This window comes from Neomonachus schauinslandi, chromosome 4, assembly GCF_002201575.2.
Source record: "Neomonachus schauinslandi chromosome 4, ASM220157v2, whole genome shotgun sequence".
NCBI classification, from domain to species: domain Eukaryota; kingdom Metazoa; phylum Chordata; class Mammalia; order Carnivora; family Phocidae; genus Neomonachus; species Neomonachus schauinslandi.
The window spans coordinates 128,247,569-128,319,657 of NC_058406.1; the positions used below are offsets into that span (position 1 = coordinate 128,247,569).

General features: G+C 39.1%; 1 pseudogene across 1 annotated transcript; it reads right to left on the minus strand.

Moving 5' to 3' along the window:
- Positions 1-35,670: 35,670 nt before the first annotated feature.
- Positions 35,671-37,280, minus strand: LOC110578804 (annotated as a pseudogene). Its single transcript, XR_002480197.1, has one exon. The product of XR_002480197.1 is annotated as a copine-1-like (transcript).
- Between the last annotated feature and the right edge of the window lie 34,809 nt (positions 37,281-72,089).

Sequence of the window (72,089 nt, forward strand, 5' to 3'; positions counted from 1 at the left end):
GCTCCATGTCTTACAGCTCCAGGATTTTAAGCAATTTATCAAATCTCTCCTGTATGTCTGTTTTTTCCCCTTACAAAATGAGGATGGTATGAGAGCTTACTTTGTAAGGCTGTTATGAGGATTAAATTACTTATATATTTGCAAATGTTTTCAAGAATGCCCAATATTTAAAAAATCGTATGTGTTTTGTTAAGTTAAAAAAGTGTAGTAAGTAAAATATGACTCCTCTCCTTAAAACCTATGGTTCTTCTCATCTCACTCAGAGTAAAACTCCTAAGTCCTTCCAGTGGTCTATCCTATGGGACCTGTCCCCTGTTTTTGTCTGACTTCACTCTATCTGTTCTAGACTCAGCTAGATTGCATTTCTAAGCCCTTTTGCATTGAAGCCGTGCAGCTACTTCTGGCCATGGCGTGTGGCTACCATGATGCATTTCTAGGCCTGACTGACAGTCCCCAACCATCCTGGTGTGCCGTCCCGGTTTTCATTCTGGAAGTCCCACATCCTGGGAAACCTGGCAAATGGGAAACAGTTAGTCACCCTAACCCTGACCTATAAAAAAACAAAAACAAAAACAACAAACTCTTGTAACTCTTCATACTCTCTTCTACCATCTGCTGGATATCAATGTCCAGAGTGACCTTGAAAGTCACATGTTAAAGATGACAGAGCCACCATCAGCCTGGGCTTCTGAATGAAGCAATTATGGCTTCTGCTCCCCATTGGATTTTATGTGAGCAAAAATAAATTCTATTCCATTAAGACTAATGAAACCATTAAAATTTTTCATTGCATTAGCTTAACCAGTAAACTGATTACCATGCTGGTCATTCTGGCCTCCTTCCTGTTCTCTGAACAAAATAAGCATGCACTGACCTCAGGATGCTCCATTCCAGACATCTGTGCAGCCAAATCCCTCACCCCCAACCACTGTTTGCTTAGTTCTTGTTTTCTATGGCACCTACTTGACCAGTTCATTCAAAAATATCACCCTGATCTCCTCCTCCCCCCCTCCTCCTTCTATCTTCTTTCTCCTCCTCCTCCAGCTCCTTTTTCTCTTCCTCTTCCACTTCTTCTTTTGACACAGTATCATCACCTTCTAATTTATACAGTAGCCTCTCCTTGTCCATGGGGTATATGTTCCAAGACCCTCAGTGCCTGAAACCACAGATAGTGCTGATTCTTTTTTTTTTTTTTAAGATTTTATTTATTTATTTGACAGAGAGAGACATAGCGAGAGCAGGAACACAAGCAGGGGGAGTGGGAGAGGGAGAAGCAGCCTTTCCATGGAGCAGGGAGCCCGATGTGGGACTCGATCCCAGGACCCTGGGATCATGACCCGAGCCGAAGGCAGACGCTTAACGACCGAGCCATCGAGGCGCCCAGTGCTGATTCTTATATAAACTGTTTTTTCCTATGAATATATACCTATGATAAAGTTTAATTTATAAATTGGGCATGGTAGGAGATGAACAACAATAACTAATAATAAAATAAAACAATTATAACAATATACTGTAATAAAAATTTTGTGAATGTGGTCTCTCTGTCTGTCAAAATATCTTATTGTACTGACCTCACCCTTCTTACAGTGATGTGAGATGATAAAATGACTACATGATCAGATGAAGTGGGGTGAACTTAGGCATTGTGATGTAGTGTTGGGCAACTATGAACCTTCTGAGGATATGTCAGAAAGAGGATCATCTGCCTCTGGATCTCACGTGACCACAGGTAACTGAAACCATGGACTGCAAAACCACAAATAAGGGGCGACTACTGTACTATATTGTTTACTCTCATTTCTTATGTTTATTATTATCTGTCTGGCTTTCTCCCCTCAGAATAGAAGCTTCACAAGGGTTGAGAACTTTGTTTTGATCACTGTTTATCTCAAGAGTCTAGAACACTGCCTGACATATAATGAGTGCTCAATAAATAATTGCTAAATGAATGAATTATTTCAATTTATTTCATTTTCAAATTTTATCAAGTTGACAAAAATAAAATCCAACCTTCAAATGACTCCCCCTGCAAGAGGTAACACATATCATAGAGTTTCAAAATGATAATTCCTTCCAACCATTTTCAGAATATTATTATAGGTTTTAGAAATTATACACAGAATAATCCTTCTATTTGTTATTTCACAATAACTTTTGTTCCTGGTGTGCATCCAAATTTCTCCAAAACAGAGAATCTGAATAGACTATGTCTGAAATCAAATATTTCAGTCTATCTCTATTTTGGCTTTTGTAGTCACCTTAATTACTGGTTAGACTCTGCTATGCCTTAAATCATGTTCCCTATCTTTTTAATGCTGTAGCAATAGCTTACTACTGACACTTCATCTCTTTCTGCCTCATATCAATACTTGCATATCTCAGTAATTCTGGGTGTTTCAAAGAATGTACAAGCTGGGGGTTCTGCATCTTTGAGCAGAGTGAAGGGACAAAGAGTCAGCTGGCTCTCCTATTGATTCATTATCCAAAAATAAAGAGCATATTGTTATATTTAGTTTCTTAGGGAAGGTGTTATGTATCAGTCTTTTATGGCAATAATTATAATGCAGAGATCTGCAGATCACAGTTTGTATCTTCTCTTCAGCAAACAGAACACAGGGTATCACCTGTTCTTTGGGCACTCTTTTTGGTCCAAGTTTCCAGCTAATCGAGATTTGGATTTGGCAGGTATAGCATCCCTGAGTGATTGCTTTCAGAGTGCATGGAGCTTTTGCATTCAAGGGAATGTTACCATGGAGAAAGTCCTCCATCCATTGATATGATCGTTATGATTCTGGAAAAGATTAAACAGGCCACCACTGTGTAATTCCATTGTTTATTTATATACCTCTGAGAATGGTTTGAGAACGGCTGTTATCACTATCACTGAAGCGTAACTATTCAGAGAAGCTGCCTAATGAGAGGTAAGTTTTGAATAACTATTTATGGATGATCTAATCCCAAATCTTCCAGAATTATTTTTTTATGATTTATTTTGAATTTATTTGCCTATGAATGTTTTCAGTCAACCCCCAAATAAACTATGCATCAGGAACTGGGCTAGGTCCTCCATGACTTCAAGGAGCTTGCAGGCCAGTGGCGAGGATGGTATGAGTGAACAGAATGTAATTCAGTCCTTCCTGTGTTTGTATGAAAGAGGGAAGAGGGAAGTACTGAGTACCCTAATCCAGGTTTAGTTTGCTTCCGTTGATTAGCAGATGGCAGATAGTGCAGGTGACAGCAAGTCTGGTGTAATAGGGCAACAGCAAACAGTTCACTCTGGTGGGTGGTTGCTGGGGAGGGAGTGAAGGAGGTGTGGCTACGGGGGCTGAATAGGGCTTGAGAGGTAGGATTCTGTCTACTTACTGTACAAAGGAGTTTGAAATCTAAGCATACAGGAAACCATGGAAGGTTGTAAGAGGAGGAGTCTTTTAGAATGTGCCCTTTAGAAAGTTCATTCTTCTGTAAAGAGGTGGAGGAATCTTGAATGGTTAGAACAAAACGAACTAGGAGGCTGAGAGACCTATTTTGACAGGGCTTACTTAAAGAGGCTCAGTGATGGTGGTGACCTTAAAGTAAAGTGCTGGCCAGGACAATAGAGGGAAATTAGAACCCAAGCTGAATATCTAGATTGGTGGTGGGACACTGGTAGTGTAGATTGCCTGGGGACACTGGGAGAGCTCATTAAAACAGTTTGGGAGACTCAAAAATTTGAATTATTGGTAGGACAACTGAAGAAGACACCCATCCTCTGTGTGTCAGCTTCACATTCCTTAGTCTTGTTAAAAGTCCAAGTAGGAGGAAAAAAGCCTTTTTCACAGGCTTTCAAATTTTCAATTGCAACCCACACACAAAAAATGATATTTTACATCATTATACACATGTACACAGAAATGGCAACAAAAATCTATAAACAGAAATTACCCTCCTTACATTCGGAGGGCTCTGATGTCTTCTATCCTGCTACTATTTTTACTGTCTCTTCCAGCAGGGTACATATCATGGTCATGGACACAGAAGTTCAACTTGAGGGGCGCCTGGGTGGCTCAGTGGGTTGAGCATCCAGCTCTTGGTTTTCGTTCAGGTCATGATCTCAGGGTCCTGGGATCGAGCCCTGAGTCAGGCTACACACCCAATGGGGAGCCTCCTTGGGATTCTCTCCTTCTGTCCCTCCCCCCATTCACACTTACATGTGTTCTCCTCTCTCTCTCTCAAATAAATAAATAAATAAAATCTTAAAAAATTAGTTCAACTTGAGTGATAAGGAGTGCTCTGAGGACATTTTCTTCCATTGAACTCAAGACCTTATACAAGAAAATAAACTGGAGAAAGACCTAGACTTCAAAATCACACTGGGTCCTGCCCTAGAGTCACAATTTATTAACTATGCTGCCTAAGGCATAACTACTCCTCTGCGATATATGGTAATGCTACCAGCTGTCATTTAATAGGTATTTTCTCCGTACCAGGCATTGTACTAATCTAAACACACACACACACCCCACCAAAAACCAAAACCAAAACCAAACCAAACCAAAAAATCACCAAAGTAAGGGTAAAATAACAATAATACCAAATTAGAGGATTGTTGTCCTAATTAATGGAAGGAGCCCTAGCGTAGGATCTGGAATATAGTAGTTCAAAAGTGAGTGAATAAAAAACATATATATAATGTAAAGCATTTATTAAAACCCTTATGAGGCACCGGGTGGCTCAGTCAGTTAAATGTGGGACTCTTGGTTTTGGCTCAGGTTGTGATCTCAGGGTCATGAAATCCAGCCCCTGGTCGGCTCCAAACTCACCCAGGAGTCTGCTTGAGATTCTCCCTCTCACTTTCCCCCTGCCCCTCCCCACCCCACTCTCTCTCTGTCTCTCAAATAAATAAATAAATCTTTTTTAAAAAAACCATTATTAAACAGAAATTCTTATTATATAGTTTCAGACATTAAAAGAATACACACACCCACAGAGATGCATGATTTTTTTTTTTTTTACAAAACAGACAATTTTTATTCCCAACTGGGGTGGCAGAGTGGAGATACTCCCGGGTCAGTCCAAAAGCAGAGATACTGGGGGGAGCAAATGGTATAGGGACTCAGCACTTGTTCTCACCCAGCCCAGCATGAGGGTTTTAGGCAGCCAGTCCGGACCCTGGAGGTGAAGTTGGGATGTCCTCATGATCTTCCCTCTCATCCACAGCTGGATCCTTCTCTCCCTCCTCCTCACAGGAGCTGCTCAGCTCTTCCTCTTCCTCCTCCTCCTCATCACCTGTTGGCCCCACCCTGCAAACCCACCAGCTCTGTGGTCTGCAGATGGGACTCCCAGGTGCCTTTCTGTTCACTGTAACTGGGGGGATGAAAGATGATGACAAACCATAAACTCATGTGCTCAGCAATCAGCTTAAGAAATAAAATGTTAGCAGTATCTTTGAAGCACCCTGGAAGGAAGCTCCTATAAAAAGGAATTAAGGTTAAATGACATAATAAGGGTGGGGCCCTACTCCAATATGACTGATGTCCTTATTCGAAGAGGAAGACATGTCCAAGCTCTCTCTGTATATACAGAAGAAAAGCCATGTGAGGACACAGTGAGAGAAGTTGGCCTCTGCAAGCCAAGAAGAGATGACAAGTTGTACTTTAATTTTCGTTTAGTTCAAAATACTTTTCAATTTCCCTTGAGATTTCTTCTTTGACCCTTACGTTATCTAGAAGTGTGCTGTCTGATCTCCCCAAGTATTGGGGGATTTTCCATCTCTTTTTATGTTATTGATTTCTAGTTTAACATCATTGTGATCTAAAAGCAGATATTGTATGACTTAGATTCTTTTAAATTTATGAAGTTGTGTTTTATGGCCCAGAATGTGGTCTATCTTGATGAATGCTCCAAGTGAGTTTGAGAAGAGTGTGTATGCTGCTGTTGGATGAAGTACTCTGTGGATGTCCATTACATCCAGTTGATTGATGGTACAGTTGAATTCAACTAAGTCCCCACTGATTTTCTGCCTGCTGGACCTGTCCATTTCTGATAAAGGGGTATTAAAATCTCTATAATAGTGGATTTAACTATCTGTCCTCGCAGTCCTATCAGTTTTTGCCTCACATATTTTGATGCTCTATTATTAGGTGCATACACAGTAAGGATTGTTACATTTTCGTGGAGTATTGACCCCCTTATCATCATGTCATGCCCTTCTTTATTCCTGATAACTTTCTTTGTTCTTGATGTCTGCCCTGCCTGAAATTAATGAAGCTCTTCCCATTTTCTTTCAAGTAGTGTTAGCATGGCATATCTTTCTCCAACCCCATTTCGATCTATATGTGTCTTTATATCTAAGATTAGTTTCTTGTATACAATATATAGTTGGCTTGCTTTTTATCCACTTTGACAATCTCTGTCTTTTAACTGGTGCATTTAGACCATTGACTTTCAAAGTGACTACTCATACAGTTGGATTAATATCTATCATATTTGTTACTGTTTTGTAGTTGTTGCCCTTATTCTTTGTTCCTATTTTTGACTTCCACACCTTTTCTGTCTTTTTTGTTTGTTATAATTAAGCAATTTGTGATATTTTCTCTCTTTTCTTACCAGATAAATCATACTTCTTCTTTTTTTTTTTTTTACTCTTTTTAGTGGTTACCCTTGAATTTGTAGCTAATCCATTTCCACTTTCAAGTAACACTCCATCACTTCACTAGGAGTGCAAGTGCCCTTTTTAAAAAAGATTTATTTATTTGAGAGTGAGAGAGAGAGCATGCGTGAGCATGCACAAGCGGGAAGAGGGGCAGAGGGAGACAATCACCAAGCAGACTCCCTACTGAGCACAGAGTCCTATGCTGGGCTTGATCTAACCACCCTGAGATCATGACCTGAGCCAAAACCAAGAGTCAGAAGCTCAACCGACTGAGACCCCAGGCGCCCCGCAAGTACCTTTTAAAAACAAAATTTTTTTTTTTAAGATTTTATTTATTTATTTGGCAGAGAGAGAGCGAGAGAGCACAAGCAGGGGGAGCGGCAGAGGGAGAGGGAGAAGCAGGCTCCCCGCTGAGCAGGGAGCCTGATGTGGGGCTCGATCCCAGGACCCTGGGATCATGACCTGAGCCGAAGGCAGACGCTTAACGACTGAGCCACCCAGGTGCCCCCAAAACAAAATATTTTTAATTCCTCCCTCCTGTCCCTTGTATCATATATATACACATGTATAATCAAATATATTGTTGCTATTATTATTTTGAACACATTGTTAGATCAATTAGGAACAAGAAAAATAAGTTTTTATTTTACCTTCACTTATTCCCTCTCTCATGCTCGTTCTTTATGTAGATCTTTTACCAAACTATATTATTTTCTTTCTCTCTGAAGAATTTCTTTTAACATTTCTTACAAAACAAGTCTGCTGGCAATAAATTCCCTCAATTTTTGTTTGTCTGATAAAGTCTTTATTTCTCCTTCACTTTCGAGGGATAATTCTGCAATGTACAAAATTTTAGGTTGGTGTGTTTTTTTCTCAACATTTTAAATATCTCACTGGTTACATTTCCCCTCCCCTTGCCTGAAGCACAGGAGGATTTTTCTCCTTTATTCACTGTGAGGAACTATTAGAGGTCCTGGCAGCAAAACACACAAAAGTGTGAGGGCCTCTTTATTTCTGGTCCCCTTTTGACTTTTAAACTCTCACACTTGTCCTCTCTGAGCCTCTAGCAATTTGTCAGTTACAGTTTAAGTTTTCCTAGCCTGATACTGGTTGTTCTGAAAATGTCTGCATATGGGCTTCTCTTCTGGTAAGTTGTGATTCTCTGTCTTCACCTGGCTGTCTCTCCAGTTTTGGGGGCAGGAGTTTTCCAGGTAACCTCACTTCTCTGATGGACCCAAGAAGAATTGACTTCTCAGTTTTAGTTGTTTTTCATCTGGAACTATGATTTCTAAGTTCCTTACATGCCAGACTGAAAACTGGAAGTCTAGACATCTTTTATTAGTATTAGTTCTATTAATTTATCTATAGGCTTTATTAGGGTTTTCTATGAAAATAATCATATTATCGTTAATGTAACCAGTTTTGTTTTTCTTCCACAATTATTTATTTCTTTTTCTTGTTTTGCTGTACTGAAACCTTGAGTACACTGTTGAAGCAAAGCAGTGATATTGAGTATGGTTGTCTTCACCATGGACAACAATATTTACATTCTATTCCGATTTTACTAAGTTTTTTTATATAAATAAATGATGTATTTTATTAAATGTTCTGCATGTTTTGAGATTTCATATGATTTTTCTCCTTTAATCTGGTAATGTGATAAATGATAGTTATAGATTTTCCAATGTTAAGCCTTCCTTGAATTCCAACTTGGTTGAGGTACAATCTTTTTTAAACATCACTAAGTTTGCTATTATCATACTTAGGATTTTTGCATCTTTAAGCATGAATGAAATTTTACTATATATTTTTTATTCTACTGTCCTGTTCAGGTTAATGTTTCAAGGTTACTCTATCCCTTAGGATGAGTAGGGAAGTATATAGTAAGTTTATGTTTTGGTAACAAATGACTCCAAAATTGAAATGACTTAAGTATGAAATATTTACTTCTTGCCCAGGGTCTGCAGATCAGCTTCAGCAAAGCTGCACTAGGCTGTGCTCAGTTGAGTTCTAGGTGTCTTCTCATTCCAGGACTAGTCTGAAAAGAAGTCACTCTTTGAGACTGATCCTCACACATCCAAGCCCAAAGTCAGTGAGAAAGCCACCTACAATCTATCCCTGGGAGTATTTCCTTTTATTGTGTTTTAGAAAACCTTGTAAGCAATTGAAATCATCTGTTTCTTGAATGTGTGGTGGTGCTGCTTCATTAAAGCATCTGAACCTAATGTTTTCTTTGTAAAGGAATTTTAACTATTAATTTATTTAATGGCTATGTGTATTTTCAGATGTTATATTTCTTCTTGAATCTCTTAGGTAAGTTACATTTCTCTAGAAATATATAAATTACATTTAGCTTTGCAAACATATTGGAATAAGATTGTTTTTAATGTTATTTAATTGATTTTTAAACCTCTGCTGGATTCACACCAATATATGCTTTATCATTTGTAATGCTACTTGTCTTTTTCTACTGCTCCATATCACCATAGATTTATCTTTTTTAATAATTTAAAAAAACAATTTTTATTTATTTTATTATTTTTTAAAGATTTTATTTATTTATTTGACAGAGAAAGACACAGTGAGAGAGGGAACACAAGCTGGGGGAGTGGGAGAGGGAGAAGCAGGCCTCCTGGCTGAGCAAGGAGCCCGATGCGGGGCTCAATCCCAGGACCCTGGGATCATGACCGGAGCTGAAGGCAGACGCTTAACGAGTGAGCCACCCAGGTGCCCAAAAAACAATTTTTATTATATTGATCTTTTTTATATTATCTTTATTTCTCTTTACAGTGAATTTTTAATCCCATTTTCTAAAAACACTTGAAATTTACCCTATATATATAATGAGAAACACTTATTTTACCTCCACTCTTTCTGTATAAAAAATGATGCCCAATTGTAGACTAGTATCATTTTATAGTTATGTCAAGGGTTGGAAAAGTTGTTGGTAGATTGAATGCAAATATTTATAGTGCAAATTATGTGCAGTACAATCATCTTCCATGCAGTCTGTAATAATCTTGACAAATTTAGTTAAGTTCTTAAACTAATTAAAAAACACCAAATAGCTTTTTCTGAAATAACTATGTACATGTCACAGAGATTCGATTTTTGTTTTGAACTTAATAATAACCATACCTGTTGTAACACACACAGGTATGCTTCTTTTGTTATAGTAAATGTCACTTCTCTTTATCAGTGCTATACAGTATGATAAAATGCATAAGTCAAGAATATTTATGAAAAGTAGGTGTTTGAGAGCAATTATTTTTAAAATTTTTTTTAAAGATTTATTTATTTTAGAGAGAGAGAGTAGAGGGAGATGGAGAGAGAGAATCTCAAGCAGACTCCCTGATGAGTGTAGAGCCCAGTATGGGGCTCAGTCTCATAACCCTGAGATCATGACCTGAGCCAAATCAAGAGTTAGATGCTTAACTGACTGAACCACCCAGGCACCCCTTAAAATTTTTAAAACACATCATCATCTATATTGACAGTGGTTGTATATGCATCAGAGATCATTATAAACCATACAGCTATCATTAAAAAAATATTTTTAAAAACATTAAATTATTTTAAGGTTCTTTGTTCATTATTCTTATTTTCCTAAATTTTTAAATGTCATACTTATTCTAAATCATGGGTCACTAGTTTTGTTTCTTTTCTTCATTATATAGACTCTCTCAAGCCACATGCTATCTATTCTAGTTTGTTCTCATTCTTTTAGATTAAGTACTTACATTCAAGAATCTCTTTCTCATCTCAGTTCACCAAAGTGTACAGTAACTTCAATTGTATTTTTGAGATTTATAAAATATAGAAAATAAGAGAGGAATACAAATAAACAGAAGTGTAACAACAGGTAATTTTCTACCTTGTGCACAAGACAACATGATTTCTTTTGTTTTTTCAGGCAAAGTAGGAAATATAGGACATGTTATTGTATTTCATATAATATTTCTAAGATATAACTATAGGTAAAATTACTCTATATCTCTCAGCATAATATACTTTATTGCTAAAATATTATTATAATCGTCAATTGATTCATTAAGGAATACCTAATATGTAAATGAACAAGGAAAGTTATGTTATGTTTTATTCTATAAAATACTTCTCAAAATTCATAGGAAATTTTTCCATTTCTGCAACACATTGAAAATTACAAAATTGAGATGAACAAAGTCATTTGATAAGAAAGTTGAGAAAATTTTTCCTACAAAATTAGCACTTTAGTCTCATCAGAAAGGAAAAATAAAATTGAGGCATCAAATGCGGACATATGAATTTAAGGTCCCTGAAGATTTTCTTGTTTTACTCAAGGTGAACATACAAAACATAATAATTAAACTCCTAGGAATGAAACTTTTCTTACTCTTTAGTCGTTTTAAAAGATAATTGTTGAAACAAAAAATAATGACAATGTCCCATTATTATGTCAGCTCACAGGTCAACCAGTAGTCATGTCCCTTCAGTAACCTCCCCCAACACTATGTATTTAATATCAGAGCTTTAAAATACATAAAGCAGAACTGAAATAAGAAATAGATGAACTCACGATTATAGCCAGAGATTTCAACATCCCCCCTCTCCGTAATTGATGAAACAAGTAAGGTTATAACAGAAAGGATTGAACAGATTTTAACAAAGGAAGGCAAGAGGAGGCTGGAAGTGTTTTATTAGGTTAGAGAGCCAGGATATTGTAGGGAAAGGAGGGGAATAAGCAGAGGGAGAGAACAATGCAACAATGTAAGCATGAGTATGGTCAATGAGTGAAGACTCCTGCAAATGCTGGGAGGGATGGGAGTAAATGCAAGGATGATGAGTTAGTCAAGGCAAAAAGACAGGCACAGATAAAAGGGTTCTCCCTTCCTATACTTGGGTTGCTTAGTACCACTGCAGATACCATGTGGTCCTGCAGATGGATGCCAGTACAGATTTACGGTGTCCAATCATTACTGTAGATGTTTGCAAGTCTCCCTCTCTTCTATTTCCTCAATCTTCCCCTCCCTTCCTCATGCTAAATATTCCCCCTAGACAATCATATACATGTCAATGACTCTAATTATAATCTTGGTACTTACGACTCCTAAGTTTACAGTTAGCCCAAATGACTTGCCCTTTCCAGATCCTTATGTCCAATGTTGATGCCTTCTACTCTGCTCTACCTGGAAAACTCCCCAACTCAACATGTTCAGAAGCATACCTATGGTTTACATCTATTGTCATGTAAGATGGCACACAAACATCCACTCACTGAAGCCAGAAACTTGAGGGTCACCCTAAATTTGTCCTTTCCCTTACTCTATATTGAATAAGTCATCAATTTCTATCAGAACTTCCTCTTTATCACCCCTACCACTGCCATTTTCCTACTGCTAACATTGTGGGCTCTTGTCAGTTTTCTCTTAGAGAAGAACAAGAACTTACTAACCATCAACAAAATGAAAAGGCAACCTACTTAATGGGAGAAAATATTTGCAAGTCATGTATCTGATATGGGATCAATATTCAAAATATATTTAAAAACTCATATAACTCGATAGCAAAAAAATAAATAATCTGATTTAAAAATGGGAAGAAAGGGCGCCTGGGTGGCTCAGTTGGTTAAGCGACTGCCTTCGGCTCGGGTCGTGATCCTGGAGTCCCTGGATCGAGTCCCGCATCGGGCTCCCTGCTCGGCAGGGAGCCTGCTTCTGCCTCTGACCCTCCCCCCTCTCATGTGCTCTCTCTCTCTCATTCTCTCTCTCTCAAATAAATAAATAAAATCTTTAAAAAAAAAATAAATAAAAATGGGAAGAAGATCTAAATAGATTTTTTTTTTTTCAAAAAAAGACATGCAATAACCAACAGGTACATAAAAAGGTGCTCAACAGCATTAATCTTCTGGGCAATGCCAATCAAAACCATTCCCTATCTCACTATTCCTAAAAATTCCTATTCATCTTTTAGATCTCTTCTCATGATCCTTCCCCATAAAACTTTCTAAGATTCTGCCACTCAGTCTTGAGTGCTCCTTCTCCTATATACCTATGTGCACTTTGACTTTCATAGGATTAGGTGCTGAAAGAATTTGGTACAAATAAAATCATGATAAATCAGAGCATGATTTCACATCAATAAGATTTTACAAGATTCCCAAAGTAAGAAGGTGGGAGTATGAAGGAAATTTCAGAGGAAAGGGAGTTTAGATACTGGTTGAACTCTGTGCCATTTGGACTGAGTTCTGGGAGAGAGGAAAGGATAGGGGACAGTAAGTGATAATACAATGTCCAGATTGATTGTAGAATCTGAGAGTAGAGACCAGAGCCTCTCTTCCTGAGCAGACCCTCAGGGGGGGATGGAACAATAGGAGAAAAATGGCAACGTCATGTATCTCAGCAGACAGGGCTGCTCAGGATGTAACAGAAATAGGATGATGACATTGTGGGCCTGAGAGGTACACATAGATAGGGTCTCAGCCACACAGTGGATTTTCAGGACCCATGGGTCTTGTGGCAGCAAAATTTATTTCTGTGCACCAAGGAAGGATGCAGAAGTAGCAAGAAGAGCTGCCAGAACCAGGGTTCTCACTCACTGGAACCAGCAATAATGCATCATAACTCCTGTGCGCAAATGACATTGAGTCAGTTAAGATTTACCCTTGGAGTTGCTTAGGTGTCCAACCTTTTTCCTCATCTCCAACTCCAAAGGTAAATTGTAACTGATAGCTCATCCTGGTAGCCATGCCAAGTCATGGGGATTTTACTGGGGGTTCTAGAAAAATCTTTGTTCTGCACAGAAGGAGGCCCTGGAAGGGACAGTCCCTTTCTGTCTCTGAGTGTTGCTGTCTCTTGATATCTCTGCAACCACTCCAGCCATTTTACAGTCATAAGGCAAGATAACCTGAGAGCAAAGCTAATATAAGGAGGAGGAAGAGAAACAGATGAAAAACCAAGGTCCTTCATGATGCTGAGCCACTGTAACAGTTCTGAAATCTAACCTCCAATTAAGTGAGGTAATATATTTTTCTTTGTTATTTAAACCACGTTGGGTCAGGATTTTCTGTTATTTGAAATCAAAAGCATTTGAATTATATAATTATAAACCTAAACTTGCCCTCTGAAAACCAGCACATTTTGCTGGTTTTGTTCATTTGCAAGAGTTTCATTATCAATTGTATGCCATTATGTGTTGAAATGGCTCAATAAAATATCAAATAAATGGCAGAGAGGGAGGCCAAGATGGAGTATATAGTACATGTTGTATAAAAACACTCAGCTGAGGGTTGTGCAGACAGCCTACATTGGTTGAGAGATCTTATAGTGTAGAGAACTGAGACTTACAGGTAGTGTTCAGTCCGCACTGCTAGTTGTCATTGTCCAAGGGCACACGACAGCAGTTGGCACGTGAAGGGATATACATGAATGTTTTCTTAGGAAAATATCTCAAGGAGAGAGATTGTACATTCAATTAACTAATAATTTTAGATAACTATAAAATTAATCTGTGCTGCATGGTTGGCATCAAACGGGATCCCTATTCAGTGTGCTTTCATGGTCTCTGTTCTCCAGAGACTAGAAGCCTAAAGAACAGAAAAGAAAGCAGACAGTGGGAGTCACACAGGCTGGTGGGAGTAAGAATCTAAGAGAGGGAGGAGGAAGGGTTGGAGCAGGGGGAAGGAAGGTTAAAATGCAAAGGACCTAGGGGGGCGCTGATTGCTGTTCAGCTCCATCTGATCATGAAACCTGGTTGAGGAGGGCAGCAAGTAAGGGTGGAACAATGTGACAGTCTGAAATCATTAGGAAAGGTGAGTAGATGTAATAGCAACAAAGAAGTGGCAGAGATGGTGGGCCAAAAGAGAGATTTGAGAGTCTGATATCGAAGAGACAGACATAGAGGGGAAGGGCTAAGATGTAGCTAAGCTGGCTGAGTGAGCGTGGAGGATGGGGGACAGTGAAGGACAGGGGGAGAGATAGTGTGAGCACCACATGCTGGCTTATTATCCTGTCATCTGTGTGGATGGAAAGAGAAAGGCCATTTCAGAAAATAGCATAATCTTTCATTATTGGCCAAATATTCCACATGCAGAGATTTTAAAAATTGCATTAAATGAAGGTATTTAGCATAACACTAATCATCTCTTTTTACTTTGAAAACACAAAGAGATACAGTGCATATTTTATTAAGATGTTTGCCTTAATCTGCTTCAAAATGCAGTCACCATACAAACTGGCTTGCTGAGCCATTTCTAGGGGAAAACTATGGACTATATTGTTTTTTAAATTTCCTTTGCAATGTCTGATATTTTATGACAACTTTATGCTCTGCTTACTGAGAAAGGTTGAGATGAAACAAAATTTTTTTAATCTGTCTCTTGTTTAATTACTTCCTTCTCTGTGGTGACTAGTATCTTTTTGCTTTTGTTCTTCCCTTGTGTTTATTTTTGTTACTACCTTGCAGGTTGTTACCCAAGTAGAGCGTTTGGACTGTGCAGCCTCCTGAGCACCATCAGACCCTTCCATTGAAGACTCAGAATGAGAGCATTGGACCACACATCCTGGATGTTCTCTAACAATTAGTTAGACCTAAGGTCTTGGTTTCAATATTTTTCTTCGAGAGCTAAGACTAGTATATGTCATATGGATTGATGAAAGAACTTGGACTTTGAGACTCAAAGGGTCTTGTATTTTTTCCTAATTATGACTTCTACAGAAAGTTATTTAACCTTTCTATGCCTCAATTACCTGTCTGTAAACAGGCAGTGACAGTAATGTTCATCTTCCACATGTCTTATGACAATTAGGTGAAATAATGGATTATGATATCTGATTAAAATAAGCATTCAATGAATAGTAATATCCTCCTCTAATTTTCTTCAGATAGGTAGATTCAATTTTTTAAACTAATAGAAAGACTTCATTTGGGTCTTTTGTTCCACTTTGTTTATGCTCCTATGGCTCATAGGAAATTAAAAATTTGTTCCCAACCAAGCTCTCATCCTGGCCTTCATGTCTGATTTAGACTTTCATCATCCAACTTTCCTTTAAATTATCTTTCTTTTCTTCAAATAAGTCATTAAGGTCCCCTTTTCTAATGCACTTTGCAATTGGCATTGCTTCAAATAATATGCGACTCTCATTAATATTAAACTTGCAAATGAAAATAATTTTCTCTCTTTCCTAAATTTTTAAAGTACAATATGGATGATGTGTGTCTCTTTGAAAAGTTTTCTGAAAAATGCTGCTGATGGTTTCTTTCTCTTTAGTCTCCTTTCCTTAGCAGCAGGGGCATTCCTACCTGTGTCACCAATCATTACCATTGAGTGACAATTGCTGCATCTTACAGTGGGGAAAAAAGCACTGAAATGGAAGCCAAGAGACTGGGCTTTAGCCCCAGCTCTGCTATCAACCAGCTGGGAGAAGCTGAACTAGCTCACTAAATATTCTGTTACATTAAGTGATTAGAACAGAATTGCTCTTCCCAATAGTCTTGAGCACAACCTTAACATTCTGTTAATTAAGAAAAAAAAAAGGAAGAGTGTTTCATACCAGATTAAAGAGAATTAAATGTTTCTCAACAGCAGAACTTCTCAGGGCCTTTAGTATGCTAACGAATATGATGAATCTTTAGAAAAATATATATGCTGGATTTCCCAAATTTTTAATCAGTAAGTACTATTTCATGATATTACTACTAAGAAAACAAGACAACTTAGGAAATTCTGCATGGGATAGTTTCTGAAGTCCCTTTCTCTTCCATAATGCTGACTACTGATTAGTTGATGTTTAAATAACACTGAATTAGTTTTTGCTGTGTACCAGACAATGTAGCAGCACTGGAACACTGGTCATACTGAGAAGAAAGATATATTCTCTTCCCACAAAGGTCTAGTAAATTTCTAGTAAGGGAGAATATGATACCAGAGTTATTCAAATCCAAATCATTTCTTAATTTTATTCATATCCCCGCCTCACACCCATTTTCAAAGATAGGTGAAACTAGGTATGTGTAGAGTGAGGGTCAGTCAAGCCTCTTTGGTGACAGTGGGTTGTTTATGCCAGCAAAGAAAACCCTTCTGCTCATTCCCACTGCTCTCCTAGGAGAGACACTTAACCACTACTACTCATTTTAGTGATCTCTAAAGGGAGGAGTTGTTGCAAGGGATATTCTCCTACATGAAGAGAGCTCACAGAAAACAAGAAAAATACAAATACCTCATTAAGGAGAATAAGTAGAGAAAGGACACATGAACTAAAAATCAACAAAAATAAAATAAACCTTAAAATGAAATGAAATGAAATATAGCATAGTATAGTATAATAGAGTATGATATGATATGATATGATATGATATGATATATGACATACACACACATACACCAAGCACCATGCTGGGCACTGGAAACAAAAAATAACTGGATTTAAGGGAATACAGAAAAATGACTGATAGATTTAAGGGAAAGGAAGAAAAGAAAGAAAAATGACTAATAGATTTAAGGTAAAACAGACACATAGACAAATAATTATAAAACACTGTGGTAATGCTAAGATCGAAAGCTCCAAGTGTCCTCCCAGAGCACAGAGGAGAAGTTCTCTCTCTCTGGACCATGCCCACAAAGGCAGCCCAGGAGAAGGAGTGTCTTAGTTGAGTCTTGGAGGACCCAGACAGACAAATGAGGGAAATGAGTCTAAGCCAAGTATTCCTTCTTTTCTGTGGTATTATCTAAAAATAGTATGGCCCAATAGGCCCCCAAACTTGTGAAATTTAATCATTGCCTCTTCCAAGTAGAGATAAAGGCTGTCTTCCTATCTTTTGACCTTATTCCTAAAGCTTCCCTTTGGATATTTACTTTGTTTATATACCATTAGTCCCTTAATGCATAGCCCTAAATTTCTTAATCAACCTGTTTTCTAATAAAGGACTAGTAAAGTGTGTTTAACAGATTGAGGCACGCTTGTTAGATATAATATCACATCCTCTTGGCCCACCTGATTTTATTTTATTTATTTTTATTTATTTATTTTTTTAAAGATTTTATTTATTTATTTGAGAGAGAGAATGAGATAGAGAGAGCATGAGAGTGGGGAGGGTCAGGGGGAGAAGCAGACTCCCTGCTGAGCAGGGAGCCCGATGTGGGACTCGATCCCGGGACTCCAGGATCATGACCTGAGCCGAAGGCAGTCGCTTAACCAACTGAGCCACCCAGGCGCCCATGGCCCACCTGATTTTAACCAAGGAACAGTAATGTGCACTCTGCCACATCTCTCTGCTTGGCTACTCCTTAAGCTGTAGAGACCACTCACCTATGCACAGGGACCACCCCCAAATGGGGAGGTATTAATGTTTCCAAGCTCAGCCTTCAACCCATGGGGAACAGGAGGTGGTAGAATGCTTCAGTCTCCCTGTCTTGAAGTAGGACAATTCTGATATGCATTCTGCACAGTTCCTCAGAGGACCAGCAAAATTGCATCCCACAGGTTAATACACTCATCAAAGCACCATTGATTGGTCTTCCTACCATTCACTCTGTGGCAGACAGAATGGCCCCCCAAAGATGTTCACATCATAACCCCCAGAATGCATTAATATATTAACTTATATGGCAAAAGAGACCTTGCCAGTATGATTGAGTTTAAGGACCTTGAGATGGGGAGATTATCCTGGATATTCCAGGGGGGCCCAAGCTGATCACAGGAGTCTTCAAATGCAGAGAAACTTTCCTGGCTGTGGTCAGAGAGAGATGTGACTATGGAAGAATGGTCCTAGAGAGGCAAAGTTTTTGGCTTTGAATATGGCGGAAGGATTCATGAGCCAAGGAATGTAGGCAGGCCTCTAGAAGCTGGAAAAGGCAAGAAAACACATCCTCCCCTAGAGCCTCCAGAAATGAATGCAGGCTGCTGACACCATGCTTTTAGCCCATGAGACCTCTGTTGGACTACTAATCTACATAACTCTAAAATAATAAAATTATATTGCATTAAGCTCTTAAGTTTGTGGTGACTGGTTACAGAAGCAATAGGAAATAAATATGCCTGTCTCACCTTTCTATTTCTTCACTTCTGTTTCCTAGAATAATCTCTGAAATAAACTACCTGCAGCCAAGTCCTTGTCTCAGGGTTCAAGTAGCTTAATAAAGGACATGCCCTTTATTGAGGCAATAAGAAATGCCAGTTGTTGGGGATGCTGCCATATTTAGATAATGATGACTATCCTCTGAGGACTAAGGCAGAGAGTAGGAGATGCTGTCATGGAACAGAATCTGTAGTTTCAGCAGAGGTGATAAGCTTCCAGAGTAGCAGAAGCCAGAAGACATCGCAAAGGTAGACAAAAGTACCATAATGGGCAGCTAAGCCAGAGTGGTCAACAATGCACCTTGGCCTATCTTGATCTGTCATGACAACTAATAGATCATTATTTTAGGGATGAGATAGATGGGCAGCTGACTAGGGAATTGCTTGATTTGTAAAACAAGAAAAAAATTCAGAGCTGGCAAGAAGAAGGTTAACATCTACTACTTCAATAGGGCATTGCAATTCCTTGCTCAGTTCCCATATCAGAGTCAAATCTCAGATGCAAGAGCCATTGATTGAAGCAGACACTTTTTCTTCTTGAGGAAGTACCCTGATCATCACTGCAAGTATACTCAGTAAATATTCCCCCAATACTTCCCCAAAAAGATGGGATGCTGTTTATCAGAGTAACTTCACACTGAATAAAGGGGAAAATTCAAACTCTTTGAAAGCTGTTATATACAAGGCTTGAGGTAGCAATAATACCTGGGGGTCCCAAATTCCATCATAAGGGTTGTCATGGATGTTTACTGAGGCCAGGTGATAAATGGAGTCCTAAACCAACGCATCTTAGAGTCACTGCAATGATTCTGTGAACCAAACCAATATTTTTTGGAAGAAATCAACAAAACCTCTGGTCCCTTACTATTGCTATTGCTCTAATAATAATTCTTTTTAATCCCCATCAGTAAAGAGAAGTAGAAGTAGTTTGCTTTCATATGGAGAAAACAGCAGTTCACATTCGATGTCTTTCTCAGGGTCTATGTTAACTCTCATGCTCTCTGTCACAACATAGTGTCTGACTGTCTTAAAATTCTGCAGGACACTGACGGTCTTAAAATTCTGCAGAATGATACATTGGTCCAATGTTCTGATAACTTCATGTTAAGCAGAAAGTAGCAAGTACACTGGATGCTCTGCCAACATATTTGCATGTCAGAAATAGGAAATAAATTTATAGGTCCATCAAATTGGTAAGTTTTGTATAAGTCCATTGATCTGAGACATGCCAAGACAACCTCTCTAAAGTAAAGGATAAATTATTGCTCCATGTACCCCCTGACATTAAGAGACATAGTGCTTATTGGAACTATTTAGATTTTGAGGCAATATAAGCCATACTTGAGAATATTCCCCCAACCCATTCTCCATCAGGTGACTTAGAAGGCTATCAGTTTTAAGGGGGACCCAAATCAGTAAACGGTTCTGCAGCAGGTCCAGACTTTAGTTCAACATTCCCTGACTTAAGTCATAGGATTTTGCAGATCCAATGGTGGTAGAGAGAACACTGTGTGAGTCTTTGGCAAATCCTAGCAGAAGGGTCCTAGGATTCTAGAGCAAGGTCTCATGTTCCTCAGCAAAGGACTGCTCATCACTTGAAAACTAGGTCTTGGCATGCTCCTGAGCCCTAGTAGGAACTAAAAGCTTGATCGTGGAGTATCAGTGACTATATAATATCAGTGACCATCAGATCTTCAAAGTCATAATGTTGAGTGGGTGCAAGAGCAATTCCTTGTATAGTGGAAATGATCCACTGGGGATCAAGCTCAGGCTGGTCCAGAGAGCTTTAGTAAAATACACGAAAATGTGGCTCAGACTCTCATCTCACCTATTGAACTGATATTGCTCTCTCACTTTCTACCTAAGAACTCAGGGATTTTCCCATGACCAGCTGATGAGGGAGGAAAATTCTCAGGCCTCACTTAATGGATGGATTGGCTCAGTACATTGGGGCAAGCCAAAAATGGACAGCTGCTAAATTACAATCCCACTCAGAGTAGGCCCTAAAGGATAATGGTGCAGGGAAATCCTCTCAGTGGGTAGAGCTGCAAGCATTTCAGGTCATCAAATTTATATGAAGGAAGAAATGGCCTGGGAAATAATATAAACAGACTCCAGTGACTTGGATGGTTGATCAAGAGCCTGGAATATTAGGAGAATGGAGGCAAGGAGTTTGAGGGGTGAAACATGTGGATGGACTTGTGAAGTGGCACGAACTGGGAAGATATCTGTGCTCATGGCATTTCTCCCCAGAGATTAAACTTCATAAAGGATATACTCATGAATCCAATGGGCTGGATGTCAGTCAGGCTCCATCTTTGGTCACCCCAAAGGTGGTATATAAGAGGACTATGAAGAGAGTACCCCTACCCCTAGTGGTAGAGATGAAAGCTATTCATGGACCTAAAACATGAGCAACCTCTCACCAATGCTACTGCTGAAGACTGACCTATCAGTAGCAGGGACCAAATCTTAGGGAAGACTGAACACCTGACTTATACAGCCAACTTCCTCTTGACATTTCCACATACATACTGAAAAAACATCTCAAGAAGGAAGGAATGATGGAAGGAAGGGAGGGAGGGAGGGATGAAAAGGGAGGGAGGAAAGTCTAATGGATTGAATAGTATCTCCCAAAAAGATATGTCTAAGTCCTAGGTCCAAGGTTCGTACCTTTAGTACCTATGATTATGACCTAATTTGAGAATAGGTTCATTGCAGATGTAATTAAGTAATTAAGTTAAGGATCTCAGGATGAGAACATTCTAGATTTGGGGTGGACCTTATAAGACAAAGGAGAGGGAGATTTGAGACACAGAGATGTTGAGGGAAGAGACAATGGGAAGACAGAAGAGATTAGAGTTATGCTGTCACTAACAAAGGAATACTTGGAGCCACCAGAAGGTGGAAGGCAAGGAAGGATCCTTCTCTAGAGACTTTGGAAGGAGCATGGCCCCACAGACACCTTTATTTCAGACTTCTGACTTCCAGAACTATGAGAAAATAAATTCTTGCTGTTTTAAATCACCAAGTTTGTGCTAATTTGTCGCAGCAGCCCTAGGAACCAGATATAGGGGGGAAAAGAAGACAAATAAGCAAGAATTGCAAATACTTGATAAGAGCTTCATCTTTGATGAAATTAGATATCAAGTATCTAATTTATAAATTGAGAGATAGTAAGTGATTGCAATGATTCCTTCTAGCCCTAAACATTCATGAGTCTAATCAAGGTCTTGCACTAAATATCTACTATATTTTGAAGGAACTAAGGAAAGATCAGGGAGATGGAATTCTGGTGCTACCTTGAGGTTCCCCTGCAGTACAGGTGTGTACACTGACTGGGTAAATCTTTTCTCCAGTAATGGAAATATTGCATTGTTTTGTGGAAGAAGTATATGTGGGAAATTGCCCTGCAAGAATGCAGTGAAGACTATTTGATTCAAAGTAGTTAACACAATTTTTATATGTATAGAAGAAAGAAAATAGATTTTATTTTAGTCCTAGTGCAGCAGAGATCGAAGAAATGGAAAATACTGATGAACGTAATTCAGGTCTAAAGTATACAGAAAAGTGAGGTTAATAAGCAAATTGGCCTCCGGCCCTAATATTAGGTTTCAGTTCTGCAGGTAGAATAATTTTGTAAAAAAAAAAAATCTAACATTTTTGGTTCTCAACTTTGTTAATTAAGCAGGAAAGTTGGAGGTAAAAATTTATTCTACTGGTTCTTAGGCAGAGATGTACAGTGTTTGGAGAGTGCATCTCAGAAATTCAAATATAGAGACAAACATAAAGATGTTCTGGTACTTTTTGAATGTCGATATTCAGGTGTAAGTAATACAGATTCACTCGCTTAAATGTGATTTTATTAACTACACATTTTTGCTATCCACAATCACTCCCTGATGAGCTCTCTAAGTTTCATGGCTTTAAAATACCATTTTACTGCTGACAACTCCCAAATTTATATCTCCAGCTCAGACTTCTTCCCTGAACACCAGACTCACACATCCAACTGCCTCTGGACATCTCCACACACTTATTGAGTGAACCCCTGATGTCCCCCGCAAGCCTGCTGCAACGGCTCACTTCTTTGCATTCATTAGTGGCATCTCCATTCTTATCACCATTTTCCTCTGGCATCCCGCACTCAGTCCTTCATGAAATTCAGTCACTTCTCCCGTCAGGATACATCCAAATTCTGATCACTTCAACCATTGCCACTCTAAGCCACTTCCATCATCCTGACCTGAATCTCGCAATAGTCTTCCAACTGATATCTCTGCTCCCACCCTTCTACAATCTAATTCTCAAATTAGCCGCAGGGAAGATCCTTTTTAAACATAAGTGAGATCATGCCATTCTTTTGCTCAAAATCCTGCAGTTTCTTTCCTTCTCACTCAGGGTAAAAGGCTCCCCTTACCTACTTCCCTGAACTTGCCTACAACTACTAGATCCCTGTCCATCCTCCCTTGCTACACCAGCCTTCTTCCTCTCCTTGAGTACAGCTGGAAAGGCTCCTCTCAAGGCTCTTGCTACTGCTGTTCCCTCACCTGGAATGTTCTTCTGTAAGTCCAAGTCTTCTAAGAGGCAGACACCAAGATGGGATTAAGTGTGCCTGGATTTTATTAGAGGAATTCCTATGATTCAAGTCTGACCCTGGTGAGGGGGAGAGGGAAGGAAGGATGGGTGGTGGCATCCTAGAATGCCACATACACTATGGAAGTTTCCATAAAGCCCCTCAGGGAGTTCCCAAGTCAAAGTCAGCTGTCTGGAGAGTCCCAGGTGTCCCAGGAATGGGCCTGCCTTGATGCTGGCACTCTTGAACCTTGTGGAAGTCAGAATTCCACCCCCCCCCCCCGCCCCCGCTAAAGATGTTCACATCCTCATCCCTGGAACCTGCAAGTATTACATTACATAGAAAAAAAGAGGTTTTGCCAATGTAACGAAGGTTAGAGACCTTGAAGTAGGGAGACTCTCCTGACTTGGGGACAAATCTAACCACATAAACCTTAAAAGCAAAGAACTTTCTCTGGCTAAGAGCAGAAGAACTGTGACGGAGGATAAGTCAGAGAAATTCAAAGCGTGAGAAAGACCCACTGTACTGTCGTGGGAATGCAGGTGTTCTTTGGGAGCTGAGAGAAGCTCCAGCGGATAGCCAGCAAGGACATGAGGACTTGGGTCCTACAGCTGCAAGGAACTAATTCTGCCGAAGACCTCAGTGAGCTGGGAAGCAAATTCTCCTCCAGAACCTATAGATAGAAGTCCAGACCCGCCTACACCTCGATTTCAGCCCTGTGAGACCTGGAGCAGAGGAACCAGCTAAGCCCATCCAGGCTTCCGACTTACAGAAGTTATGAGATAGTAAGTTTGTATTGTTTTGAGCCACAAGGCTTAGGGTAACTTGCTAGGGTAGAAATAGAAAACAAATACTCCCTGCAGGTGGAGGTCTGTGAGGCACACTCTCCATTCCACCCTATTTAGAGGCACGGCCCAACCCTTTACTCCCTAGTCCTCCCCTGCCTTACTCTATGGCATGCATATATCACTTTCTCATACTCCTTATCATTTCCTGATTGGTTTGGCTTATTGCTGTTTCCTTCCAGAAGGACAAAAATCTTCATCCGTGTGCTCACTGGTGGGCCTCTGACAGTGCCTGGAACATAATAAAATGCTCTTTAAAACTGAGGGAATGAGTGACTATTAATACTCCTGTATTTGCATTTGGTTTGGATCATGGCAGCATGCAATTGAATGCATGGGACGTGGGTCAAGAAGTCCAAGTACAGAAAGATATAAGGCTGGGGGCGCCTGGGTAGCTCAGTCAGTTAAGCATCCAACTCTTGATTTCAGCTTATGCCCTAATCTCAGGGTTGTGAGATCGAGCCCCGAGTTGGGCTCTACAATGGGTGTGGATTCTTGACATTCTCTCTCTCTCCCTCTTTGCCCCTCCCCCTAAAAAAAAAGAAAAGAAGATGTAAAGCTATAAAAATTGAGTATCAGTGCCATTGATCTGCTGTCTTTCTCCCTAGGATATAGGTGGTTACTGATTATCTGAGTGATAGCATGTCCTATGTTCATGCTCATAGATTGACTAGTAATTTGCTGTGAGGGACACCGCCTACAAATCTTTTGGCTCGTTGATTGGCAAGGAGATGGTTAGCCCCTTCCCCTCTCCTCCCTCCTTGGGTATCCTGGAGCTACCCACTCAGTCCAAGAAAGCTGGTAAACCCTGACTTTGGCATTTTATCGTTTGCAAATCACATTGACACCTGTGATCTGTTTATTTTGATGAGGTCATTCACCTCAGGTTCAAGTGATACAATCTCCAATTTAGAGATAAACTGAAGCTCAGAAAGACAGTCTTTTGCTCAGTGTTATGCAAATAATTAGAAGCAGAGCCTGCACTCAAACCCATAATTTCCAACTTCAAATTCTGTGTTGTTCACATTGGGACATGCTGCCTTTTAGCTTGATTGGTTTAAAATGACGAATGAGAAAGAAGACATGTGGGAACAGAGAAATCAGTTTAAGAGAGCTAATTGTAGTAGAGTAAGATTTTGAGAAGAGGGAAAAAAATTAGGGCATAATAAATTTAGGAAGAGTACCAAAAAGCTTTATTTTTGAACATGCCTAAAAACAGACGACATGCATTAAATATGTACACAGTCACTGGGGACTCACCATATATTTCATTAACCTGGACGTGACCCTGGGAAAATCCTAATGAAAACCATGACTCCACATGTTCTTTTCTCAATGCACTGAGTACAAGATGAGGAGAGAATCAAAAGCATTGCTGAAGTCAGAACATCTTAAGTTCTCATCTCACCTCAAGGTCACTGTGGCTTATACCTGACTAGAGGAGAGCATTAGGTACAAATCACCAGGGTTTCCTCGTATCCCATGCTGACCGCAACTCAGTTTTTCTTGTAAAATGGAGGCTGCTGGGGGAGCCTGGATGGCGCAGTAGGTTATGCATCGAACTCTTGGTTTTGGCTCAGGTCATAATCTCAGGGTCCTGATCGCAGTGTCGTGAGATCGAGCCCCATGTCTGCTCGAGAGCCTGCCTGAGATTCTCTCTACTTTCTCCCTCTGCCCCTCTTGTGCTCTCTCTCTCTCAAAATAAATACAGAAATCTTTAAAAAAAATAAAATAAAATGGAGGCTTCCATGATTTTTCCTATAACATGGATGGTTAAAAAAAACATGGGGGAGGGACAATTATAAAATTAATAATTGGTTCTTTTAGAAAATTTGAAAAATAGAGAAAAATATAAAGGGTAGGAAAAATATTGCCCAAAGTGCCACCCTCCAGAGTCTCCGCCTATTAACATTTTATTATACCTCTGTCCAATTTATTTTGTGAATTTTTGCACATTATAAATAAAAGGTTATAAATAAAATTGAAGTACTTTATATTCTCCTTCCCCAGATCTAACCTCCTGTCCCCCTAGAGGCAATCACTTTAAAAAATGTGACATACATCCTTCAAGTCAATATTTTATATTTTTATTACATACACATTTGCATTATATTATTTTTGTTTTTAAATGTTTGCATAACTGCTAGCATACTGTTCTAAAGCTTTCTTCAACTCAGTTGTTTTTCATTTTTTTCATTCAATCTATTTTTTAAATCTATCTTTATTGTCAAAGGTAAATATATTGCTTATGAATTTCAACTGCTAGATAATATTTCATTATATGACTAGACCACAATTTATTTATTCCTTCTGAATAACATCTAGTTCTTCTCAATTTCTTCTCTTATATATAAAGAACACTACAGTGGATATTCTTAAAATATGACTTCCTGGAGCACATTTGCAAGAATTTCTCTGGACAATATTTTTAGAGGAGAAATTGCTGGATCATAAGGTATGCACAATTTTAGTTTCACTTGATATTGCCAAATTACTCTCCCTGTAATGGGTGTACCAATTCACCTGCATGCATGAGAGGTCTTTTTTTCACATGCCTACCAATATTTGGTACACACACACACGTATAAACACACACACACATATATACATACACATATATTATATATCTATACATACATGAATATTATGGATGTGAATTTTATGTTATAATGTTTCAGCTGTTTTATTTCAATCTGACCCTTGCCATTTAAATCTGACAAGTTTTAAATTTGATTATAGTCCAATTTATCAGTCTTCTGCCCTAAGACTTGTGCTCTTTTATGTCTTATAGAAAAAGTCCCTTTCTTGACTCTCTGTCATTGTGTTGTTGGATAATCACTGTTTGCCCTTCCAGATTCACCCTTCACCCTTCTCTTCTTTGTGCTCTCTGTCAGCTGGACTCACTTGACCTCTAGCTTCCAGCTGAGTTTCGCCAGTGGGAAACATCTGCAGATCGAGAGGCAGGAAGTGAGAAAAACTGAGGTATTTGTATTCCTGATTTTTTCCTTGACATATGAACGTTTGGCAATATTGCATTCTTCTATTTGTTTATGTACAGCATATGGTATGAGGTCAGGAACTAATTTCATTTTTCCCCATATATATGGAAAGCTATGTGTCCAACATCATTTATTGAACAGTTCCAGTCTTTGCCACTGACTTGCCGTGCCTTCTCTATCATGCACCAAGGTAGCACATACGCTTGGTCTGTTTTTAGGTAATTTATTCAGTTCCAGAGAGGCAAGGCCCTTAACCTCTCCATGCAGATAGTACTAGTATGTACTTCATATTGTTGTTGTTGCGAGGAGTAAGTGAGTTCATACTTATCTATTACTTTGATCAGTAGAGGCACAGAGTAAAAGCTAAAAAATTCAGCTATTAGTGTTGTCATTAATATTCATAGGTGTTTGCATGAATCCTGCATTATTTTAAAGACTCCAGCTTTATAATTAATGTTGGTTTCTGCTAACCCAAATCTTTTTTCCTGTTTTCTTTTAAATTAAAATTTTCTTAAATATTTTAAGCATTTTCCCCTTAAAGTTATAAAAATTATTAAAAATTGTTAGTAAGAATAATTTTTAATGGTTGAATATTATTCCATCTTACATACGTACCTTAATTTACCTATTTTACTGATGTGGTACCTATTCCATTACTATTGTCAGTAATGTTATGACAGATATTTTATATAAATTTTTATTTGTATTTTATATTATTACGTTAAGATAGAGCTCTCAAGTAGAATTACTGAGTCAACATGGGTAGAGCACAAGTTACTAAGGGTATTGAAGACCAGATATTTTTACACTTTTGAAATAAATTGTTTTAAAAAATCTGTCAGGCTAGAAGCTTCTGGATTTAGTGTGTGGTGTGACCAATGAATCCCATAATTATATGCCCACTGCTGTACCTCTTTTGCTATCAGAGTTAGAGGCAATGATATATGGAATTGTATGCCAGTATTCAGATACTCCATAAGTCTTATATGGTGGAGGCTGAGATCTGCATAGAGAAAGGAAAATGTATACTTGGAATATGATTCAATTCCAATAGGGAAAGATTGCTGACCTTTTCAGGATAGAAGGGATATTTTTAGGGTAATCAACTTGTCACCAAGTAGCCAATTAGTTTCCTCCAAGATAGTAACGTACTGGAGGCTTAAAGTCAGTCTTTATGGATCATGAGTTGAACATTCAGCAGCAGTAATAGATATATCAGCCCTGGTGAGAGAGCTGTGGTGGTGGGCTCATGTATCTCGTGCACTCTGCCATAGCTACTCTACACATGAACCCACTGCGTAGCACTGAGGTAGCCAAGGACAGAGACAGACCATCATTTACCGGACTAATTGTTCAATTCACCTGTATGCTAGTCTCTTCTGTAGTGGATGCTCCCCAGTGGATGCTAACATGTGATACTAAGACTCTTACACTTTGTGCCAACTTCCATTGGTCTGTCAACATGCACCCTCCATGACCTCCTTATGCCCAGTCTTCCAATCTTACTCCTCTGGGCCCTAACCAACCATCAAAGGCATTCACCCCCACCCATAAATTCAAGTAAATCCTTACCTCAGGCACTTTTATTTCAACACAAAGTGGATGACCAAATGGTCATTAGGAGGATGTCTACTCACCATTATCTTTAGAAGTACCCTTAAATGAGACTCTATGGCAATGGTAATCCATTTCCAGTTCACCAACATACTAAGCCATGAATCAAGCTCATTATTTTCTCTTCCCTCAGTCAGTCATAGGCAATCCCCCATGAGGCCATAGACATGAGCTAAGGGAGAGGCCCTGGTGCAAAAATGATGAATCTGAGAACTCCTTGGGCCTGAACTCAGATATATCACCTTTACTGCACAGTGATTAAAACTGAGCCTTAAGTCTTGATAGGTCTGCAGCACTCACCTCATGATGGCCAGCCTGGTCTGCATAGTTAAAGAATGTCCCATGGTACAGACACTCAATCTCTACCAGGGTCCATAATAATATTGAGAGCCAAGTTTTCAAATGGTATACAGTTCTCTGCTGCAGATGACATGACTTTGCTCTAGAACCCAAGAATCTGTGCTGTGACATTCCTATTGTGATTTGCCAGAAACTCCATGTGGCATTTTTATCTTCCAACAGATTCTTCTAGCATGATAGGATCTGCCATATCTATAGGCCTGATTGTCGAGTACAGGTGTGATTTCAGGTGAATCCCAAGGCTCAACCTGAACATATAGAGAAGTCTGGAGTGTAAATAACAACATAGAGTCTATTGTGTTTTCAGGAAGTAAGCTGGTCTTTCATATTTCTATATCAGTCATTGGGTTGCTCCAAGTTAGGGGAAGAATAGGAAAATTCTTGAGCACCTCCACCTCTCAGTTGTCTATGTGAAGCAACTGGAGTAGCCTAACAGTGGTTCTTGAAGAAAGGTGCAGGAACAATCTAATAGGAGTGAGCACACTGAAGTAAAGGGAACATAAAGAGGCTCTGGGTGGGGTGGGGGTGGGGGTCTGAGCAGAGTACCAGCATCGTCCATTATAGCAGGCCCATCCATAGAATTACCAAAGGCATGATAGATGGGACCCAAAGGTCTGGTAAATGTCAAATGCCACAGCAAATCCTCCAACCAAAACCAATCCTTGATACCAATAAAAATATGTATTAAACCCAAAATCCTATCTAGCAAGTTCTATATTTTTGTATAGGATGTATATAGATCCATATAATATTTGTCAATCCCCTAGTTCTTATACTTTTCCTCTTTTGACTTGTTCATAAAGGAATTTTCTATGTTCTAAATTTGTTCCCTTTATGCCTTGGAGTTACTTTTCTTTATTCTAATTTAACAGATCACATTTGGTACTACTATTATTATTGGAAAATCTTTAGGCCTCGTGGTATTCCATTTCCTAGGATTAAACCTAATATTTTGGAGTGAAGTTGAAATTACTGATGGTATTTTTTTTTTTAAGATTTTATTTATTTATTTGACAGAGAGATAGACAGAAGAGCACAAGTAGAGGGAATCGCAGAGGGAGAGGGAGAAGCAGGCTCTGCACTGAGCAGGGAGCCTGATGCGGGACTCGATCCCAGGGCCCGGGGATCATGACCCGAGCCAAAGGCAGATGCTTAACCATCTGAGCCACCCAGGCGCCCTACTGATGGTATTTTTTCCAAAATAACTTTTGATTATGGTTGATGTTGCAAGGAATTCTCAGTGATTACCCAATATGGCTCTGATTTTAGAATGCTGATGGGTATTCCAGTGATATACTAGGAAACTATTTGTGATGATGACAATCCTGAAAGAGAAGGAACATGTGAGCATAATGTCATTACAGAGGGATGAAGGTTACTTTTGTAAAAATAGGACAAAGCAACTTGTTAAGTATGATAGACCCAAACAGATAAAAATGAATACACTCTTGGTGATAGCTATTTTACAAGGAAAGAATTCTCTATTTTCATATAACCTCGAAGAAGATTATATAGTGTTTAGGGTCATATACTCAGAAAAGGTATGATAAATATTATGACCTTTTAAAAGTATAGTTTAGTCATTGGGCTAATCTCAAGTGAAAAATGAAGTGATTTGTTCTATTAGACCCAAGAGATCACAAAACCTAATTTTCCATTGCTTCCTCAGGCATAATCTCCATGTCTGTTTTTGTAAGAAGCTAATTCTCTGAGGATGCTATTAGTAACTCACTTCTGCACTATTTGTCCCACACTGGAAATAGTGCAGGTGTTATAAATGTCACTGTGTTTCCAAAGTATAAACCTCCATTAATCTCTTATATTTATGGTTTATCAGGAAATAATGTCCTAAGTGGTAATAGGATATTATCAGGATAAGGTAAATAGGATACTGAGGGTTTTTTTAGGAACAATGTATACTTTCATGCCTCTGTGCCTTAGTGTGTGCTATTCCCTTGGCCCAGGTTCCTCTTTCTCTCTCTCTGCTATTGAATTTCTGCTTGTATTCAAGGCCCAGATCAAATATCAGCTCTCTGAAGCCTTCTCTGTATGTACTCCCAGGTAAAAAGCACTCTCTTCCTCCCCTTTGCTTATGCAAATATTTTAATACTTAACAGGCTCTGACCATGTGCCTCTCCCTAGTTCTGTGCCTGCTTCTCATCTGTCTACTCTACTACATTTCCAGCTCTTAAAAATGAACCCTTCTCATCTGTGCTTCTTCGATACTTGATACTGAGTGGCACACAGTAGCCATTCAATGAATGCCTATAGGTGTTGTTATTTTCCTGAAGGGTCACTTTGCTCCACCCATGCCTTTGTCAGTACCTGTCAATATGGATACCTCTTTGCAAATGTTTGTAGAATCGAATAGAATCCATTTACATGTAAGACAAATATTTGATGATTATTTTAATTTTCTTAACACTCTCCAAATGGCACTAATAATAGTAGGTTGATGCTTATTTCTGCTGCCATAGGCAGTCCATAATGGCACTTAGGAATGATTAATTGGCTTCAACTTTCTTCAGTAAAAGCCTATAAACTGAAACCACTATACATGTGTACTGGAACTGGACAATTAAGTAAATGGATGGTAGAAGGTGGCAGCCAGGTTTCTCACTGTTGGAGTGGGACATTACAGACAAGCAAGGGGAGAAGGCTAGAATGATCCATGTGATAATAGACTAGACCTAGAGACATCAGTGTGAACTAATGTGTAGCTTAATACAGAGATGGGTACACACACACACACACACACAAACGGGTTTGTTTGCACATATGTATTTCCTGGCTTTGTCAACTGAGAGGTCCTAGAAGTAAAACACCCCAGTATCAACAAGCACACCTAGTGCCCAGATTTTGATTTCTAATACCCTTCTCCAAAATAGCAACCAGGCATCCTTGGAGAAATGGCTAATTATAGAACTGGAGCAGAAAATATAAGATGAGCGCAGAGCATCTTACGGTGCCAGAAAGTTAGAAGTGCTCAAAAAACCAACAACGATGGGAATATGTCAAAGAGGCACAGAAGTCAATTAAAATAGCTCCCTATAGTCAAAGTGGCAATAATTTGAGCAATAGAATAAATTAGCATTGGATTATAACCCAAAGTATAAAATAAAATCTCTAAGTCCATACCAATATAAATAAATGATGGATAAATACATAGGCAGAAAAGACAAACTTTCTCTGTAGAAGAATTCCAGTGATTTATGTTACTCCATTCTCAAGAGGGAGGAACATCGTTCCTTGATCTTTAAGTGTGAGCTGTTCAGTGACTGCCTTCCCAAAAGTACGGTATGGAAAGGTGAGAAACTAGTGGAAACACCTGACAAACAGTACTTCAGGCAAGTGGTCAAGAGTAACATCAACAGCGCTAAGTCAGGTGGGTATTATGTCGTGATGAGAATGGCACTTTACCTTTGTGTGTCTCCTTTGATCTTTTTTGGGATCTTCTTTCCCAAAACCCATAACCCCAATTTAATTATGACAAAAATGCCAGAAAACCCCCAAACAGATACCTTCTATAAAATACCTGACCAGGATGCCTCAAACTTTCAAGATCATCAAAAATAAGGGAAGTCTGAGAAAGTGTCCTAGTCTAGAGGAATGTAAGAGAATGTGACAGCTAAAAGGAATCTGGCATCCTGAATGGAATCCTGGAACAGAAAAGGAACATTAGGTAAAACCTAAGGGAATCTGAATGAACTTTTGACTTCAGTTAATTTTTTAAAAAACCTGTAAGTACATAATGTAAACTTGTAAGTACGAGAATGCAGGGTAGGAACTGGCATGTAGTGGACATTTAATGTGTATTAGATAAAGGGGTGTGGGAATGATTGGCCCTCCCTTACATTTATGCTCCTCGTCCAAACACATATTAGGCCCATAATTATACAAACATATATACTTATATCCATAAATGTCTGTATATAGAATAAATACTAGTAAGTAAAAGTAGATAAGCAATTGTATACATTTCCGGCATATTAGTTTGACCTTATTTTCAGATCCTGAGCCCTTTATTTTTATTCTCCCTCTCTCATTTAATAGAATATAAGAATTTCTGCAGCCAAAGTGATGACCCAATATTGGCCTGTTGGCTTCTGCATTTCTGTAAAGCTTAGAGATAAAGATGTAGAGAAAACACCAAGCCACTCTATTGAGAAAACAACTGCCAAGTGTAGCTGCTGATTGCTTCTCTTAACATCCCAGTGGCAAATGGCCAAACATTCATTCGCATCTTTCATGGGGATGCTAGACCCACCACTTTTCACAATCCCTGACCACTGGCAGCTAATTCTATGTGTACTGAGGGATACAGATGGATGAACGAGCAAGTCAAGGCACTGTAAGAAATTGCACCTGAAATCAAGGAAAACTTAAACAAAGAGGTCTGGTTCAGCTGGACTTGAAGGATAAGGAGGTGTTCAATCAGGAAGAACGACCATACTAAAGGTTGAGAAAAAAGGGACACTTAGAAAAACAATTCATTCTGTGCTTCTACATGAGGACAGGGGGGAGAAGCCTAGGAATAGAATTACCCTGCTAAGGAAAAATCGAGGCAAAATGGCAAAATTGGTGAGGGTTGTTTTTGGTGCTTCCTGCTCTTAGGAGGTGAAGAGTGTTTAGGATCAGGTTTAAGACAACCTGAGTTTATAGCCCAGCTCTACTGTTTATGACTGAGTGAGCTACAGAACTTCTCTATGCTCCAATTTCTCATATGTCAGATGGGATAATAACAGTGCCTACCTCACCTGGTGAGAGAATCAATGAGCTATCATATACAGCAAACACTTTGAGTAGAGTGGGGCACATGAGCATTCAAGACAAGTTGTTTTTATGTTAGTGCTGTTTTTGATGATAATACAGGATAGTCCTGAGGTGGCATGGTCTCTCTTGGAGTGTATGTCTGCATTTTGGGACCTGCCATCAGACCATCAGTGGGACCTACCTTTGGCCGCATAGAGGCTACCTTTTAGGCTTTACCCCAGCATTGAAAATGAATAATCTTTGTCATAAAATCCTATCCTTCCTGAGTGAAGATGATATCTCTATCATAAAATAAGTTCCTACATGTTTTCAAACTAGTCAATACATATATTATATCATAGTGTTATATGTGAATTTCTAAAGTTGATGGATGAGAAATGCTAGAGTATCCACAACCCTGAAGGAGTACATTATTGTGAATAACTGCATCTTCCAGAGAGCTTAGGGAGCAGTACTTCAAGATTCAAAACTTCTAAAATTGTATCAATTTCAAAGGAATATTATTATATATGAAATACCCCTATTTTATCAACAGTACTTTTTTATTTATCCTTTGAGTTATAACTCTAATAACTGTTCCCTGTAATATTTCAAACTCTAAGGGGAAATTCATTTTGGCCCTATTGCAGACTAACAAAGAAAATTTCATTATTATAAATTCATAGAAATAAAGGATGAAATATAACCAAATTTGAAAAAATACACGACTGAGCTAGAAAAAAAGAGAAGGAAAATTTCTGGTGTTAGCTAGAGTTGCAGCAACCCAAGGGATGTAGAAATAGAGGGAGGGTCTAGGAACTGGGGTTTTAATCGACATGCCAGGATAGAACGTGTTACTTTGGGGCTCCATCCATTCACGGTGTTTACCTACAACTGAGACACCTGCATGTAACTGAGCTCTGGAAAGGCTGCCTCCCCCCCAACAACAACAACAAAAAAGAATTTGGAAAACTTGTTCTACCAGGGAAGTGATAAAAAGCTGTGGGTGAAGGAAATAAAAGTCTGAGCCATGTACCAGGAAATCTTACCAAATGCATAGTAAGGGAACCATCACAATAAGAAGTTAATGTCAAAAACTAGTCTGGATGTGGGCAAACACCTGGGACACCAGGCAGAAGCAAATGCACAACCTCTCTACATCATGCTTCAGCCCAAAGGACATGTGGTTCTTAAAAAAAAAAAAAATCCCCGTTGAAGATAAACTCACCTTCCAAAATAACAAGATGTATAAGGAAATCATTCGCCTTATACAAAAGTCAATGGACAGGAGAAAGATTAGCCAGATTGGACTTTCAGAACGTTTACAAAAGTAGTTGTATCTAGAATGTTAAACATGTTTTTAAAATGGAAACATTATAGGGCACCTGGGTGGTTCAGTCGTTAAGCATCTGCCTTCGGCTCAGGTCATGATCCCAGAGTCCTGGGATCGAGTCCCTCATCGGGCTCCCTGCTCAGCGGGAAGCCTGTTTCTCCCTCTCCCACTCCCTCTGCTTGTGTTCCATCTCTTGCTGTCTCTCTCTCTGTCAAATAAATAAAAAATCTTTAAAAAAAAAATGGAAACATTATAGGCAAAAACAGGATGTTCTGAGAAAATAAAACATATATATATATATTTTTTTTGGTTTTCACTGATCTTTATTAAATGAAGGATACCAGGGGCAAGCAGGAGGGATCAAGAGCAACAGCAGGAGCAAATACAAAAGTATAAAATGTAAAGTGCAGCACTGGGCAATGTGTGCAGGGACCATGCCCACAGGGACCTTGGGGACACAAGGCTGAGGACGAGCCATAGCCCACCCTCTAAGGGAATCTAGGCCTAAGGAGCCTGTGCAGGGCTCTTGGCTGGGGGTGGAAGTGGCTTGAATGGGGCCCAACCTTGGGCCTTGACATAGGAGACCAGTTGTGTGGGTACTTCTGCGAGCACAGTCTGTGCTGGTGTCTCCCGAGGGGCATTCTGGAAGCGGCAGTAGGGCAACAAACTGCACTATGTCATGGGCAGCTGCCTCCCCGGAGCATGCACACAGGGGTCCACCATCAGCATCCAGCTGCTCCCTGGCCTCGCAGTCAGCGCCCCCCACACCCACAACAATCACTGACATGGGCAGGTAGGAGGCACGCACCACAGCCTCACGTGTAGCCTCCACATCTGTCACAGCGCCGTCAGTCAGCGGCAGCAGCACCAAGTATTGCGAGGCGGTCCTCCGAGTACAGCCGGGTTGCCAACCTGGCCACATGGTTGATGATGGGTGCAAAGTTGGTGGGCCCATAGAGGCGAACTTGGGGCAGGGCTTGCGGTGAGCATCCACAATGCCCTGGATGCCTGGGCAGTAGGAGTTACTGGGGTTGAAGTTCAAGGCAAATTCACGGGAGACCTGCCAATCGGGGCATACCTGGGCCCCAAATCCAAATGCTGGGAATAGCTTGTCTGAGTCATAGTCCTGAATCACACTGCCCACACTCCACAGTGCTGTCAGGTACTCGTTGACCCCTGTTGGGCTCAGGTAGTGCAGGGAGTCCGGGGAGGAAGGCTCTCCATTGGAGCCCATAAAGTCAATGCCTACAGTGAAGTTGATTTGACAGCCTCCCATCCCATAGTCCAGGAATGAATACTGTGTTTCTACCTGGCAAATCTTGACACAAAAAAAGTTCTTGTAGCTTTTCTTTTTCTGCTGTTTCTCAGGGTGGATACATTCAAACAGCCGGGACTACTTGCAACTGGGCCAAGCTGGTGTAGAAGGTACCAATGAGATCATGTGAACCATCACTGTCATAGTCTGAGCATCGCACCTGGATGGGTGTGTTGGGGTCTCCCCAACAGAAATGCTGAAGGGGAACAGAGAAGCACTTCCATGTAGGGTTCAAGTTGTTCTTGATTACCTCAGATCTGTATGCCAGGTGCCATTTCCCATCACCCTGACAAAAGATCTCCAAGAACAGGTCCGATTTCCCCAGGATGTCCTTCTTATCTAGTTTTCTGGCCTCCACCTCCATGGTCACTATACAATTATCCTTCATCTCTTGAGCAGATACTGTGATGGTCCCCCACCCAGCAGGTTTTCCAGGCTTCAGCATCAAGGGTAGAGTTATTATCTGGCTGGACACAATCTGTCCTAGGGAACACTCAGCCCCTCCTAGGAAGTCATCATCCCCAGCTCAGGTGTCTTGTTGTCTATGTCATAAATGCCAAATCGGAGCTTCTGGACTGTTTCAAAGTGGTACTCAAGCTGCAGAGTCTTGGAGAACTCGGGGCTCGAGCAGTTCCGCACTCGCTCAGTTCGGTCAAGCTCAGCCCAGCTGCTCCCTCCCACATCCTGTAAAAGGACACAGAGTGGGTCAGACTTGGAGCCGATGTCCTTGTCAATGAGGTGGTCACAGGAAATGGATAGTTGAACCAAGGTCACGCAGTGGGTCATCTCTTTTGCCGCTTCACAAAATGGCTGACAGCCCGCTCAGCAGCTCCGAGTTCCAGAAGGGGAGGGACGGAATGGTAAAACATATTTTCTTAAATAAAAAAGAATATCTAGAAATAAAAATTTCAACTATTTGATATTAAAAACTGTGAATAAATCAGATTGTAGGTAAGAGAGAATATGTATCTAAGGAAATTCATTGTAATGCAGCACAGTGAGAAAAACAGAGAGAATATGTATCTAAGGAAATTCATTGTAATGCAGCACAGTGAGAAAAACAGATAAAAATATGACAGTTGTTAAAAGACGAGTAAAGAATCAAGAAGGAGACTGTATGTATAATGAACAAGAATATTAAGAGAGATGATAACTGATAAATATTCATTAAGTAAGACAGAAATCCTTAGATTAAACAAAAACCCCTAGTCTAGTTAGAATGAATAAAAATAAATTTGCACCTGGAAAAAATCTTAGTAAAAGTACGAAACATCAAAAACAATGAGAAGATTGTTAAAAATCACCCAGAGATAAAAGCTAGATTATCAGCAAAGGAATATTTGTGCTGATGGCTATTTTCTCAAACACAATAATAGAGGCTAAAAACCAAGGGTAAAGTCTACTACTGAGAGAAAATAGCTGTGATCCTCCAATTTTAAAAGTATCTAAACTACCATTTAAGAATTAGATTAAAAAATACATTTTTAGGCAAATATTTTTAAAAATACTAACAGATGGACTTCAGGAATAAGTAAAATGACTGGGAAGGAGTAGGATAGGATGTATGGAGAAGGGATGAACAAAGGCATCAGAAAACATCTGGTAAATCCAAATAAACATGCTGTAAAAATAAGAGCAAAGACTAATTTGGAGTGAGAGGATTTAAAAAGAAGGTGGAACTAAAATATTTCCCAGTCATGATATGGACCACAGGAAGAGCTGTAATTTGATTACAAGTGTTGTAAAATGCTTCTATAGTTCAAGCTGAAGCCACACCTTTTGATTATTATTAGCTCTTTAGATTCAAGAATGCATGTCAAAAATTTAAGAATAATTATTAAATAAATAAGAAAAGAATCTATAACTCTCAACCAGTTGATAGGTAAAATGGTGAGGAATAAAGAAAACTTGATCAATCCAATAGAAATGCTCTGTGATCCTACAATTCTGCTTCTTGCTACATAACCCAGAGAGACTCTGGCACATGCGCAAGATAAGATGTAGACAATGTATTCATTGCATCATTCATCTCCATCAAGAGCAGAATAAGTAAATTGTGGTAAGCTTATACAATAGAATATTATAGGCAATTAAAATGAATTAACTTCAGCAACATGGCTCAAGCTGAAAAGGAATGTTGAGTATAAAAAAGTAGAATGGTAAAAATGATGCCATTTATGTAAACTTAAATACACCAAAAGAGATCTGGGATGTTTATGAAAGCACAGCTTTCACCTGAAAGCACAGGTGAACTATAAAATCATGCACAGGAAGGATTTATCCCCATTTTAAGATGATGGTTATCTCTGGGGAGAGTGGGAGGAGGAGTGGGAACAGGGAGGTGGGTAAATGGCTTTAGGTCTATCTATGACACTTAAATCCTTTTGTAAAAAGAGAGCTGCAGGAAATATGACAAAATATTGACATTTGATATATCTAAGTGATGGAAAGACAGGTATCAGTTATATTTTCTGTACTTTTCCATATGTTAAAGTTATTAATTTTAAAATATTAAAAAACAATTCAAATAATTTATAAGCATACAAATCAATCTTCTGTCCCTCTCTTCTGGCAAATATTATCTTTCCATATTTCCTTTTGCTTGTGCAAGAATACGTATTATTCTGGAACTTCTTTTGACTCAGTATATTATAGAGAATTTCTTTTTTAAAACATTTTATTTATTTTAGAGGGAGAGAGAGAGCATGAGCGGGGCACGATGGGGGCAGAGGGAGAGAGAGAAGCAGACTCCCCACTGAGCAGGGAGTGTCCCAGCAGGGCTGACCCCAGGACTCTGGGATCGTGACCTGAGCCAAAGGCAGATGCTTAACTGACTAAGCCACCCAGACACCCTTAGATAATTTTTTCCAGCCAATGCACATGGATTTACTTCATTCTTTGTATTTTTCCACAGCATGGATGTATCATAATTTTACCCACTGATTACCATATTAGTTAGATTTCCAGGAATGTTTTCATTTGTTGGTTTGTTTGTTGTTTATTTGGGGAGAAACTGCTACTAAAACAATTCTCTTACAAGTTGCGGCCCTCTTACTTTTGTTAGATATATTCCCAGAAGTGAGACTTTGGGGTCAAAGAATATATATATTTTCCTTTTTCATAAATATTATGAAATTGCTTGCAATGATAACTGTAATATTTTATAGTCCCAACAATTGTGTTTGAGAATGACGGTTTCATGTATCCTGGCCAGCCCAGAAACTATCAATCTTTTCCATCTTTGGCATTCTAAATTATTGGTTTTTGTTTTGTTTTTTGCATTTCCCTAACAACTTATAAATTTGAACATCTTTTATATGTTCACTGGACATTTGTGTTTTCTCCTTTGAGAATTGCCTATTAATATTCTTTGCTCTTATAAAAATAACTTCATAATTTCTATATAACTCACTCATTTGCCCAGTAAACATTTATAGAGCTGTAGTGAGGGTCTGGGACTAAGCACCAATGGCAATTAAGATACAGATTGGGGGCACCTGGGTGGCTCAGTTGGTTAAGCCTCAGACTCTTGGTTTAGGCTCACGTCATGATCTCAGGATCCTGGGATCGAGCCCCATGTCAAGCCCCACATCAGGCTCCATGCTCAGTGGGGACTCTACTTGAGGGTTCTTTCTCTCCCTCTCTCTCTGCCCCTCCCCCATTCATGCTCTCTCTCTCTCAAATAAATTAATCTTAAGAAAAAAAGATATAAATTGTACCTTCAAGGAGCTTCCCATCTAGTACAGAGATTTAGTGATAAAGTGCTACAAACACTGCAAGAAATGTCTGTCTAAACAGAGTGCAATGAGCCACCTTTGGAGACCCAAGAAGGATAGAAAACCTTAATCCAGCATGTTGATGCTTCTATTGGGTCTTGGATTGAGTAGGTATTGGCCAGGCATTTCCCAAAGCTTGGGATCTGTGCAAAAGGAAGGCAATGCAAGTAGAAGAAACTGTGTATAAATCATGCAGATATGAACAATGTAGATTAGTGCTCAGGAGTCATGCCACTGAGATAGGAAATCAGGAGGAGTTGTAGCTTCCTTAAGAGAATGAGGAAGAGAAAGTTGAAGTGCCTATAGATTATCCAGCTGGAGACATCCAGTGCATAGTCGGGTAAGTATGTCTGGAGTGCAGAAGAATGGTCTGTTAGAAATCCATTCTTGAGAGACATCTACATATAGGTAGCAGTTTGTCGTTCATTATACCAATTTTGAAGCTCCACCAGCTCTCTGGGGTTTCTGGTTATGTGGGGCAGTTTGTTAGCAAACTAAATGGCTTCCAACTGCTATTTTTTTAAAGCTTTTGTCCTTACTTTATTGTATATATTTTTAAATGTCTCTGCCCTTGCTTTAAAACTCATTCTTAATGCTGTGAAATACCTCCTATTATATTCCTTTTTCTGCCTACTTACTAAAAAGCTCTGTACATAGAGATTGGCTACTCCTCCCCCAAATTTGGGATTATGTGTGTATACTATTAATATATCCAACAGGAGGGGTATGAGGAGCTGTCTTGGTAAAATCCTGAGACGTGGAAGTGTTGTCTTTTTAAAAAAGTTTTTACTTAAATTCCAGTTAGTTAACATACAGTGTAATATTAGTTTCAGGTGTACAATACAGTGATTCAACACTTCCATACGTCACCCAGTGCTCATCACACGTGCACTCCCCCCCCCTTTTTTTTTAACAAGGGAGATTTTGTTTATTAATCAGTTTACAAAAAGTACAGTCTGGTCATCCTAGTTCTTCTTCCCTCTATTTGTCTTTTTTTTTAAAATTTAATTTTATTATGTTATGTTAGTCCCATACAATACATCATTAGTTTTTGATGTAGTGATCCACGGTTCATTGTTTTCATATAACACCCAGTGCTCCATGCAGTATGTGGAAAAATGAAGGGGGGGAAATCAGAAGGAGAGATGAACCATGAGAGACTATGGACTCTGCGACACGTGCACTCCTTAATCCCCATCACCTGGGGGATTTAATCCATTCCCCCCACCCACCTCCCTTCTGGTAACCATCAATTTGTTCTCTATAGTTAAGAGTCTGTTTCTTCATTTGCCTCTCTCTCTTTTTTGCTCCCTTTGCTCATTTTTGTTTGTTTGTTTCTTACATTCCACATGAGTGAAATCATATGCTATTTGTCTTTCTCTGACTGACTTATTTCACCTAGCATAATGCTCTCTAGCTCCATCCATGTTGTTGCATATGGTAAGATTTCTTCCCTTTTTATGGTTGGCTAATATATATATGCCACATCTTTATCATCAGTCAATGGACACTTGATCTGATTCCATAATTTGACTATTGTAGATAATGCTGCTATAAACATTGGGGTGCATGTATCCCTTTGAGCTAGTATTTTTGCATTCTTTGGGTAAATACCCAGTAATGTGATTGCTGGATCTTAGGGTAGTTCTCTTTTTAACTTTTTGAGGAACCTCTATACTGTTTTCCAGAGTGGCTGCACCAGTTTGCATTCCCACCAACAGTGCAAGAGAGTTCCCCTTTCTCCACATCCTCACCAACACCTGTTGTTTCTTGTGTTGTTGACTTTAGATATTCTGACAGGTGTGAGGTCATATCTCATTGTCGTTTTGATTTGTATTTCCCTGATGATGAGTGATGTTGAGCATCTTTTCATGTGTCTGTTGGCCATCTGTATGTCTTCCTTGGAAAATTGTCTATTCATGACTTCTGCCCATTTTTAATTGGATTATTCATTTTTGGGGGGTTGAGTATTTTAAGGTCTTTATATATTTTGGATACTAAGGAGTTGTGTCTCTTAAGAAGTTTGTAATTTACATCCTGATTCTTGTGTGTTTTCCAGGATAGGTTAAGGGGTCAGATACTTGAGTTCTGGATCATTGAAACTTTGCTATGTTTATAGACTTAGACAAAATATCAGCATTTTTAATTGTCTTCATTTTACAAATAAGTTATTTATGAATTGAATTTTTCAAGAAAATCATTTAAGCAAATGATTTACATTTTCATTTCAGACACACTTTAAGATGAATATTTAATAGCTCTATTTCTCTCATTTTAGCTTCAAGATATTCTTTATCAAGCAGTTTATGATCTAGGACTAACAATGAAATGCAGATGGCATCCTCACTATTTAAAAGATGTCCATCACTGAATCCATAGTAAATTGAGTAATATTTTGTAATCAAATCAGTACCCCAAATTATTCTGATTTGTGAATTCTAATCTGATCTCACAATTTGTTTTTATTTGGCATTGCACTTTGTATTTCACTTTACAATGTCAAAATAAGATATGCATGTGGTTGCAAAGTCAAATAGACTGAAGAGTCTGCTGCTGCATCTTTCCAATCCACCAGTTTGCTCTTTAGACGCAACCCTTTAAAAATGTTTGTTTCTAGTTCCTTTGTGATGCCTCAACAATCTCTTAACTTGCTCACTAGTGCTCACTGCTCATTAGTGTTTGTGTTTTCATAACAGTTTTAGACAGTGTCTATTAACATCCTACTGATAGATGAAGATTTATCTCATATATATCCCTTACTTCACCTTCCCTTTTTCCTTACCTCCCCATCCTTTATCACTATTTACACTTCTACTGGATGCCTCTGCAATTGTAAACAACTTATTAAATCTCCACTTCCTAGCCCAACAAGTATCTGGCCCACAGCCAGTATCTCTTGACCTCCACTAGAAAAGCTCAAGACAGCAATACACCACTTTTCTATCCATCTCTTCAACTCCAACCCATCTCCTTATTTCATATCTTTTATGTTATAAAGATGGATATAACCTTTACATTCTTTCTTGTAATACAATTAAGTCCCTGATTTGTCTATGGGTTAATTTTTGTAATTGAAGTTCATTGAACAATTTAAAATTTACAATATTACAAATATGTAAATTTTGTTTCCTGCAGAGCCAAGTTGTGTGATTGGATTCTATGTTTTCTACAGATCCAATGTCATGAGTACTGTGCCATTCAAAGGAAACATTCCTATAGTCAGGTCCAAATGGATTCTCCTTTCTCTGTTCCATCACATTCTTTACCATATTCCCAATCTTATCAAGACTCTCATTCTATCTAATCAATTAAATCTCCTTCCCTCCCTAAGTCTGGATTGGGAAACCTTGGCCCCTTGCTCATATCTGGACTAGTTACTCTTTATGTCTCAGTAAAACTACGATTTAGGGATTATATACCATTGATCTTCTGGTTTGGCACTTCTATCTCCTAAAGTCTATCTTGTCTTTTTCATGGTTTAGTTGGAACACTTCTTTAAATAACTTTAAAAGTTGGTGAGCATCATAAAAACAGATACACAGACCAATGGGATAGAAGAGAGAGCCCCAAACAAACCCTCACATACATGGTCAAATGATTTTTAACATGGGGGTCAAAATCATTCAATGGAAAAAGAATAGTCTTTTTAACCAGTAGTGCTAGGAAAACTGGACATTACATGCTAATAATGAAGTTGGACCCTTATCTTACATCACATGCAAAAATTAATGGATCAAAATGAATCAAAGATCTAAACATAAGAGCTAAAACTATTAAATTCTTAGAAGTAAACATACAAGGAAAGCTTCATCACATTGAACTTGGAAAGACACCAAAAACATAGGCAATAAAAATAGATAGATGTCATCAAAATCAAAAGCTTTAGAATATCAAAGGGCCCTTTCTACAGATTGAAGGCAACCCACAGAATGGGAGAAAATATTTACAAATCATCTGATCAGGTATTAATATCCAGAATATATAAAGAACTCCTACAACTCAACAACAAAACAAACCAATTAAAAAATAGGCAAAGAAAAAAAAAAACATAGACAAAACCAAAGAGTTACAATAAAACCTTATATTTCAAATGGGGAAGAAAAATAGGCAAAGAACTTGAACAGGCAGTTCTTCAAAGAAAATACACAAATGCTTGATAAACACAGGAAAAATGCTCAACATCACTAAGCCTTAAGGAAATGAAAATCAAAACCACAATGTGATACTACTTCATACCCTAGGATGGCTATTATAAACAAACAAACCCCAAAATAAAACGTATTGGTGAGGATGTGGAGAAATTGGAATGCTGTGTGTTGCTGGTGGGAATGTAAAATAGTGCTGCTGTGGAAAACAGTATGGCAGTTCCTTAAAAAAATTAAACATATACCAGAAATTCCACTTCTGGGTATTATCCAAAAGAGTTCCATTGAGTTCAATGGAACATTATTCAGCCATTAAAAGGGATGACATTTTGATACATGATACAACAGGGATGGACCTTGAAAACAAGTGACATAAACCAAACACAAAGGTCAAATATTGTATGATTCCTCTATGAGGTACCTAGAATAGTCAAGTTCATAAAGGTAAAAAGCTGAATAGTAGTTACCAGGGTCTGAGGGAAGGGAGCAATGAGTATTTGTTGATTAATATGTATAGAGTTTCAGTTGGGGATGATGAAAAAGTTCTGGAGATGAATAATAGTGATGGTTGCACAACAACTGAATGTACTTAATGCCACTTAATTATATATTTAAAAATGGTTAAAATCATAAATTGTATATTATGTCTATTTTACCACAATAGACAATTACAATTATATGGAAAAAATAAAGTAAGCTACTTAGAATATTTTAAAATAATAAATGAAAACATTTGACTTCTTGAAAGTCTAAAAATCTCTTTAATTTTCCCTCAGATTTTATTGATAGTTTAGCCAAGTATAGAATTCTAGGTTTAAAATAGTTTGATTCAGAAATCTGAAGACTTTTTGCCAGTAAGAAGTCTAATGACAACCTGATTCTTGTTCCAGTTCTCTCAAAAGTTCCTAGAAATTTAACATGTGCTCTTAAACTAAGACATACCTATTGAAGACCTAAGAAATTCAATGGCCTTTCCCCTTATGTTTTAAATTACAGATAAAGCTTCAAACATAAGTTATAGGCATCTGATCTGTTAAGAACAAAGATTGGTTATGGTATTTAAAAATAACTCATTCTCACAAACTTCAGAGTTCTGCAACTAAGTAACCATGCATATCAAATTATTAAGAAAAGATTTTCCATATGTATTCCAACAAGGAGTTTGAATCCTATATGGGTACTTGTTTCTTTTTATGTTATGTTACAATTTAGAAATAGTGAAGTCCCACTGCTTCATCAAGCACTATAGATCCTAATATAAAAAATAGCATGAAACACCATGAAACTAATCACTGACTGAAAAGACAAAAGCACTGTTGGGGCTGATTTTATCAAGGGAAACTGTGCAATATCTTTTGATACTGGAAATTTAATTAAAAGGACTATGTATTTCGATTTTTCATTTTTTTTTTCCTTACATGGGAAGACTGTCAAGCGTGAAGGTTTAAATACAAACCAGAGATAATTAAACTATATAATCAAAGCTAGACTTTTGAGTAAATTTTTTTCATATCCTTATGCTCTGAGTTCATTTTCAGTAAAAGGAAGGCTAGTGATATTAACTTAGCCGAGTTGTCCTCTGAGTATCCTGTATACATAATAGACATTCCAATCCAGACATTTATAAGCTTATTTATTTATATAATACTGCTTTTGTATTACTTATTGTTACCAAAGAAACATAATCTTCTTTTCTGCAACCAGAAAGTCAATGATGAATGCCCCTAAATGATACCAAGCAACATAAACAATATTACTGATCATTACGTGTTCCTTAATTCTGTTTACAATCTGTGGGTATTTTCAGATTGTTGATTTCTGAATTTGAATTGAATTATCTTTGCTCCATAAAAGCCATACAAGGTTTGGGGCCTAATTTTTGCATCTCACACCCCAGCAACACAGTGAGCAAGGTATGTTCCCATACCTGAATACAGAAACACAGCAAGGTCTCCACAGGGGGGCTTCCTCACTACCATTCCCTTGTTGGTCCTTAGGGCTCCAAGCACAATGCATGCTTTTGTTCTGCAACAGTCTATTGAATTTTCTGCCTACTGGATTTAGTTTCATTTGATGTAATGCTATTACTTTTTTCCTGTGGTCAATGTTGTCTTACACATTTAGTAAACAGTCAAATTACATTATTTTGTTTTATGGAATTTCCACCTGCTTTTGAAATCTGGCAGCACTGAGACCAGAGGAAAAAAAGGGACAATAGCAGTTAAATGCACCTATCTTAGAGGGTTCACTGCATTTTGTACTGTTATTTTCTTTGTACCTATAGCCCTTCTTGGAAATGGGAATTCACCCCACCACTACTTAGTTGTTAAACTCTCATCCCACCATAAACATAGACCCTCATCTTATTTTTTTTGTGTGTGGAGACTTATAAACCTATAGTATATCTCACCAAATCTAAAGAATACTGTAATTTAAGAAACAGGACACATATGTCACTTTTAACATTTTATATTCATGTGGTATTTCATATCTTATGAATTATATTTTATGTATTTAATCATATTTGACTTCAAAGAAATCCCATGAGAAGAAAATTATTAGTCTTATTTTACAGGTGAGAAAACAGAAGCTCAGAGTGGTAAAGGGATTTGCCTAAGGTCACATAGCTATTGACTGTCAAGGCCAGGAAGTTAGCCCAGCCGTCAAACCAAGCACATGCTTTTGCAAATATCTAGCACCTACTCTTCTTCCCTGAGGTTTTTACCCACATATCACGAGGGGAGCAAGTTAAAAAGAAAGCAACAGTTCACAGGACTCTCAGGTCAAGTGTTTCAGCATGTCATATTTCAGATTAAGTGAGGAAAACAGCCCATAGCCTGACAATCCCCGCCTTCCTCAGGCTTGCACCAACCTACACTGTCAACCTTATTACTCTCTATCATGTCGCATGCACTTTTGGTCTAGCAACTTCTTTCCTAAGAAATGTTAAAAATGTAAATTGTTACAAAAATTTTGTTACCAATTAATTTTGACTAAGTCCCCACTGTGAGTAAGCTACTTAGAGGACACAAAGAGAAAAAGAAGAACTTATATTTACTGAGAGTAACTTACATTACCTCTGTGGTTGATATCTTTACATGTATTATCTTAATTAACCTTTAATACACCTTTCAAGATAGTTATATTCTCTTCCTTTTTGCAAACAAGAAACCTGAAGCTTAGAGAAGCTAAGTAACTTCCCCATTCTCATGACAATGTCCTCAGTTTGTTTTGAACTTCATAGATTATTGTAATTTCAAAGCTAGTGATTTTTAATTTTATCTTTTCCAAATTTCTCTTAAGTTGCTTATGATCTAATTATAGAGAAACAGATGTCCTTTGAAACTCTATTTGAAAAGTAATTGTAAAATAGCACTTAATACACTTATTACATTAGAAATCCAATATAATATATGATAGATGAAAGTATGTCTATTCTAAATGCTACCATTTTCTAGGAAAAAAGAGTAGCAGATAATGTGGTATAGTCATGAGAGAACAAAAGCTCTTCTGCCTACAATAGTCAAGAAAGTTACTTCAGGGAGTACGTGGGATTTAAGTGAGGTTTTTCCAGAATTCTCATTGATGGAGAAGGAAGGAGAGGGTATTTCAAGATAAGAACATGGTGTGGTTGGAAGAGTGAACTGGGCAAGGCCGAATCTCTGAGGGAAAGTGACTATACGAATGAGTGTGGGGAATGAGGGTGGAAACAAGAGGTAGAGTCAAATCATGGAAAGGTTTGAACCTTAGGCTAAGGGGCTGGACATTTATTTCATAGGCAGCAGGGAAAGATTTTTGAACCCAGGTTGATAGTAGTGTTTGGGGAAGGTGAGAGTGGGAAAGTGTTCATATTGGAGGGAACTGTGGAAATGGGGCAGAGTATGAGGCCGTGTGTGTATGTGTGTGTGTGTGTGTGCACTTTCAAGACTGGGTTAGAAGCCATTATGAAAGAAAATTCATAGTACTTGTTTAAGTAGCTGAATGTGGGGGGGGAGCAAGCCATGAGTTAAAGTATGGCTGCCAAAGCTTTGATGCAGACAATGGAAAGAAGAGTGGTCAGGCATGGTGATCAGGGGGTAGAACTATCTCAGATGAATTAATTTGAGGTAATGGCAGAATATCCAAGTGAGAAAATCCAATACACAGTTGGAAATATAACACTATTTGCAATGATAAAGGATTAGAAAATGTGGCTTGAGGAGTCATCTGCATATGGACGAAGTCTTAGGGACAGCACTGGTCATGGCAGGAGGAAAAGGTGGAAGCATCATGAAGGAGAATGTGGTCAACTTCGATTCTGGCTTTCCTAATTTCATCATTTCCATGCAACTTTCTAAGGGGTAACCCCACTTGTGATGGAAATTATTACACATTTTTAGCCACTAAAACTGTTCCTCTAGCTGTGATGGATATAAAATTGTTCATAAAGTGTGATAGTGTGAAGGAAAGAAGGAACGGATATCCAATAGGAATGCTGAAAACTTTGTGAAATCCACACATTTCTTAAGGAAAAAATGAATGACTTTATACAGAAGTCATTTACTCTGAGATAGTCAAGTAAGTTTTCATTTAGACAGGAGACTTATTAGAATTTTAATTCTCTAAATCATAAATAATTTTGGGATATAGCAATGGAACAGGCAGTCCAAATATTTAACAAAGTCAATGTTTATTACTTGATATACTACATATTTTCAACATAAAATGGGTCCCCAAGATATATAATGTACCTTATTATTTAAATGATCAAAGAAGGGCACCTGGGTGGCCCAATCCGTTAAGCATCTGACTCTTGATTTCAGTTCAGGTCATGATCTCAGGGTTGGGCTGCCTAGATGTTGGGCATGGAGCCTGCTTGAGATTCTCTCTCTCCCTCTCCCTCTGTCCATCCCCACCCTCTCTACAGAAATTTAAAAAAAAAAATTGACCAAAGAAAGTATCACAGTTCTTAGGTGCCCATTGCTTTAGTGAGTTTTATTAGGAAAGAATCTCTAATGTACTTTTTTTTTCCTTAAGAGTGTGAGAAAAGTTACTCTTTATCATGAACAAGTTACATTCTTTAAGTCTCTTTTTTGTTTTGTTTCACTTTTTTTGTTTTAAAGAGGGGCTTACTAAATACTTTGAGAACCTTCCCTATCTTGTAAAATGATATTTTAAAAATAGTGCAGTTATCTTTAACCTCATTCTTTGATGATATTTATTTTAAGTCACTGATTATTATCTCAACGTTACCTCCAGTCCTACTTCTGTGATCACTTTTTAGACACGGGATTTCTCTATCTCTGTTTCCTTATCATTTCACTCTAGTAGTACAATTTAAATGTTCCTCTTCCTATTTTCCTCTGTAATTATTTGTGTTACTCTTTTCCAAATTCCCTCATCTGGCCACATTCTTCTGGTAATAAAGTGTACAGAGTGGATTGTAATTTTCCAGGTCAAATCTTAACAGAGTCATTTAATGTCAACAGCCACATTTATCAAATGGGGATGCCAGGAGTACTTCATAGTTCTGTGAGCCAAACAATAATATTGTCTACGGGCACTCAAGTCTCATGCTTCAGGGAGTAAACTGGAGATCTGTAAAGAGACAGCAAAGTGTGTCTTCCTTCCTCGGAATTCACATTTCAGCTGATTCAATTTATCCACTTTTTTAAGTGTGTGTGTGTGTGTGCTAATCTCTAGTTCTACAATTATTGGTAATTGCCATAGGCAACATAGAGAATTACATAAGCCAATAACCTTACTGTATAACTGTATTGAAAGTCTTGTGCCCGGTAATAAGCTCTCTTGAGCTTGTCGTTCTTAATAGGTAAATTTCATTTTTAAAAAATTATTTTATTTTATTTATTTATTTTTAAAGATTTTATTTATTTATTTGACAGAGAGAGACAGTGAGAGAAGGAACGCAAGCAAGGGGAGTGGGAGAGGGAGAAGCAGGCTTCCCGAGGAGCAGGGAGCCTGATGCGGGGCTCAATCCCAGGACCCTGGGATCATGACCTGAACTGAAGGCAGACGCTTAATGACTGAGCCACCCAGGTGCCCTGGTAAATTTCAATTTATGTATTAGATAGAAACATGCTCTTTTCAATTATTTCATAATATCCTATAGGATGCCCTTCAAAATTTCAAATGAACTTTGTGCAAAAGGATGAACTTTCAAGCTTTCTCCTGGGACTATAAGAATTAGAAATGTTTTAAATTAATGAAATCTGTAATAGAGAATATGATGGGCCTTGCACTAGATTTCTTTTGTGTCACTTGTTATCAAAGGCAGTTGTCACAATGATTGCATTTGGTAATTTCAAAACAGTCTAAGGGAAGGCCACACTCCTCTTTGTGTGTACTCTAACTAGCTAACCCCACCTGGTACCAGGGATGCACACCCACAGCTAATATCAGGGACTAGTTTTGGAGGGAAACACAAGTAGTGAAAGAGGGATCAAGAGAGATTCTCTAATGCAGATGAGATTTTTATCCCCCTACTCCAATTAGCATGAACCACAGAAGACATGTGGTTTCGGTTTTTGTTGCTGTCCTCAGGAGAGGTTAGTTTTCTGTTGCCCTCACTTCCTTATGTGGGAGAAAGGAATATGATGGGATGAGTCACCGCTAACTTAAAGCTCATGAAGATTTACTTCCTTAATGATGCCAACATGTCTGTCAATGCAGTGCCATGTGAACTGATCAACAGCTAGGGCAGTGAGGTGACTTACAGCAGGAGCAGAAAGTCCAATTAAATTGCTTTTGTGCCGGTTAGACTGATTTACCAGGCTGAATTTCCATCTTTTCTCCCATGTGTGATCATCGCTGTGAGCAATGTGATTAGCTAAATCAAATATGAAATAAGACAAATTCTAAGACCTACTTGGGTCTGGTTTAGTTATGCATAGAGTAGAGGTGGTGGCTGGGGGTGTAAGAAGTAGTCATTTCAAAATTTTTGTTTCTATATTTTAAATTCCAGGCAAAGTCACTTGTTCTTGTGTTCCAAAACATACCGTGTTTGTTGAAACAAGTCTTCATTTTTTTTTTTATTGAAAAGGATTAGATTAATAAATAGAACCAAACACATAAAATGCACATTGACAATATTTAACTTCAAATGATATATGTGGCATAATAATATATATTATATGAAGTAAAATAGTGAATATGTGCCATAATTAGCATATATTATTCAATTCCATAAACTGACAATTTGCTGGCAGTTAAGCAACCTGAAGGTTAGAGTTATTGAAAAAAACATCATTCTTCCATTTCAGTAATATATTTTAACGAAAATGTGCTTATATTTGAGTTTGTATTCCTTCTCATAAGTGTCTATCAATTTTCACTAGTTATATTTATTCATTTTTAATACTTAATGCTTTTCAATAATTACTATGTTAAATTCTTGATGTAATTTTAGTGAATATACAATGTTAGGGTGCTTTTAAAAAGCTCTGATTTTACATTTATTACCATAATATATTTTATTTAGAACAAAACATTAAAGCGTGGTCTTGATTAGGAGTAAGAAATGATACTTTTAAGGCTACAGATCCTAGTAATGACTAATATTTCTGCTTGATACTGCAAAGAAGGTTTTAAAGGTTCAAGAGTGCCAATTACTGGGAAGACCAAGAAATATGGCAGCATATTTTTTTGTCATTTGAGAAATCATGGACCTATTGGAAGTCTGTCTCTGTTAATATTCTGTCAGGTCAGACTTTATTCTCAGAAGGGAACAAAGGCACTGCTAGAATATCTACCACAGTTTAAAACCAATTGCTTCGTTGAGTCCTAGATCTACACAGAAATTTTTCAGAAAAGACTGTGGTAACTAATTTAATTTTGCTTGTGGTGGTTGTGGTCTTGGCTTCTGACAGACAAGGTCCTTGCCTGGCCATGAGAGACATCTTACATCATTATATGCACTTTTTGCTTATAATGATGTGAAGTCTGGGGCTGAGAATAATGCCCTCGTATTTGCAAAGAGTGCTCTTTTCACTTGTGATGGGTTGTACTTCCTCTACTATTGGAGATTATTCCATTTCCTACTTACCCAAAACCCAGATTATTCTAAGAGCCCCAGAAGCTTTCTGATCTACCACACTGGTGGTATGTTCACAATATGGAGCTGTTTAGTCCTTTTGGGTGGAGAGTGATTCACATGGGTACCTTCCCTATGTAAGCCTGAAAGCCTTTATCCTAGTCCATGGCGACATGCCTCATCCCAAATGAATCCAGGCTTGTCAGGTCAAATCTCTGACAAATGTCATGCAGACAACTAGTGAGTGGTGTGGGTGGGGCAGCATCAGTCTACCTATTGGGGAAACAAAAGGTGTATGTCCTACCTCCGTCCCCCCTTAGGATCAGGAACACATTCTTTTCTTCTCTTCTCTTTCCTTTTCTTTTCTTTAGGTAGATGGTGTTTGGCAGCTCCCACATTTATCTTAACCAGATTTCCATCCTGAAAATTAAAAATAATATTTTATACGATATTTTCGCATATGAACTTGAGACAACCTAGTGAAACAGGCAGAAAGGTAGTATCAATGTGGGGTGAGGTAGCGGGAACATAGTCTAAAATTTTAAGGTCACACTGCCTCAGTCAAATTCCAGTTCTGACAGTGTGATCTTAGGCAAATAATTTAAAAATTCTCTCTAGTTCACTTACTTCCTTTTTTAAATAGAATAATAAGGATCGGACCTACCTCAAAGAACTATTATCAGGAGTCAATTAGCATATACCTGTAAAGAATTTAGCCCAGTGCCTGCCATGTGGTAAACGTCTCGGTAAAACTTACCTGTTTTTAGTACACAGCACAAATACGTAACAGACACAGGACTAAGATCTAACTAGGAATCCAATCCTTGTTTCATTGTGTTTCAGAGTAACAGTTACCTTTCAGATCCTAAGTAGTATATTTTTGAAATTTGCAGTTCACTGGCCCCAAAACCCCTCATCCTAAGCCTCTTAGATTCCTACGAAGAAACGAAGTTCTAGACTCATACTGTCTGGAAGTATCACTAAGGATGGATGCAAACACAGTACTTACATTCATGCTACTTACTATATGGCAGGAAAATGTTGTGTTTAAGCATCTGGCATCTTTCAAAAAGTTCATGCTGAGTATAAGAACTGTTAAAAAAAAATACAAATTCAGTCAGTCTATAGCTTATCTCTCACTTTAAATCTTCAAAGGACAGCCAAATCTGTCTCAACTAAATTCAAAAGAATCAATGAGATAGTACTTATCTCCTTAATGAAGAACACACAGACAGCTCATTTATTTTTCAAGCCTTCACTGCAATGTGCAAGTGTAGGATTTCAGTGGCTGCTAGGATTCTGAGAGTTGCTCTAAACCATCCCAGCTTTCCTACATTTTCCTTCAGAAGGGCAGAAGAAAGCATATTAGGTCTAAGAATGTGGCAAATTCCAATTATTCTTCAGTGGTTGCTTTCTTGTATGATGATAAGCACCACAGTAGTATTAGCCCCTATTTTAAAAAAGTATAGTTTCAATCTATGTATATATTTGATTTATGATTAAAAATGTAGTATCCTCATGGGGCTGATGTTTAAATAAGATTAATATTCATCTATCTTTTGGTATAATCAGGTTATACCAAATAAAACAAAACCTGTATCTCAAACTCTTAGAGATAATTTCTTTAACTTGTTCATGTATATCCTTCCAGAATACACACACACACACACACATTTACATAAATGTTTGTAAATTTTCCCCTTTAATGGGCTTTGCATCATTTTTAAATATTGTACTTTTAGAACTTGTTTTTGTTTGGTTTTACTCAGTATGTCATACACTTCTTTCAGTTGGACCTTTCAAAAAAACCTAAGTCCAACTTTAATTCTTCAGTCTCCAAAACCATAAATGCTTACCCTTATGCTTTTAACATTTTAAAATATGTTCATCCTCAAGCCTTTATTACTTTAGTCTAATCTATACAGGCTCTCTCTGCAAGTCAATTCGCCAGTGAAATTCCAACTTGAAACATTAAAGTGTAGTCAGTAATGATGTTATTCAGGTTAGATTAAATATTTCAAATGCTTTATTCAATAAAAAAATACCAAAACCTATTATGCTTGATATTTTTTTGTGTATATAAATACACCAGCATTATGATGGATGAAGAAACACTTCATCTAAATTTTATCTGCCTATGTGCATAAGACTATTGCAAGTTAAACTTACATTAAAGTTATTTATTTTACCAAGCATTATGAGGGAAGCATTTTGACATACAAAACATTTATCTCCTTTCTTATTAATATAATTCTATCAAAACTCAAGGTAAATCTGAGAACTTGAAATACAAAAGAAATGTTTCCATAAATATCAATAAGTGTAAAAAAAATAAATGGCTTAAGGGGCAATGTGAAAACATGTCTGACTTTTCAGCTAGTTCATTTTCATTTTTGCTTTGGAGAACAACTGAAAAAATACAAAACTGTATATACTAAGGCAGTAGAACCACGTGGTGATAATCAACACAAGAGCCGTTGTAGCCGTACAGAATTCAAGCTGTGCATATGGAGAACTCAGCTATTCCAAACAATTTGTACACTAGGGGTTATTCTCCATACCCTATTTGGGCCATGAGTAATTTATTAAGCAGAATTAGATTTTATTTCCAAAGACCATTTTTCCATAGCATTGCATACTTGTAGACACAATTCAGGGATGATGGATACGCTACTCCTAGCACCCTACTTCCACAAAATGGATACAACAGCAATGTCTTTTAGCCCATAGATAATCTGATCTCTTGACAAATGATCACTTAGTAGGAAAATGGATTTGGATTTCTAAACTCTAATGGAAATTTAAAGTAAAAAAAAAAAATTTAACGAATTACTAAATTCTTACTACAGTGACCAGTAATGTTGATGTAAGGCTACTAAGTAAGGGGATTTTCACCACCTCTAAAACTTATGAAAGATTATACCACTTAACTTTAGGCACACCTCAAGTGAATCTTAAGTGGTTTTTGTGAACTTCAAATATTATATAAATTCTATTCGTTTAACAAAGAGTGCCTGCGAGAAGTTGCAAAATAAATGTTTGGTGGATAAATAGGTGTCTCTTATATATGTGTCTTTGGGTTAAATGTAAGGAATGCAAACAAAGTGATATGGAATCTACCCTGGAGAAACTTACTTAAACAGTAAGACCTCTACAGGGGGAGGAAGTTGGAAGGTGATATGTCTTTAAAAAGATAGCTCCAACCATGTGCTATAAATCAAAGGGGAAGAGTTGGAGGAGACAGAGCTTGAAGTGGGATCTGAAGTGCTGGAATGATTTTGGATTTGAGAAGGGGAGAGGGGAGTCCTAGAAAGAGATTTCCACATGCAAGGGCACAGGTATACAGACACTGGTAGGGAATGGGGAACTAGGGAACCTTTGTGATCAGGGAAATGAGATGGTCAGGACTGTGCTTGGAGAAGACCAATCTGTAGAAAGCACGAGAAATGTATTGGAAGGTGGAAAGACCGTAGGCGCAGGAGCGGATATCCTGCAGGTCCCTGGAAATGTGCAGCTGAAGCTCGGAAACAGGTCAGGGTTGGTGTTAAAGGTGTAGGAATCTGGAAGTCCTCTTTCTCTTCCTAGTAGTCATACTTGAGAAGCCTCAAGAAGAACAAAGGACCCGGACAGGTCTTGGGCGGAGGGTGATGGCCTGTGAAGGGCCAACTTCTACACCAAACATCCTGCCCAACATCTGGGACCTCGAAAAAAACAAACACCCTCCACAAAGTAAGGCCTATGGAGGGGCGGGAAATCAAGGTGTAGAGATCCCTAGATGATAGTGCTTCCCAGTACACCGCAGGGCCACTAAAACAGAAGCAAGGACTAAATGAGTTCTATTTAAAACTGAGTGCACTTCGACTCTCTTCAATAGCCATCTTTCTTGGCCTAAAGAAACTCAGAAGGGAGTCCCAGCTTTAAATATACTATCATGGCCTTTTTTATAGGGTGTTTTAAGCTACTTTGTTTTCCTAAAATCCCCTCTAACTGTGCCCGTTAAAAGCACACGGGTCAGGGAACCGGAGAGCCCAGTGATGTTATTATTCAAGTTCATCCTGTCTTTACCGCGCCCTGAAGGTAAGGAAAGGTCTGGGTGTCCACCAGGCGGCCTCGCCGAAGAGGAACTTGGCACAAATTCTCCAGATCGCAGGGAGAGCGGGCAAAAGAAAGCAAGCCAGAGTACGAATAGCGCCCCCGTGGGAAGCAAGACTTAAGGCTGCCACCAACCCACCCGGCTTCTCCCTCAAACCCAGGCAAGAGGGATTACGGGGGCTGGCTACGGCCCCTGAACGGAGCTGGAGGTGCTGGGAGGAAAGTCAGATCCCATCTGTGCTCCCGGTTAGCCCTGCACTCCTCCGGGAAAATACTCCGGGCCCTATCACTCAGGAGCCATCTCTCCTCACCCCAGGTCCCCGGGGTCGAGTAGCGGGCCCCGCGTCAAGGTCGCGTCAGGGCGGGCGTGGGGAGAGCCCAGCAGCTGGAAGCACAAGGGCCCAGGGAATCCCGCGAAGCCACCACAGCGCTCGTCGGCGGGGCACCCCAAGCTTTCCCCACCTCCGGCTGCGCGGCGCCCGCCGAATGCGGACCCTCCTGCTCCGCAGAGCGGGAGCCACAGAGGGAAGCAGGTGGGTGTGGAGCCGGGCCCGGGGCCCCAGGGAGCTGCGGGCGCGCCCGAGGAGAGGGAGGCGCCCGCCGAGGTGTGGGCGGCGCCCGCCCGCTCGCCCGCGCCCCGGCCGCGCCCTGGGCTCGGGGCGCTGTCCCAGGCCGGGCGCACAGCTCCCGCCCCGCGAGGCCGAGCCGGGCCGTCCCCGGAGGTGCCCAGCCGACCGCCCAGCCCCGCCACGCGGGCCCGCCGCCCACCTCGAGAGCCGCGAGCGCCCGGGAGGAGGAAGAAGGGGAGGAGGGGGAGGAGGAGGAGGAGGAGGAGGAGGAGGCGGCGGCGGCGGCGGCGGCGGCCACTCCAGCCCGCGGGTGCGCGGAGCGCGGGAGGAGGCGGAGCGCGAGGTGGGGTGGCCGCGGGCGGGTGTGCGCGCCGGCCCGGCGCCCCCGAGCGCCCTGCCTCGCCTCCCGCGCCCAGCCTCTCCCCGGCTCCGCCACAGACACACACCCACCAAGCACCCACTGCCCTCCGCCCCCGCTGACCGCCGCCACCTCTCCGCCGGCAGCCCGAGCGAGCGGCAACTCTCCGGCCCGCGCCGCTCGCCTTCCCGGCTCCTTCCGCGGGGCGAGCTTAGACCCGCTCGATTTTTCCTTTTCTATCCCAGCGCTCTCCTGTCTGGGCGGCGGCGGCGGCGGCGGCGGCAGGGGGATGGGGGCCCGCGTGGGGAAGGGGGCGAAGATCGATGAAGATTATTGTGCTTTTTAAGGATACCTTAGCTTCCTCCCGCCGCCTTTCCTTTGAGCTTTCCTGCTAGAGACCGTGAACAGAGTCAGGGATGTGAGGAGAGGGGGAAAAACGCCAGGAGCTCCAGCCAGCCGGGGAGACCCTCCTCTCCGCGGAGGGGAGGGGGATTTCCAGCGACAGATCACTGGCGAAGGGGACCGTCGCAGGGAGAGGAGCCCCGGAAGGAGCGGGGAATCCCACAACCCTCGGTGGCGCCCGAGCCGGTGCCGCCTGCTGAGCGGGGTCTGTGGGAGCTAGGTAAGTGAAGGGGCATTGCTGCTCCCCGAAGGGGTCTTCCTTTAAGAATGAATCATCGCGGGCAGCCTAGCCAGACTTGAGTTGCTAAAGGAATTGGAGACTGCCATATGGCGCCGAGTGGACTTACACACACAAAGCTGAAGCTGACTTAGCCCTGAGAGGGTTGTTAATGCAAGGCTCCGTCCCTGTGGGGAAGGCACTCCAGTGTTAGCCCCTGAAAAGGTTCTGAGCAGCCTGCCTGGGAAGGGATGGGGAATGTTATTTCTAGGAGACGAGCTCTTGTTACCTTCTGTTCATTTGTTGGTAAATGCCACACTCACATGCACACACTTGTGGGACCGGATTTAGGGAGTGTGATGTCTCTGATGTATGAACAGTGCTCAGCACAGAGACGTGCATGCATCTTATCCTTCATGCGGTGCGCGTTCTCCGTTCTGTAGCAAGGTTCCTGAGAGGCAGAACGAGTCTCTAAGGAAAGAGCTTCATGGCTGTTTCCAACACACTCTGCTAGAGGACTTGAGAACACAGTTGCCCTCAGTGGCACCAAAAGACACCGACCATTTCCCTCATCGTTTGCTTCCAATGCTAAATGACCGTTTTCAAAACGGTATGCTGCCATCCATTTTCTGGAATTCTAAGCATTTTTGTGTATTCATTCATAAAAATTGTCAGTGTGCAGTATGCACAAACATGGCATTTATACATCATTTATGACTGCACAAGTGATAGAATCATAGATGCAAGATTACACTGAAAAATTTAGGATGCACAGATGTACACTGGGTTTATTTCATGCAGGTTCAACAGTCCTTCTAATCAAGTTATGCAATAATGTCAATATTTTAAATAGCATTTCACATTTCTGTTTTTGCACTGGTTGCTGGATTTTGTTGGGATTTGATTTTTTACTCTCAGCGCAAAAGAGAAGTAGGAATTTGTTATTGTTTCTAAATGTGTGGCATTGTGTGGGACAGTGGTCTCTTGGTATGATTATCAATAAACATCAATTGAGATACTACATTTCAGAAGACAAGAGAAAGGTAAATTCTGGTCAAAAATCTGAAGGCCACCTTGTCAATACTGCATAACTTCCAGGAAAGATTTTCAAAAAAGAGGGTGACATTAAAAAAATATATGTATTGAAGTTTTACTTTATTTCACTCTTCAGAGAGAGAGTGTTGTGTATATGTGAATAAATATAAAGTTGTCCAAAGCTTACTTGTAAGACATGAATTAGATCGATAGACATCTAAACTAAAGATTTTTGATTCTTAAATTAACCAAAACTTAAACAGTTGAGTAATCTGGCCCATTATGTATGCATATGTGCATTTAATTGCTGCTAGGGGTGGTGTTTTTAATGTAGGGCATAAATAATGTGCTTGCTTCCTTGTGTGGCTGCGTAGAGTTTCTGAGAATATTGAGGGTACTGTGTATAAATAACTTTTTTTCTCCACTGAATAAAAAGTATCCTCTGCACCTAAAAGAATGAATATGCCTCCACAGAGTGAATACTATAATCCCCTCCCTCTTGCTATCAGGTTCAGACCAGTTGTTTACCATGAATAGCATTCCGTCTAATGCACTCTTTTTCCTTTTCTGGCACAGCACAGACTCTTGGAGAAAGGAGTGAATCAGTTGGCAGTTCTCTTTGCTTTCTTCCTCCTTTTAACCTTCACCATTTCTTCTCCAGGGTAGTGCTTCCAAATCTCCCTCATACACAAACACACACACCAACTCCAAAAAATAACTCCATTGCCTGCCACTTTGAGAATCCTAGCGTCTGTCTTTTCTTTTTCTCTGATGTTTTTCTAAGTAGCATCAATCCATGTGTCATTTTAAACTATTTCCAATTTCACTTTTCTCCAAATCCCACGGTTGAACTTTCCAGGTATGCATGTTTACTGAATATTCAGATGGGAGTAGTGAAAATTATTACCTTATCTAATCCTAGCTGTTTGGCTTTTAAAGTTTCCTCGTTGACACCATGGAGCAACTCACTGTGAGCATGACCTCACGCTACTCATTTCCAGTACGATAGCAAAAGCGAGACAGCGAGAAAAAATGCAGTGGCAGGACAGGCTTTCGGTCACATTTCCTGGTAACTCAAAATAATCTCTGCCCAGGTTCTTTTTGCATACCTGCCTGTATATCTGTGGAAAATCTTCATTAAGCATGGAAAAAATATTTTTTCTTCAATTTATATTTGTCATTTTGAAATGGTATTCTAGGGAGATTGGGATATGTGTGTACATACTATGAAAGTAGACCAAATTACTGGTAAAATCTAGGAGAGCTACAAAATCTATTCATTCTAACCTCATGCATTTTTTCCTTGAGGAATTATAAAGAAGTAATTTGTTATCTGAAATGTGCTATCCCTTAGAGACTAAATTCCTTAAAGTTGATAGGACATCTTCTCATGTACATTTTTAAGGTAACTGCATAAGGTTAAGATACTCTGTTTACTTCAGAATGTAAAATTATTTGAGATTTGCTTATATTCATCAAGTGGATTCTGCATAAAGTCACAATGCCTATTATTTTCACAAAGGTTTCAGAGAAGAGTAAGCATGTATTATAAGTGATATTTTTTAAGTTCAGTATTTTTTCAGAGTATTTTTTAAGGTAAGAGCTTACGACCTTGTTACTCCCAAAGTGATAAGATAAACTTTATAGAGCAGCACAGTCTTAAATTTTTTAGTTATATACTACAAGTATCTTCATAGTCTAGATCTATAGTCCATTCTTGTTCAGTGGTTGTTTCCTCTTTGTGCTTCTTAAATATAAATTCCCACCAGTTCTTTACTATAAGCCCAGGCTGTCGAGCAAAAGGTCTAGTGTGTGTGACCAGAGACTCCTTGGCCTGTGTAAGCCAAACCCTACCATATTATCTTTTTATTTTTCTATCATATTTTCTTTAAGGGAAAAGTAGCTGTTCCTGTAGATTGAATTGTACCTGCCTGTACCTTTAATGTCATGTATCTACTCACTCATTCATTAATTCATTTATTACTCGTTAAGTGTATATAAGGAGAAGAGTGCTTGATTGGAATGTAACCAGTATAAAACAGATAGATAAAAGACATAGTCCTTGCCCCTCAAGGATTTTTTAAAGTGTAGAGAATAAAACTTGAATATATAACTAATTGAAGAATCACATATGTAGTTCAAAATCAGAGATCTCTGGCATATAGACATGCTTTTAACAGTTTCATACTTAATAAATTAATTAAGGCAAATCATGAAAATTTGTCACAGTCTATGCTTTGGGCAATTATTAAAAAACAATAACAACTTTTATTAAAGTGATTACTCTTTAAATTGAAATTAAATTAAAACATTATTATAAATATTTATATTTTAATAATTTTAATAATTATATTGTGATTATTTTATTTATATAAACAAAATAAATTTCTTTTTACTATTATTATTATAACAAGCACTTTGGCCAGGAAATGTTTTCAGTGTTTTACAAATATTAAATAGTCGCACAACCACCCTATGAGGTAGCTATCACTAATCCTCTTCATTACACAGAAATGAAAATTCAGGTACAGAGACTTTTTGTATAAAGTGACATAGGAAGTAAATGATACAAACTTGAACTCGGGCATTCTGGCTCTACTTAACCACTATGATATTAAGAAGTATTAAGGGTGATCCCAGACAGAATAAGAAAACATGTTTGCAGCTTCTGGATTTATTTGAAGCTCTATCTTCCCATTAAAGTATTCGACCATAGTTCTGATTACAGGGATGCTTGGAAAAGGTCAAAAAGGGACTTTCAGTAGGTGAAAACCCCAAAATTTTCAACATAAATTTGAAATAAGAAGCTAGGTTACCTGGAGGCTGATCTTTAAAAGTTGGGTAGACTGTTATCAGAATGCTAAAACATTAGAAAGTACTGCTTTTAGAGTGACCACAGAGAATAAAGCTGGCTGAGAGATGACTGACTAGCCAATTTCAAATGATAGATTATTTTATTTTCATTTCCAGTTTTTAAAAACTTTTGTGAATTGTTTTGAATAAAGTATTATAAATAATTTTAATTTATTATTTTTAGAATTATATGTTCATATGTTAAAAGAAAAATTATTAGTTTTCCAATATATAATTTTCTTTTACCTGTGTCCCCATATTTTCCTCTGTAAAATGTACCTCCCATATATTATGGAAATTGGAATACAGTCACTTAACAGTTTTACTTTCTAGTATATTGTCTGGAATGCATTTATTTTATTAAATGACAACTATAATATAATTGTGAAAGCATAAATCAAGTTATAAATTACTGAGATTTTCATCAAGGAAAGCTTCCGTAATATTTGAGGTAAAGTTCTTTCTAAATAGCCATGGCTTCTGGTTATGTGAAAAATACCACCTGGATTAAATTTGGAGGATAAAATGGCCAAATATTCCCTGAAGGATGCCATATAATTAAATATTTAGATACTCATCATCCTCATGATGAACATTTTAATTTTTCCCACAGATCTTAGGTCTCATAAGCTCAGTCGCATATTGTGTAGACAACTCTCAACCTAGAATTGGCTTATAGCTTATAAGTTGATTTTAAAGGTTTGGGTTTTTTTTGGAACCTGTATTGCATTTAGAGAAGCAGTACTTTTTTGATGTTTAGGTCTCTAGCCCAATCCACAAATGCCCTTTTTTAAAATCAGTAGTATACCCAAAGTAGTAATACTAGTACTAAAAACATAACCATTATGTATAACAATATTCCTGGGGAATAATTTGCTTTAAATAATATTTATTGACTGCTTCCTCTGCGCAGGGCTCTTTGGGGATACAAAGGTGAACATGGTACTGCCTGGGCCTACAAGGAAGAGAGAAAATTGAGTTCGTACCTAACTCACTTCCACGTTAGGCAGAATAAAGAAAGCTTAATAATTTTGGTATAGGCAAAATAGTGAATAATTGATTCAGAGATCTATCAGAAGAGCCAGGGACTGCCGACCTCCTTAGGATTCTCATTTGGTGTTTCATCCTCAGGATATCTGCTGAGCTCCTTTCTTGGTGCCAAGCCCTAGGCTAGGTGCTGGGGACATAAATATGAATCAGACAGCATGCACTCACAGTCTGCACATGCAGACAAGTAAATCATAACAAAATGTCATAAATGCTGTTGGCAGAGCAGAATGGCAATTCAATGGAGTAGTTGCCTGACAGAAGCATCCCGAGAGTAAAAAAATGTGATTGTTCTGAGTTCCTAGATGGATGTAGTCGTGATTCACTCCTCAATTAGACCCAGTGTCCCCTTTTAGTAAGCAGGGTTTTGTAATGTCCCTTTTACTTTCCTGAAATGGTATTTGTAGATAATATAACCTATCTTCAAACGTAGTATTTTAAAAAATCAGTAAGTTCTTTCTCTGTAAGAGAAGCCAGAAATCAAAGGCAAGCTGCTTACGATAAACCTGTAGGTATATGAGTTTGCATATGCTCAGGCATAGCTATCCTGAGAGGTACTAAAGTAGTCACATGCTTGCTACTAAAATGCATAAACTTGGATTTAAGAGAAAACATTCAACTGAATATTGGTGACACTTTTGTATATTTGGCGTTTTTGAAATAAGAATGAAGTAAATACATGCATGGCATGTGACAGTTACGATTGCAAACATGTGGGTGTACTGTATTAGTGAATGAGTTCACGTGAGCATCATTTTAGCTGGTGACATGACTCTCCAAAATGGTGAGCAAATCTTGGTGAAGTTCCAAATATGGTACTTTCCTAGAAAAGGCCCATGCAGAAAATATTTTTTGTATCACAGGGTTAAGATCTCATCACAGAACTCACAAGCAAGTTTTTCGTGTACATGTGTGTCTGATCAGTAGTGTAAAACTTAGGGGGTGCAGGATTTCTGTACATGTTATGGGGTTTCTGGTATTCCTGGGCCTTGCCCTCCAAATATTTCACAGTTGTAGAAAACTCACCCAAAAGACTGGGTTAATCTCATTCAACAGCACTGATTACAGATACAGTCTCCCACCGAAGGGAGCCAATCTCATTCTAATGCATCACTGGGCTGTTTTGAAAAAGCAGGACTCTCTAAGTTTTTAGTAAGAAGATAAATTTAAAGGCAATATATGAGGCTGGCTGATCTGATCATAAATGTCAGGATTCCATTTCCTATGTGGGAGTGTCAGACAAGACTTCACAGGTGAAATGACAACTAAGGTAATTTTTAAGAGATGAGTAAGCATTTTCCAGGCTAAAAAGGAGGCAGATGGAGAACATTCTAGGCAGAGGGAACAGCATTTGCAAAGCAGTGGCATAAAGAGGGCTTGGCTGGTAATTGGGGCTCAACATTGTCAGTTGCAGGGAAATGAGGGGAGATGAGGTTGAAGAAGGTTGGAGATTAAATGGGAAAGGTGTTGTGTTCTATCACTTGGATCTTATCCTATGGGACAGGCAGTGGGGGTTAACTGCAATTTTATGTAGAGTGACATGGTCCACTTTTTGTGGGGGACAGTCTCTGAGCTAGCATGAGGAAGATGGATGGTAAGAGGAGAAAAGATTGAACCCCAGGAGACTAGTTAGGAGACTATTGAGGCATACACATAGGATAAGGTCCAGGACTTATCTTAATAGAAATGGTGAAGAAGAGGAGCGTCTGAATTCCCCATGGCAAACATTTGTAACCCAAGTGTCCCTAAGTCTTTCAGCTCCCAACCTGGGTTGGAATAACAGGCTTCGAGCCCCACTCTTTCTTCTTCAAGGGTCATTGTCTTAGTTGTGGTAACATGAGCTTCTATACTAAAATTCCGTATTTCAGTGATTAATAGAGTAGAAGTTTATTTTTTGCTCACATAAGAGTCCAGTGTGTGTGTGTTTTGTGCAATGATTTGGGGACCCATATTCTTGCAAAGTTCTAAGGATTTGGAGTTCTCTGCATCTAGCTGGGAGTTATGGACGAGAATGAACACCCAAGAAGTGATACACCTTGCCTCCATTCACATTCTTTTTTTTTTTTTTTAAGATTTTATTTATTTTTTAGAGAGTGAGTGAGAGAGAAACAGCATGAGAGGGGAGAGGGTCAGAGGGAGAAGCAGGCTCCCCGCTGAGCCGGGAGCCCGATGCGGAACTCGATCCCAGGACCCTGGGATCATGACCTGAGCCGAAGGCAGACGCTTAACCATCTGAGCCACCCAGGCGCCCTCCATTCACATTCTTTTGGTGAGAGAATCACATCACTCCATCTATATACAAAGAGGGCTGGAATATCTAATATCTGGTTAGCCGCTCCCCAGCAACATTTCTGTATCATGGAAGGAGAAGCAAAATTTTGCTGAACAGCTATTTCTATCATATTCTGCCTCTCTGGCCACATGTAGCAAAACCTCAGCCACAGGAGACTACCTGAATCCCCCCTGGTCATTGCATCCATCTCAAAGTCCAGGCTGTAAGGGTGATGCTAAGTCCTCCCCATTAAATCTGGATATGGCTCCTCATTGTCCAGAAACCTTTATACTGAAAGACAGGTTATTGCCCTCCCATGACATAATGTTGGATCAGGTGTAGAATAATTGTATTCAAAAATTCCCATTTGGAAAAGGGAAGAATGGGAGATTCAGTCATTGGCCCATGACATGGAAGAAATCCTAGACATTGCCAAAGACCTCCTGCTCTGGCAGTAGGGGAAGTTCTTTATTTTTTAGACTCTGTGTTTTCTATCTTGGAATAACTTTGTTCATTGTTATCTGTAGCCCTGGCCACCCTCTGAAAGGTTCTTCCCTACCGATTACACACACATCCAAAATGGATATTGGGAAGTATGTCCTTCTTGGGAATTATATTACCTTCTCAGCACCCTTCTTGCTGGTCCAAGTTTGGGTGCCTTAGAGGATGTTTTATAGTCACTGTTTGTTTGTTTTTTTTCTTAGGCCAGGCTCCTAATTTCTTTGACAATACAATTCCCTTAAAATCTTCATAGGTTTTTAATGTATTTGCTTTGTGTCAGTTACACTACTAACTACATTGAAAATTCTTTCCTATTCATAATTCTTGAACCTGGTTCATTTCTTTGCTCATGTCTCAACACCATGTCTCAAGTGGTTACTTTGAGGTCATCTGAAAGAATAGCCATGGGTGGTTGGGTGACTTATTAATCAGATCTTTGTTGCAAGGCTGAGTCATTTTGTCAAAAATAGGTATCTGTTATTCGAATCCATTTTCGGTGTTATTCCTCACTCTTAGAGTCCCTGAAGCAATGTACTGTTGCAGCTTCATAGTCTTGGATTTCTAAGAGTTTGGCTATTTGCCCTTATCTCTGTTCTCAAACCAGCCAATTATTTCCTGAGCTCATCCATTATCTTATAACACCTTGCTGTAGGCGGTGAGAAACAACCATCACACACAAGCATTCTGGCTCTTTCCGGCCATTTCCTCTGGAGTTAGTGTAGTTTTGCCAGGGCCGAGGAGGATTCCAGGCCTCCAGTCTCCTCTTGCTGTCTCCTGACTGATGCCCACGCTACATATTTAGATTTTTATAAAGGCAGCACCCACTTCAAGGTATTAGCTTCAGAATGAGTTAGGATGATGCCAGCTGCTATAACAAACTGAAATGTTAGTGGCTTGACATAATATAAAAGTTTCTCACCCACATATCAAATGGGGAGAGGTGTTTATGTGGGGAGAAAGGGAGAATTGAAAATGCATATCTACTTCTTAAACATCTTGGCTCAGAAATGATGACAGCAACACTCCTGCTTATAATCTGCTGATGAAAACTAGTCGGATGGCCCCCCTAGAATGCAGGGGGGCTGGGAAATGCAATCCCTGGGTCAATAAGAGCTTCCCAGAGACAGTTCTCTCTTACAAAAGTGAAGCATAAATTTAGACAATTAGCCCATTCCTGCTGTAGTCATCTTCCTCCAGAGTAAATTAGGGAGGAAAGGGCTTGAATTACATTCACTCTCCAGTTAATCCATTCTGTGCATGGCATGGCCCCACCTCACTCCTGTCTTCTAATTGGCTCTCCGTCCAGACTTCTGGGACTAGCACAGTCTTCCTTAGTTCCCTAAAGCATCACTGGTGTAAGGCTCTTGTATATAACGGACTCTGGCTGAGTGCTTTGGGATAAAGGATGGTAATTCTACCAAAGACAAGAAACTAGTTCTAACTGAATGTTAGATGTCGATGCTTCTAGAACTGTCTTTACCATTCCTTACCATGGGGGTTTGCTCACCGGCCCAGATACAAGCCGTTTGCTAGGCCTTTCTCTTCCCCTAGGCTCTTCCTCACATCTCTTTATCTAGGATTTCCCCTCTATCCTTTCTCAAGGTGCAGTGGACTCAGTGTGCAGGTCTACAAAGGGACTTGCCTGTAATAGCCACACAGTCCATTATGGTTTTATTTTTTTTCCAAAACAAAGCCGTAGTTCTTTCTCTAAAAGGACTTACTGCTTTCTCATAGCCCAACTGTCTCAAAATTGTAGCCAGCTTTTTAAAGACATGCACTTAGCAAATATTTGTTAAGCACTTTTCATAGGTAAAGCACTCTTCTAGGTCACCAGATTAAACAAAATTGGTCATTATCCTCACAGTGCTTATAGTCTATCTAGAAACAAACAAAGAACCCCCCAGATCCCTCTTCAGTGGCAAGGGCAGTGAGTCTGCCCTAGGTCCAGACGATTGGGGATTCTTTCTATTTGGAAGTGAAAGTGCGGGGCAAAGGCAAGGCTGCTGGAAATGAACGGGTGAGGGTGACACTTGTGGAGTGAGGAGCCGCATGTGGGCTGTGGTGTGCTAAAGTGGGGGACTTGAGACATTATGCCGCCATTATTACCCACAGATACCTTTATGCTCTGTTTCTGGTCACCTGGTTTGTTTGTTGCGGACTCCAGGACTTGAGTCCTTTGCTTCTTTTTCCACTCCCTCCTCCTGTTTTCTAACAGTGGGCGCTCAGTCATGTCAGGGTCCAGGTAAGCTGGTCCTAAGAGGAAATCAGGCAGGTAGGCACACGTGGCATCTGGAAAAGCCAGAGATGGATGGCTGGCGGCAGTCCAAGTGGGCAGGAACTTAGATCTCTGGAGTACTGGCAGAAGCCCCAGTCAAATTATGGGGAGGGGAGTCTGGGAACAGGCAATATTTGAGACTCAGACAGGTAGGGGCAGACGGGGCAGGCAGGATTAGGAAGATCCAGCCCCATAGGCTCAAATGCTATGGTTTGTGGACACTTAAGAATTTAGAAAGAAGTCTATTGTATGGGGCTAGCAGGAGTCCAGACTAGTTTAGACATGGGTGTCTATTGTCAGGAAATCATGTGATGGTCACATCATAAATGCAGGGTTTCAGGCACAATGGACAGGACCATTCCCTACACCATCACCAAACTGCCAACACCTCTTTCTGGACTTCCACTAAAGCTTATTAACTGGACTCCTAGCTTCTTTTCTTGTCCCCTCAATCCATTTTGCCCTTTGCTTTTCTTTCTTTATAAATGGCAAATCTGATCATATCACTCATCTACCTTAACCCCTTAAATGATTTCCCACTTTTCTTAGGATAAAGACCTCAATCTTTAACTCAAGGGTTACCCTATTCCTTCTTCACTTTCCAAAGCATCGCTAGCGTAAGGCTGTTGTTTATAGAGGCTCTGGTCATTCTGGCCCCTGCCCGCCTGCCTCGTTTCAGGCCACTCACCCTTCATAGTCTGCTATGATTTCTGGCTTTCTTTTAGTTTATCCCAGGTGCCTGAGATTCCTTGCCACAAGGCATGCACAGGTGGTGGTTTGGGGTACTCTCTCTTCCCACTTTTACCTACCTAACTCTTACTTATGCCCCTGATCTCAGGTCAAAAGTCATTTGCTCAAAGAAGTCTTCTTGGGTCCCCAGAGTAGAGCAGGTCTCTCCATTATTCTCTTTCTTAGCACCTTTTATTCTCCTTTACAGCACTTACCAATTCTAAATTGTGGGTCATTTTCTTGTGTCGTTTTACTGTGTGAGAATGTCAGCTCACTAAAGGCAGAGGCTGTCCTTATTCACTGCTTTATCCATAACACCTCCACATAGTTGGTGCTCCTTGTTAATGTGTTGGGTCAATGAGTGAAAGAATGGATGGAACCAGGACCTAAGTCAGGTTCTAGGTCACAGAATAGCTACCAGAAGTGCAGCTACCGAGAACTGCTGCCCAGGGTGGACCAGAGTAGGACTAGACTAGGACCAGCATGTTGATGAACTGCCAGGCCATGGCCCTGCACTATATACTCACACACTCTTCACGTGCTTCTTGACAAGGGCTAAAATGGTTCTACAATCTGGGCTGGAACAGTTGGAAAGTGGGGGTTGAGGGGTTACCACTGGTAAGAATGGAGGCCACTGGTGGAATGAGATGAGGAAGAACATGGTACTTCCAATAGAATTTTTCTCTCATCCCTATTTTCAGAACAGAACTCAGCTTCGTAACTTCACAGGAGAGTCATTTAGACCAGTGCTTTCCGATAGAACTGTCGTGATGGTGGGCGCTTTCTCTATCTGTGCCCTTCGATTCAGCAGGCACTAGCCGTGTGAGCTATTGAAACCTTGAAATGTGACTCGTGAGGCTGAGAAATTAAATTTTAAATTTAAATATCCATATGTGGCTAGTGGCTACCATACGAGACAGTGCAGGCCTGGATTATTATTAGCATGAATTACTTTAGGAAACACTAAGTTTCAAAAGCAGTATGGTTTAAATTCTAGAAATACCCACTTACAACCAACATCAGCCTCCAACTAACCATATATAAACATGCAAGCCATCTGCGGAGTCCAATGCCTATTTTGACTCAGATGAGTATCTCCCAGGTACATCCTAGTGAAGGGATTTGAATGCACTATGATTTATTTCTGTGCATAGGAATTGTTCTTTATTGAAGGCATTTCTTTCTTTATGTGAACTACAAAATGTAAAATGTTATACAAATATAGAACATTATCTTTGTAAGTGTCTAATGTGACCTTAAATGCTTTCTCACGCCCACTTTTCCCAGACAGGATTTCCTTCCTTCCTTTCTCTTTCTTTCTTCCTTTCTCTCTCTTTCTTTCATTCTTGTCCATCTTTTCTCTCTGTCTCCTGCTTCTGTTCATGTTTCTTCCTCTATTCATGTTTCTTTTCTAACCTCTAAAATGACACAGACACAACACTGTGTTCTTTAACAAGTTCCTTTCCTTTTGCATATTGATTTCTTTTGTGCTTATTTATAAGAGCTGTTTTATCAGTTCAGATTATTAATAAAAAATCCCTCTGAAATGATAATAGCTCTTGACATGCCAATTGATATATTTTTGGAGATTTGTCAGATACAATAATTTCAATATTTATTATGTAAAGCATGTTATTATGGTGAAGTATTGTGCTGTTTGTTTTTTTTTTCACAGTTATCACCTAGATAACATTAGAGTTGCTTTTAATCCTTTGAAAGTTCCCATGTGACTGGATCTCTTGAATTCTTTGTTCTGCTTTTCACAGATGAAAAGCGCTATCTTCCAGAAAGATAATACCAGAATGAGAAAGTGGTATTTAGAAGGTACAATTCTGAAATATAGCCATGAAGTAACATTTGAGAAGAGATGGTTCATGTTTAGTCCTGTTCTCTAGTCTGTACAGCTTAGGACAAATGTGTCTAGGGTCTTCCATGCTAAATGTCTTTAGTTCATAAAATCACAATTATTAATTAGACTACCATTAAATATTAATTTACTTTTGAGATAAATGTCATTTTAAATTTGGAATCCTAGGTTTTTTTTCTAAATCTAAGGAGAGCATTTTCATTAGGCTTAATAGAAAGAGTGCACATAGAAAGCTTAGAAGCTATTAAAAAGTTACTTCTTAAAATTGTCTTCTGGTTTCATTCAGGCCCAACAAAATAATAAACATGGCTTGTAATCATCTATGTGCAGCTAAAGTAGAATGTTATAGTAAGGGTTTTGTCTTTTTTTCTTTTTTGTCTTTTCTTTTTTAGGGAGCCATTTTCTTGCAGGCATTTTATAACACAGTGTTTGATATAGTTGTAGGTGCTCAATAAGTATTTGTCGAATGACTTAATGAAATAATCCATTTAATTCATTAATTCACTTAAGACCTCCAAGAGCTTTTAAAATTGCAAATGATGGCCAAGGCTATATCTCACATAAATGAACATTATGTTCTATAAAGCCCCATGAATTAAGACATCTGTGTCACTTGCTGGTATTTTATACTTTTCCCTTCCTTCACATTAATATGTTTAAATCAGGTGGAAAGCACTAATTAGGTACCAGTTAAAGAAATATTTAAGTCCATAATATTATCTGAGCCTATAAGACATATGCTAAAAGCACAAATCCAAAACTTCTTATAATATTCTTTGCAGTAATCCTATGGGTTCTTTGAGATCAAGAGCTGGCTACCTTACCCAATTTTGTATCCCCTGCATTCAGTATAAAGTGATAGCCAGTTAACACATTGTTTTGGAAGGAAGGGAGGGAGGGAATGAGAAAGGAATAATGTATCTAAATCAGTATGTATTATTTGTAATGTTTGATCTTTTTCCATTCTGACCATTATTGGAATAGGAGAAATTATAGATTTATGTTGTAGTCAGGATTCATTAATAATTAGGTTCAACTCATCAGTATTTATAGGTTTAACTGAATATAAGATAGTTTGATTGCTCTTACTTCACTTTTTCTCTTGCATCATTGTAATTTTATATTTTGATGCTCTAAGGTAGCAAAGTCTAGTGGAGAAATAGACTCAGGAACAAGAGAGTTGGCTTCTAGCCCTGATGCAGAATGGACCCTGGGAAAATCACTTAAATCCACTAATGTTGCCCTTCCAAATATATATTATCTTTAATTTACAAATAAGGAAACTGAGGGCTCAGGGGCGCCTGGATGGCTCAATTGGTTAAGCATCTGCCTTCGGCTCCGGTCATGATCCCAGGGTCCTGGGATGGCGCCCCAGGGATATAATATATATATATTATATATAATATATATATATATGTTTTTAAAGATTTTATTTATTTAT